At 43.7% G+C, this 72,089-nt stretch overlaps 1 protein-coding gene and 1 long non-coding RNA gene across 3 annotated transcripts; one reads left to right on the forward strand and one right to left on the reverse strand.

The window, feature by feature from the left end:
• Positions 1-2,457: 2,457 nt before the first annotated feature.
• On the reverse strand, positions 2,458-36,599 carry FBXO32 (F-box protein 32). 2 transcript variants are annotated; one of them, XM_032803495.2, is made up of 9 exons: positions 36,256-36,599; positions 30,023-30,135; positions 28,138-28,187; positions 27,323-27,415; positions 18,780-18,873; positions 15,823-16,007; positions 11,460-11,642; positions 10,129-10,272; positions 2,458-7,638 (listed from the first exon to the last, which is right to left on the reverse strand). In XM_032803495.2, the coding sequence occupies exons 1-9, from the start codon at positions 36,369-36,371 to the stop codon at positions 7,549-7,551; spliced, it is 1,068 nt and encodes a 355-aa protein (XP_032659386.1). In that variant the 5' UTR covers positions 36,372-36,599; the 3' UTR covers positions 2,458-7,548. The 2 variants fall into 2 exon arrangements, with proteins under 2 accessions (XP_032659386.1, XP_074919319.1); XM_075063218.1 differs by lacking the exon at positions 10,129-10,272 and having other exon boundaries at positions 36,256-36,554.
• A 98-nt stretch (positions 36,600-36,697) lies between these two features.
• LOC142046409 (uncharacterized) lies at positions 36,698-39,153 on the forward strand. The gene is made up of 2 exons (XR_012655396.1): positions 36,698-37,962; positions 38,170-39,153. It is a non-coding gene; the product is annotated as an uncharacterized LOC142046409 (long non-coding RNA).
• The last annotated feature ends 32,936 nt before the right edge of the window (positions 39,154-72,089 follow it).

The raw sequence follows: 72,089 nt of genomic DNA on the forward strand, positions 1-72,089 counted from the left end.
TTGCCAAGGACTTCATTCAGTGATTTACCTCTCCAGTAGGGGCACCAGTTCACTTTGTGAAGAAAAAGGATGGATCATTATGCCTCTGTGTAGACTATCGCACACTGAACTATCTTCACCACATATAACCCCCAAACAGCTGGGCAAACTGAACAGGTGAACCAAATACTGGAGCAGAACTTAAGGTGCTTTGTAAATTACCATCGAGATAACTGGTCCATGCTCCTGCCATATGCAGAGTTTTCTTACAATAACACTGACTGTGACTTCATAGGTCAGAGCCCCTTCTTCACTAATGATGGGTTCCATCCCTGTTTCCACCCAGTGTTACCAGCAGCCTCCTTGCATCCTGTGGCCACTCACTGGCTTCAACAGATCCATCTCATTCAGAAAGAGCTCAAGAAGCACCGAGAAGAGGAGGAGGCGGCCTACAAGAGGCATGCAGGTGGTCAGCAACAGGAAGTGCCAGCATTTACAGTAAGCCAAAAGATGTGGCTTGCTGCTAAACACCTTCAGACTAGGTGACCTTCCCACAAATTGGACCACCAGTTTCTGGAATATGTCCTGATATGCCAGCAAATTAACCAAGTTACCTTCAAGCTCCACCTGCCCGTCTCTCAAAATACACCTAGTTTTCCAAATCTCCCTTCTGAAGCCCTACACTGAGAACCCCTTCCCTAACTTAACTACATTGCTGCCACCACCAGTAGAAATCCAGGGTTATGAGGAATACAAAGTGCATGACATCCTCAGCTCCTGATGGCAATGCATGTCTGTCCTATCTGGTGGACTGTGGAGGCTATGGCCCTGAAGAATGCACTTGGAAGCTTGCCTATGTCCACACCCATAACCTGTTGGATGAACTCCACAAAACTCACCCAGCCAAGCCTGACACCACTTCAAAACAGGTGAAGTGGGGAGATGGTGTAAGAACCTACAGGTCTAGAACCTGGGACTATGGGCCATTGGCATCTCCACATCACCACAGGTGGGTTAGGCTGGGTTCCTGTGGGAGGACCTTGTGAAGCTTGGCTCAGCAGGAAATGCTGCCCAGCAGGACCCGGTTGGCAGCTGTTCACAGCCCAATTGGCTGGCACCAGTATTTAAGCCAGGAAGCCAGGATGGGGATCTATCTGAGCAACAACAGACTGCCTGCATCTGCTCCAGACCCTGCCCATGAGAGACCCTAGACTCTGACTTGTGACCCTGCCTGACTCTCGGTTTGCCCTTTGTCTTATCTCAGACTCTGACTCTCAGTACCTGATTTGGCTTGACTCCTGTTCTGACCACTAAATAGGATTGCCCACATCCTGGTTGTAACAAACTGCCTAGTATACTGGCTTTCCTGGATCCCATTCTCAGGCACCTCTCTCTCCCCATTCATTGCATAGGGCACCTGGGCACCTAACCGAGGTTTTGTGGATTCCATTGTTGTTCCAGTGATTATCTGGGTGCCTAGAAGTTAGGCTTTGAAACACTGAGCTTTGCAACACCTATGGCCCTTTATGGATCCAAGTCCTAGGCCCCAGTTAAGCAAAACACTTACATATGTAATTCCATTGACTTTAATGGAACTTGAGCAAGGGATTTGCTGAATCAGGGCACTAAGCCTGTTTTTTTCTGCCCCCAATTTAGAAGAAATCTGGCACCTTGAAGATTGCTACCTATGCGGTTTTAGCTACACAGCCCCTACTAACTTAGTGCAGAAGTCTCAGGGTAAGTTTTCCCAGTCTGTCCAAAGGTAATTGTAGAGTTTCTGGAGATGAGTTTCAGAAACCTCTGATACGCGTGCTCTGAAACTTAAGCCTTTTTGTGCACAAAACCCACTATTTTCTCTCATTTCCTAGTATATATTTTGAAATCCAGCTAGGCATCCTCTTCTATATAATCTTCCTGTTTCAATGACCATGATGCTGATCCCGTTTGTCAGTTATTTGTCTTCCTGATGAGTTAACATGTCAGGCTAAGGTATTCCTTGTGTATATTCCCCATCATCTGAACAGACACCTTCTTTCTGATCATGCAGTCCCAGCTTGGGCTGAAGTCCTTTTGATTTCAATTGGAGTTTTGCCTGATTAAAAGTCTTCAGGTTCCCAGGGCCTGAAGATACATTGCTTATGTAATCCCCCAACTTGGAGTACCAATGTGGTAACTACATAGCTTGGAAGCAGCTGGATACACGTGAATCATAACTTATTTAGGGTGAAATATGCGCCTTTACAAGGCCTATTCTTCACTTAAGTCCCGTTTAACCATTGACCTTTTGTTGGCCCTTACTGAAGACAATTGCATTAACCTTTTGTTTTGATTTACAACAAAACAGTGGATTTATCCATTCTGGGTATTACCACAGCACCTGTTGCCATGGTATTTAAGATAGACTCACCTGCAAGTCTTTCAATTTACATTTGTGAAAAGCCTACTCACTTAAAAGCAACAAACAACTAAATGCCAAGGTTCACATTGTTTGAACATTTATTGCAATTCAGTGTCAAAGACATTTTAGAAAAATACATCACTGTTAGTACCAAACCACTGTAAAAATCAGAGTTGAACATGCAAAGAAAAAAAAGTGTGTGCAAATAATTTATACGGAAGGATTTTAATCACACAATAATATTAAATAGGAGTGTTAATACACAAGGTATGCTTTTCACTTCATACCTTATCTAGTTACAGCTTTATTTAAAAAGGAAAAACAAGTTTCCTTTTCACATATAAGCAGGTATTCATTATTACTGCAGATTAGCCCCTAAAACATTAGTACATTTGCAATTTCTAATTAAAATGTTAACTATGGAGCTGCCCTGTTGGCACTATATGCAGCAAGTGATAGCCAAAAAGGGCCAGACTACCCTCAGTTACAGCAGCGGGGTGAAAGGGCTGTGTGTGCTCTATCGAGTGCCAGAACAGGGGTGTTACTTAGGTGTTCACGCTATTAATATATTGGAGACTGTCAAGAAGAGGAAAGATTTACTGTCTTTGGGGCCAGACCCTGCAGAGAGCTGAAGGATCCAGAGCATCTTCCACTACCAATGAAGTCAATGGGAGTAGGGAGAACTAAAGAGGTGCTGAGTACATTGCAGACTAGGTTCCACTTAGGAACTTCTCAACCTCAGAGGCAGCAGAGGGCTAGTCAGCTCAGAAGAAGGGACCTTGACAAGAGCCATTACATGTAGAAGGAAAGCTTTTATAAAAAGCTAGCTTGTCTGTACACATTACTGTGCCTAGACGACAAGCAGAACTCCAAACGCTATAGGAAAACTTTTAAACTGATTACCCATCATATCCACAGAGAGGGTGTGTTTTTGAAAACAAGCCAGCAAGCAAGACTAGTGTTTTAATTTAAAGCTATTTTTTGGCAAGGTGCTGATCTGTGAGAAGAAGCTGTGCAACAGGTTACTAAGAGCCCCCCAAAAGTACATGATGGTTTATTGTAGCGAACAGAAGGTTTAAGCATGAGACATCATCCAAGATTTATTAGGTACTCTGCAGTATTTGAAATGTTCCTGGTCTATTTCAGTTGTAGCTACTATGGGCCAAAGAATTGCCTGGGCAGAAAAAGGTAGTTTACTACATGTCTATGTTCTAGGAGTTGGTTGTGCAGCCAAACAGAAATGGGAACACAAACATTAGTCACTACAGGAGTTCAAAACAGGGGTATAGCAATCTTCCCATTTACAGAATGTGGTATGGTGCAATTAAACGTTTACATATGAAGCATGTCTGTAGAGCAGTACAAGGTTTCCTAATGATTTTACAAAACAGAAGTAATACAATTAAAAAAAAAATACAAGATGAGGTGCACACATTTCATAATCAAACATTAAAATACCAAACCATCACTAGTATAAACTGCTCAGCTTATGTACAGCTGAAATTCAGCATCTTGAAGTGACTGTCAAATTCAAATAAAACTCAAATACTCACCTCCCCCGGTAAACTGAAATGCAAAATTCTCCTCTCTTCCTTCCCATGCCCCCTCCACTGTATGGAGTGGTTTTAAAATATCTGTATTGAGCCATATTCAGCTCTGTTGCACCAGTAAATGCGGACCAACTCCATTGGTTTCAATGGAATCACTCTGTATTTATGGTGATAAAGGCAGAATAAAGACCTTGTTTCATAGTATTGAAACTAATGAAATCCTAATGGCAACCCAGATGAAAGGCTGTTTGGAAAGATCATCATCACCGATGTCATGTTCAAACACAGAAAGCCTGTTTTCAACTTACAATAACTTACCCTGAAAATAAGGAGGTCTCTTTTATGCCAAAGTAGCCTTGCACCTTCCTGCCTCAAACCCACTGTTATCGCTCAGTTTTCATTCTCCTGTCAGCCTACGTCATGCAGATGCAAATAATCTACTTAAATAAAACCGATGCCTTTGTAAATGGTCAGGCTAAGGTATCTGGGCACAAACAGTGGTTGTTAAAAAGGAATTATCTGACTCACTACAATATTTGACAGTAATAAACCATTTTGGGAATAGGAAAGACTCATGAGGAGATAGATCTCAGTAACAACTGCAGCAATAAAATAACAATATGAGGCAAGTTCTATTTCTTTCTTTAGCAGACTCATTTAATAAGTTATACTCCTTAATAGCATGCATTACGTTTGGTTTCACGCTGTAGGTCTCTTCCTCAAGTAACCACGTAAGAACAGTTTTTCTCGAAACAACACAATCTGAAAATGTCAACGTGTAGATAAATGTTTCACTTAAGGCCCACGTAGTGCTTTCAAATCAGAACCTGCACTTTAAACTTCAACTGCTTTACCAAACATTAGCTAATTGATCCTTACAGTGGGGCACTGCAATAAGTAGTTATTGTCCCCATTTTCCAAACTGGAATTGGAGGCAGAGAGTGTTTTGCCCAAAACCACAGAAGGAAATATTTGCAGAGCCAGGACTAGAGTTCGTAAGTTCCTGACTCAGAACCCTGTGCTCAGACTATTATATATGGAATTTAACTCCAGAATCGATCCTGGAGTTAAATTCACTTGATGTCAGTTTCACCGAGGAGGAACTTACTCCAATAAATACAACCTAAAATAAGTATTTTACAGGTTGAAACACCAATTGCTGGTATGTCAAATTTGACATTGCAAATCACAACTTCTATTTAGGTTGGTTCACTGGGAGTAGATGGGGCAGACAGATGAGGAAGGGGGAAAAAAAATCAGACCTCCAAGCAGAGGGCACAAAGGTTATAAGGGTATTTTGAACTGCTAGAGAAAGGATTAACATGGATCTTCACACACAACATCGCTACTTCAGTCACTTCCCTTAACACTCCTCTTTCATCAAGTCAAATTCCAGTCTCATTTATACCCACAACACCTCACTGACATCAACAAGGGTTGCATGGGTGTGAATGAGAATAGAAGCTGGTCTCTCTTACTTAATTACACTAACTCCCACAACGAGAGTTTCATTTCTCCAGGTTAACTACCTCTGAATCACTTTCCACTCACATGAACATACACCCTCTCCCCCCTGAGTTCAAATTTACTCTTTTGACCCATCTTTGAGTTGAGAGCAGATGGAGGAGGGCAAGGTCTCCGCCTTCAAACTATTTTATTCCCTTCTCTGCATAATGCAAAATGATTTCTGATGGGAGTGTCTCTTGCCCTGTCTCTGAAGGAGATTTCTGGAAGAACCAAACCTTCTCCCTTGGAATGCAACAAATGGCAGTTACTGCTAAAGCATTCTCCTGGATATCCCCTCACCAGGGCTGCAGTCTCCATCCCCACCATTCAATCTAAACACATTTTTCCCCCCACAACTACTCAAAGAGCATGCAAAGTGATTTAGTTTGTAAAAATGCAAATACTATTGCAAAAATATATATAAACAGCTGCAGAAAAGTGTTAGAGATCAATTATAAAACCTGTAAAAAAAAGGAACAGACTATTAAATAATTAAACTCAAGTAGTTCTTCCTGATTTATCCTGAGTATTCCTCTTCCTCACAACTCTTTTGTCCATACCATACAACCTATAAATGTTTGTCTTTCTTAGGCACCTTGCTTACGTGCTCTGCGTACAGTGTTGGAAAAGTGCTGTACATGAACGCTGCTATAGGACAACTGCAAGGATTTTTCCTATGTAGCCTTTCCAAACTTTTATACATGGACTGGAATCTGCCAGATCAAGTTTGTCAAATTCATGAGTTATACGTAATAAAGGAGATTAGAAGTTTGGCCATTAATTTCAGTGGGATCAAGATTTGTAAACACTAATTCTCACTGTATCTCTGTTAATCTGGCACTGGCAGGGAGATGGATTAGGTAAATTATTTTCCATTTCTATGATCCATAGAAATGATATGGGATGTCAGGTGATTAGAAATCCTATTTACCCTAAGGACTGACTGTACCCGTATTACACTAGGACTCTATGGCTGGCTTTCCTCGCTGCTCTTCCTGTTTCTAACAGCAGTTATAAACAAATGGTATTTATCTTACATGCTATGAGCCAGATCCTCAGTGAATGTAAACTCGCACAGCTCCACTGGCCCTATGGGGCTGAGTCATCTCTTAGTTACATCAGTTTTGACTTTATTTCAGTGGAGTTACACAGGGTTGGGGGAGTCAGACCCAGTGAACCAGATGCTGATCTCAGACAGGTGTAAATCCAGAGTAGATCAGGCCCCTTATTCAACCATCATGCACCCTCCTTAAATACAAATCCTCACCCTTGGTTTGTTTTTTTGCTTAATCTTTTATAAAGACAACAAAATTAAAAGGAAGATGGAGTAAAATCTTAGGCATTTCTAAGGCGCTCATCATCTGGGCATTCAAGCACTGAGTACAGCAAGAAAACGAATTAAAAACGTAAGCACTAACATAAGAAGAAGTTTGCTTACGGTCATAAACATCATTTCCCTTTAAATCATTGTACAAAGTATAATAGTTCACATTGCATAATGGATTGTTGTTTCAAAGGTACTCTATTTATTTGAGGTAGAAAATGGCATGGTGTGTTATTTTCATTTTTAACTAGGATCAAATCCTAGATGTTATGCATATTTCTGAATGCATCCAATTTTTTTTACATATAAGTATTATTAAAACTCGTTGCAGGGAATTTTTCCCCATAAATATTTTTAAAATGTCATATTTATAAATATCTATTGTAAATAAAACCAGATGGAGGAGCAGTTAAACAGTCCTAGTCTCAAACTGCTTTCTTTTCATTTATTAGAAACTGAAAAAAATATAGGAAGTTTTTAAAGGGCCATGGGGCAAATTAAGTTTTAACTTCTAAACGGAAAGAAATTTCTGCCCTGTATCTTATACTTGGATAATAAAAAGGTGACTTTTTACAACATTGCTTATACACGTCAGTCTTGTTAGAAGTCCATATTTCTTAAACATCGAACGTCAGCGAGCAATTTCACCTTTCGTCTCTAAGATCCTCTTGTTTGCTTGACTCAGGAGCTTCAAACAAACATCAACATTTACACTATTTACAAGTTCAATGTCCAAGCTGAGCGCTTTAAAGTGTCTTGTAGGAATAGGATATGCTGTGAAGAACCAGGGTTCAGAATCTGAACAAGTTGATGAAGTCCTGGGGTGAAAGAGAAGTGGAACAGCTCTCTGGGTTGTTGGCTGTGCAAGGATGATCAGTACCCTGAAAAAAATAATCCAGTTAGAGAGGGTACAAAACTAGTGTCACAGCTTTAATTGGTTTAGCAATGCTCTGTGTGCCACATGCTGCACATCCAATTTGCAAACTGGTAGATTAGAGTACATAGCTGAGAATACAATAAGGTGGGCGCACAACTGGATGCAAAACTGTACTCAAAGAGTAGTTCTCAATGGTCCACTGTCAAACTGGGAGGATGCATCTAGTGGGGTCCCACAGGGGTCTGTTCTGGGTCAGGTACTATTCAATATTTTCAGTAATGACTTGGATAATGGAATGGAGAGTATGCTTATCAAATTTGGGGATGATACCAAGCTGGGAGGTATTACAAGCACTTTGAAGGACAGGACTAGAATTGAAAATGATTGTGATAAATTTGAGAATTGGTCTGAAATCAACAAGATGAAATTCAATTAATTACAAGTGCAGAGTACCACAGTTAGGAAGAAAAAAAATCAAATGCACGAATACAAAATGGGGAATAACTGGCTAGGCAGCAGCACTGCTGAAAAGGATCTGGAGGCTCATAGATGACTTGTGCCTCCCCATACTGGTGTGGGGGGGCACAATATAAAGGGGAGGGCACATGATCGCCCCACCTATCTCCTCTGCCCAGTGACCCCGCCCCCTGCGCCCAGCCCAGGGCCTCCACGCTCTCCACTCCCCATGTTACCTGTTGGAGGAGGAGGGGCGCTCTGTCCTTATCCCGCTGCGCCACCCTCCCCCTGGCACGTTTGACTGCTCTCCTTGGCAGCCGGGCCCAGGTGGGAAGCGGGAGGGACCCACTTCTCATGTGGTTCAAGCTGGCTGCTCCGGCTCACTGCTCCTGCAGTGCAGCAGCTGCCTGAGAGAGAGTCAGACTGGGGAGGCGGCGGTGGGTCACTCCCTGGGCGGCAGTGGGTCAGTCCCGGGCCTGGCTGCTGGAGACAGGGGCCGAGCGAGCCAGAAATGTGCTGAGGGGGGGAGAAAAGAGGGGGTTCTGGCTCGCTCAGCCCCTGTCCCTGGCAGCCAGGCCCAGGTGGGGAGTGGCCTGCCTTCGCCTCCCCAGCCAGGCTCTCTCAGGCAGCTGCTGCGCTGCAAGGACCAGCAACTCAGTGTGGCTTGCATGAGAAGCAGCTAGTCCTACTTCCTCTGCTCCCCGCCCTTGCCCAGCTACCAGGGATTGGGGCTGAGAATGCTGGGGGGAGGTGCAGCAGGAAGACAGAGCCCCTCTTCCTCTCTCCCCAGCAGGCCCATCTGGGGGGCACTTGACCTTGCATGCTCCCCTATGCGTTGCCTCTGATGGGGGTCATAGTTGATGGCTCATATTCAGTTTGTGATCCATGTGATGTAGATACAAAAACGGCTAATATTCTGGGGTGTATTAACAGGAGTGCTGTATCTAAGATATGGGAGGCAGCAGTTCCACTCGGCGCTGGTGAGGCCTCAGCTGGAGTACTGTGTCCAATTCTGAGTGCCACACACTAGGAAAGACATGGACAAATTGGAGAGAGTCCAGACAAGAGCAACAAAAATGGTAATAGGTTTTTAAAAAAAACAACTGACCTATGAAGTAAAAAACAAACCAGCCAACCCTGGCTATGTTCAGTCTTGAGAAAAGACAATTTGGGGATGGTGGGGAACAGACCTGAGAACAGTCTTCAGATATGTTAAGGAGTGTGATCAGTTGTTCTCCATGTCCACTCAAGGGAGGACAAGAAGTAATCAGCTTAATATACAGCAAGGGAGATTTAGGTTAGATATGAGGGAAAAGTTTCTAACTATAAGGACAGTTAAGCACTGGAATAGGTTACCAAGGAAGGTTGTGGAATCCCCATCATTGGAGGTTTTTAAGAACAGATGAGACAAATGCCTGTCAGGGATGGTCTAGATTTACTTGGTCCTGCCTCTGCACAGGGGGATAGAGCTCTTCAGATCCCTTCGAGTTCTACTCTTATAGAATTCTATAATAAATGTTATACCCTCCTCTGGCAACAAACAGGTCACGGCACGGCTTTAGATTTTAGGGACAGTTATCAATTCAAGGGAGATGAAGGACAAGGGTTCAAATTCACTCTCTGACTCATCTCCAAAGGACAGAGACCTGATTTAGCTGTCAGTTAAATTTGTGTCAGACCAGAGTAACTCTGAAGTCAATGGAATTATTTCAGATTTACACCACTGTAGTGGACAGCAGAATTTGTCCCCAGGTTTCTGTAAATGCCTCAAATTTGCTGTGGCACTCCAGGGGCCTTCTTCTCTCATCACAGGGCAAGAAACCCCCACTAGATCCTGTGGGGAAAGGATAAGGCCCCAGGGAGTAACAGGAACTGTGAAGGAACTTCTTAAGATAGAGAGTAAGCAAGCTTTAAGTGGGGTTGGCCTGATTTTTGGAGAAGGTCAGCACTTGCAACTCCCATTAACTTGAATTAGAGTGGGCATTCAGCACTTCTGAGAAATCAGGCCCTCAATCAAATACCAGCAAAATATCCAGACCTTCCAGGAGAGGATGTGGCAATGTCTGCAGAGCTGCAGTGTGTCTCCATACTGCTCTTTCCTCGGGTAACATCTTATAAGTTTAAAGTACATCTTCTTCCAATCCAGCAACCCCTTCTCAGATAAGATTATCCGTTTACGAATCTAAAAATCAGAGTTAGAGTGATTGAGTGTACATGAAGGCTTAGTTTTGTTGGCAGTATTGCTTCAAGACCTTCCTCCTCCTGCACATAGTAGCCAGCATTTAATTCTTGCTGATCTCCACATGATCTCATCTGTAGTGGCAAGAGAATCTGTCCTGAGCCTCTCCACATTAACAGTCTCCTTATTCTAAATACACTACACAATATCAATACTAGAGACCAATCTTACCTTTTACACAGATTCCTTCCTGTTGCACATTGCTATACAATGGCTCCAAGGGCTTCATGCTACCACACATCACCATGATTCAGAAACTCTAAAAATGACTATCCGGATAACAAACTTTACTCCATGTAGTGGTTTCAGGAATTAAACATGTTTTTCTGCACAGATATATCTTTAAACCTGGAGTTGCAGTATTTGCTTGTGAGACATTCACTTTTAGGACATCTTCATTAGCGGTGAAGATCAGATTTGGATCTGTCACACCATGTGACATATAGTCAATATAGGAAAAAAATATCTTCCCAGAATCCAGGGCCAGATCTTCAGCAGATGTAAATCTGTGTAGGTTTGTTGAAGTCACTGGAACAATGCTAATTCACACCAGCTGAAGATCTGGTCCCCCAATTTGTGTGTATATTTAGTGCTTATGAATGGTGCCAGACTGGCAGCCCTAGAGACTGAAAACCTTTACCCTCAAAACAGATACAATATAGTAACAGAGTTAGCTTGCCAACAACGGTGAACAACTCAGATATTTTGTGTGTGTGTGTGTGTGTGTGTGTGTGTGTGTGTGTGTGTGTGTGTGTGTGTGTGTGTGTGTGTGTGTGTGTGTGATGTGGGCAGTTACTGTTGGGAACTACAGACACAGAACTCTGTAAACCTATGGTACAAATAGCAGTGTTACCATCCGAGGCCATGTGGATAGGTTAGCAGCCTAGATTGGAGGAGGTGCGTGTGCATGTTATTGACGCTGCAGCCTTCTATTTCAGGCACCAGTATTGTGGCATTTACAACACTATCAGAACTTTATCACCATTGTCTTGTCAGCCCATATTAGAAACTCGCAGCATGCCCCTCAGAACAAAGAAGCAGTCAAAGATCTGGAAGATCTGTCTATGTGTGTTCAATCACAAATGGGTTACAATACGAGACTGATTGAGGTTTAACTTTCATCCCATTACCTGTCGGTCTGTGAAATGGTACTGGCAGAGCTTTTTCCACAGCAGCCGGTCCTCACTGAGCACTTGCAGTTCAGGGGCCACTTGTCCAAGGCTGACAAGGTCTCTCCCATCAGTTAGCCGCTGCATGATGTTTAATTGTAAACACAACGGCAGGTCTGTAAAGGTCATTCCTTTAAAGGCAGGCTGGAAAAAGAGTGTAAGAGCTCAGTTAGTGAAAAGCAGGCAATTCTAAATGGGAGCAATGCACTACTTGTAAATATTTTATATACACAAGATGCAGTGACACTGGATAACTTTCCATCCAGGGGACAGATCAGTTCCCCTAGGAGATCCTATGATGGGCTGTGGTGTTGTTGAGCCATTACTTCCAGTGAGAAAAGTAGGCGTATCCACCATTTACTGTGGCAGAGCAACAACTGTGTTGTGCTATCAAACGTTAACTGTACAGTTTACTCCCCTCACCACTGGAGAGGAGGTTTATGATGCCCAAGCTCCACTATAGTGGACCAGGGCATTACTGTCTGTAGGTCACTTCAGATAACTGGAGGGCAATACTGTTCCCTAACAGGTTAAACCTCCAGTCTATACAGTTTAAGTCCCTTGGAAATTTCATGTCCTACTAAGACAACTGTGTTTTACTTTGCAGGGTCACATGATCCTATATTAACCAAGTAGAGATGTTCACTAGTAATGGTACCAATCAATATTTCCCTTTAATTGTTTCCTACAACATTGCTGGCAATGCTACCTGTTACCCAGGAAATACTTAAGAGTATTTTTTTTTAAATTGTTTCCTACAGGGGATACTTCTAGGACCATGTCTACATTGTGGATTTGCCTCAATTACAGTCATCGTTGTCTAGTAACCAGTTTAGCTACACCAATGCAAATTCCTGGTCTAGACAATGAAAGTCACTATCTCTACTAGTGGCCCTTAGCACTGGGCTCCATATAGTGGCTCTGTCTGTCACACTAGGGTTTGCATGTGTGCAGCTACACTGGTAACGGGATACAGACTGTTGAATTCAGGGAAAATCCCCAGTGCCATCAAGACCTAAGAACCAGGAAATGGGCTCCAACTGCTACACTAGTGCCCATTCCGTACTCATGCGGTAAAGGTTTGCAGGCTTGGGCTCAACAGTGAAACAATGTTAAGAATCTCAAATAAATGTGCCAAGTTTTTAGTTGCCCTGCACCAAGATGCCTCTATTTTAAGTTGCAGTCACATCACCCTACATGCAACTGGCAGGGCAGTTAACTGTTTAAAACAAAATACGAATAGCTGATCAGCTAAGGAAAATTTTGTGGGACTATTTTTAAAATATGACCCCGTCTCCAGTGTTTGGATGGTGTCTGACCATTCAAAGACATAATATAAATATTTATTTAGACACAAAAGTTCCCATTTCGTAACCCTTCAGTAAGCCACATAGTTATTAATCTATAACAGGGCCCAGTGTACTCTGCAACTCCATAGCAGCAGCAGCATATGCTGCACAGCCCATCCACTGCGACAAAAACTCTGGTAATCTTTCATTAATAATTAATTTTCTAGCCCTTTTGGTTACCAAGAACACCATAAACAGACACAATTGCATCTTCCAGTAGCCTGAAACAATAGCTCCAAAAAGAGTGAACAATCCCACTCATCTCAGTGGGGTGTTGACTCTAAACTCTAAGGGTGATAACTTAGGAAAACTGCTGTTAACTATTTTGCTACTGGTCAGTTAATAGGGACATCTAGCCAATATTCTTATCTCAGGATCCCAAGCAGCCTCTCATATACACCCCCCCCCCCCCAAAACCCCAAAGGTTTCTTACTCAACTTCCTTCTGACAACTTCTAGAATGCAGTTTGGCATCCTCAGTATAAAACTCTGAAGCACACTACAAATTAAAAATGTAAGTGCATTGCATAACTAAATTCCATATGGAATTAAATAACACAGAGCATACTGTAAAGATTGTTTCATTTGTGTATTTCAATTAAATTTAAAAAACAGCAAGGTTTTTATTGACCTAGAGTTGGTGCAACAGTCCAGTCTGCTCCACTGGGGTGTGACAGATCTCTATCCCAGGCTGCAGAATTTAGGTCAAGTTTGCTGTGGATAACACAGAAGTCTTGTATATAATTTACTAGTGCCCTCAAATTCCATTCACTAATGAAGTTGCACTTTTTACAGATGAAATACCCACATAAGTCAATGGGAGTTTTACATGAATAAAATGTGCAGGACTAGGCTCAAATGCGTTGAACTCAATAAGACACCTGTGCAGCTTACTAATGAAGTCCATGTGACTAAAGCACATTCTTCAGGGTTTTCCTGAATCATGGCCAAAGACTTATCTGCTACATTTCAAACATGACTTTTTTTTTCTTTTAAAAAGAACACACCCTAGATCAGAGGAGTCCTATGTTAACTTTCATTTCCTTGACAGGATTTTTTTTTAAGCTAATAAGTACTACAATGCGCAGTATATATTTCTCAAGCTTTACACTCCTTGGCTGTTAAGACATTTTTTCTCCTTCTGAAATACCAAAAGCACTTGGTCTACTTGCAGTAAGTGGCCAACTGCCTGTAATACTGCTCTTTCCCCCCCTCCTTTAAACACAGCTGCTTTTGTTCAAGCTTGACAAGAAATCATCTTCAGTGGTGTGAAAATTACATTTTTTGCAAGCTTTACAGCTTGAGACATTAAACAATTTTTGAAAAGAAAGGCCAGCCGACCATGTTTAGGCCAAAAAGTAAATAAATGTATGTAAAACACACACACACTTCAGTTCACAAGTGGTGCTATGACAGAACGTTGGCTGGGATTGATAGATTTTTTAACTGATCTTCAGGATTTTCTAACCTGATGGTATACTGGCCTGGTGCTGAGATAAAATAGTTTTAACTATTGAGTCAAGCAGCTGGATCCTGATCTTGCAGTGAGCTCTGTGCAAGGAGAACCCTGCACCTTCAAGGAGCCCCATGCACAGGCACCAGCTTTCTCTGGGCCCCAGGGGTGCTCAATCCCCTACCCTGGACCCCTTATCTCAAGCGCCCTGCTCCGCCTCTTCCCACTCCTGTCCCACCTGCCCCACCTCTTCCTGCCCAGTTCCACCCCTCCCCTGAGCATACCCCGTATCTGCTCCTCCCCCTCAGTGCCTCCTGCATGCTGCGGAACAGCTGATCACAGCAGGCTTTAGGTGCTGGGAGGGATAGGGAGGAGTTGATTGGCGGGGCCCCCAGTGGGCAGGAGGTGCTGGGGAGAAAGAGGCTGGCTGCCAGTGGGTGCTAGGCACCCACTAATTTTTTTCTGTGTGTGCCCAAGCCCTGGAGCACCCATGGAGTCAGCACCTAGGGGCCCATGGAAGTCAGTGTGTGTCTGGCATCACAGAGATAATTGCAGGACTGGGGCTGTGGATTTTACTTAAGACTTTCTCTGAGTCCAGAGAAGCCTCCTTTCCTCATTGTCTCTTAACTTCCCTCTCCTCACCCCAAGATCCTTGCACTGCAGCTACGTTCCTTCAGGGTTCTCTAGATAGTGCTTACCCTGCACACATTTTGAAATTACTTAGGCAAGCACAAGCACCTCTCTTGCCTATTAGCAGCAGCCAAGCATGATGCCTCTTTAGCAGCTTACTGGGAAAAAATTTGCATTTCAATTAATTTAGGCCCATGTCCCAGTGTCACTACGGTCAATGGGAATTTTGCAATTAACTTCAAGGTGAGAGTAGGACTCTTAGGAAAGGGGACAGATATATTGGCAACATTAGAAACTAAAGTCCAGTACTGAGTCACAGACAAGACAATCCTAGTACAAGTGCTATTCGAGTCTCAGCATTCTGCCTTAGCCCTGACTCTGACCCTTTGTTGAGACTGCCAGTGAAATGTGAGCATCTATCCGACAGGAACTGAAGTGAGACCAAACTCCACTCACACAGTATTTGATGACCATTTAGAGGCCTAACTGGTTTTGGTTACTACTAACAGCAGGCCTGATTGTGGAGTCAGTGGGTGATTTGAGGAGCACTTGAAGATGCCTGGCTTCATCATGCAGTCAGCTTTTCTAAATGAAGCTGTTTTTAGAGAAACATGCAATGTTACCATGTAACTCTGAAAAACATTTTGCATCTTGGTTTAATTTTCCACTTGAAAGTCAGAATAAAAGTAATAATTAAAAAAAGCCTCCCCCTGTCTAATCCAATTGAATTCAAATCTTAATCCAAATTCTCTCCAGCAGCAGGCTCTGTGTGAAGTCTAGGAATGCTCATTATGATCCAATTACACAGGCAGGAGCTGCAGCTGCATGATAAGGTTGCATGAAAGAGCCAATGTATCATTTGCCTCTAAGTGAGGGCCTGGATTCTTGCTTACTCTTGTGATTTGGATGCTGTTCAGTTGCTGTTGCCAGTGAAGAATAGTCTCCATTCTGTGTACCCACATGTTGATGTTTCCAACCAGAACAGACTTGCCAACCCTTTGCACCAGGGTGCACAGTGACGTGTAGAGAGTCTGCAGCAATTCCCTTATTAGCCTGATGTTCTGCTGATCTTCAAGGACTTTGGAGGCAGAGAGAAGAAGAAAAATATATTTTAAAAAGAGACTATAATGTTTAAATACATCTCAGTATCTACTTTCTTCCGGAGGCTTTGTAAGAATTACTGTCTATGATCTTAGGCCAAAAAGTATCAAATCTGGAACTGTGGGGGGAAGGAGGGAGTAGAGGAGGACTGCTCTGTCTAGATATGACAGTTTATCAGATAGGAAACATTTGTCAGAGATGTCCCCTAATAACTGTACAAGAGATTGACCTGAGGAACAATGTTCCCTCTAATTTTTTACATATGGAGATCACGTGTAGCAGGGGTGGAGCCGAGGGGTTCAGCATATGGGAGGGGGCTCAGGGCTCAGGCAGAGTGTTGGAGTGCGGGGGTGGATAAGGGCTCTGGCTGGGGGTTGCAGCCTCTGGGGTGGGGCTGGGAATCAGGGGTTGGGGTGTGGGAAGGGCTCAGGGCTAGGGCAGAGGGTTGGAGGGCGAGGGCTATAGCTGGAGATTTGGGGTTTGGGGTGCAGGCTTCCCTGGGACTGTGACAGATGAGAGAGGACTCCCTCCAGCCCTTTCCCCCAGCCATGGCAGCTCCGAGGCTGGGACTGGGGGAGAGGCATGTCCTTCACCGGCTGCGGCTGCTCCAGCTCTCCCCACCTGCGTGGTCCTTGATAGCCTGCTCCTTGGCCATGTAGCCTGGAGGGAACTTTGCTGAGGAAAGATGTCTGGCCTTTCTACAGTGCTTCTAACAGTCACTCTAGGAACACTGGCCAACTTGTCCCCCTTAGATCGGTGCTTGGAGGAGACCTTCCACACACAGCTCTTGCCCTGCTTCTAACCAGTTCATGTGGAAACAGAGGCTTAGCCACCTCTATAGCTCTTCTTGCCCTGCCCCTCTACTCTTACAAGGGTCCTCCGAAGGTTGAGGGCCCACACAAAGAGAGGGGGTGGAGATTGGGTTGACCAGGGAAGCGGGAATTCCCAAAACACACAAACACACACACACTAAATACACTGTGACCCGACAGAGATTTCCAGAAAAAAGTAATGTCAGCCCTGACAGACTCCTTTCCCTTGGTGGGCAGCCATGGCCAGTGGGAGCCCCTGGTAGTGCAGCTGCTAGGAAGCCTTGGAAGTGACTAGGGCCTAGCGTTAGGAAGGAAGCACAGAGCCTTTATACAGCCAGCCTTGGCCTCCTGCAGTTCCTCTCTAGTCTGCCAGCTTTTGGGGCAGGACCAAACAGCCTATTCTGCAGACAGGGGTGTGTGGGACCCTGACCTTCCTCCCAACAGGATGATGGAGAAGATACTCCTGACAGAAATCTGCGCCCATGCAGGGGCAGAGAATTCATATGACCTGCATATTTCTGTGCCCCCTATGCAGAAAAATGCAAAAGAAATCTAGGCGGCGGAGGGAGAGGGGGACACACACACGTCTGTTCCCCTGCAATCCAGGCAGCACATCTGTTCCAGCATGCCTGGAGCACCTTCAGACGCAAATCACTGCAGGGGGAGGGGAGCTAGGTGTGAGTGCCTGTGGGGAAGACGTTGATCACCATTAGGTGGCGGGGCTGGCTAACAAGCGCGAGAGACTCTGTCCCTCTCTCTTGATACTGTGGCTCAAAGGGCATGGAGGAGGGTGGGCCTTTTTGTTAGGCAGGAGGAAGACTGTCCCCGAGGCAGAAGTGTAGCCGCCTGCCTGTCTAGTAAAATGTAACTTCTTGAGAATTGAAAAAACACTTAAATATTATCATCATGTTACTGACAAATGTCTGTTTTTAAATTAAAGAAAATAGCTGTTCTCAAAAAAAAAAAAAAAAAAAAAAGCACATTTTGTTGATGGGTAATTGATTTCATTCTCTGACGCAGAAATGTAGCAACCTGTCTGCATAGTAACATTGTTAATTATTCTATTGTTAGTTAACTGTTCCCATTCTTAGTCAATTCCCCAGGAGCATAAAAACCTGTTTGAAGTTTTAAAGCCCATACATTGCCAGAGTGAGGTAAAGCCTTATAAAATGACAGTAAGGGAATCAGCTAGGAAGATCTATGCACTTTCTCCCTTTTTTCCTGGGACAAAGTGGCACGATGGGGTTAGATTTTTACTTACCCACTTAAAAAAAACAAAAACAAAACAAAAATGACTTTTGAGGGCAAGTAAAACATTTACGAAGCCAGTCAATAAAATGTCAGGACAATCAGAACCAAGCACTTCCCAAAGTACCCAGCTAGGTCCGGGACAATGATTAGCAAAACTGTATGACTTTCATGTGTGAAAGTCTGAGTAATTTTAAAATGACATTCTACTTCCCCTCCGTTTGTTGTTCTGTAATGTAACTGAAATGAAAATCCAGGGTTATAACTGGAATGCAAAGTATTAGTTACCAAGTATTTATAACTTAATTTTCATGTATTCAGGAAATGAATAGTTATTGTGACTTTTTTCTGTATTGTAGTTTAAATAACTTATCAAAACAATTGAAACTGGTATGATTTTATTGCATTATTTTGACAGATAAAATTTGCAGAATTTTTAATTTTTTGGCGCAGAATCGCCCCAGGAGTTAGAGGAGGAAGAATCTCCACAAGGGGGATCCACTAAGATCTCCATTCAAATCCCCTCCTGCCCTGAGAGTCCCTTTCCAGAAGGGACAGAGGAAGATTAACTAGCCCAGTGTTTTGTCTTCACGTCCCTCCCTGCAAAAATATCTTGCACACTGATCAACATGGACATGGTGATCATTGGACACACTGGATACAAACCATGACTGTTACATTTCTTTTACCTTTCTGCACCACTTTTTCCAAAATGTTCATGAAGTTTTTCTGGGCGATTCCACTCAGCGATGTTAGCTGAGACTTTGCTATCAGCTCCAACAGCTGTGGATAAAAATAGAAGTTGCCAGCTAGAGTACAGAGATATTTTTCTAATCTTGACTTCTAGTCACATGACACAGCAAAACAGTTCAGATACTTGTTTACTGCTGGAATAAAAGAGGGCAGGCAGAACCACAAAGAAGACAGATCCAAGGGGAGAAAAGAGCCAAACAATTAAGCACACAGTGGAGGAAAACAGGTTGTTATTTAAACTACTTTCTTTAACCCGAAATGTTGCTTCATGGTTTAAAGGTGTAGGGAAGCCACAAATGACCGTTCAGACTAACAGATAATGACGATTCATACTGAAAGAACAATGGTATGTCAGAGTCTTTCACTAATACATAAACAAATAGTGTGATAAGAGAACAAGAAGCAGAGACTCATTTCTGAGAGAATCTTATTTATAAGCATAATCCTACAATTTACATATAATAATCCAATTCACTCTTGTTATGTGTGTTTTATACTGGAGTTTTCATTAAGAGGAAAGATTGAGTGATGGTTTTTTTTTTTAAAGACAAACCAAAGTTCCTTCATTTTTATTAAGTTATTATTAGATCTGAAAAAATGTAAATAATTTATTTCACTTTTCCCTATTTATGCTGTTTGGTTTACTTTCTAACTTGTCAATGGATACTGTCTCAGTTTCCCTTTTCATTAAGATGCACTCCTAGTCAATGTGACTTCTTGGTTCCCATGTACTCGTTCAGTGCTGCAGTGTTTGGGTTGCAATTACTGAAGAAGATGTTCCTCTCCTTTTTTTAATTCGGTAGAAAAATAATTTTATAGGAAGCTTTTCTATTAGCTTTAGGATTTGTAAAATTATGGGCCAAAATGTTACTTGGCAGTAACCCTTTAAGCCTTTTAATGTATTTTATAAAATACACACTTTCTACATACCATTTCACTTGTTTAGATTCCTTTCTAAATTAGAACAGAATAAGAAAACCTTTTATCTTACAATCAATCTACACATATTATCACAGGGCTAGCCTATTCATCCGTTATCATCAGCGATTATGCTATCCCATTGCTGGGAAAAAGGATGAGTGCACAGAAGTTGCAATTTCTTATGTCAAATAGCTAAGATGGTTACTGACAAGAGTTGGTAAGTCTTGAGCTGAGTTGTTTGCCTAGCTATAAGAACAACAGGAATGTAGCCATAAAATTACTGGTACTCTGCCTTAAACCATGAGCTCATAGGGGTATTATTGCAATCATTTGCCCATTTTACTCAGCTCTGTTACCAGCATGTGACTGTCACCTAGGAGCTGCAAAGTGCCCCGAGTGACTAGTCTCCTCTTCCATTTATCTTCCAGGCCAACTTTAAACGTCAACAGATGGCTTTCTGAGTTTACTTTCTATTAATATCTTAAACCTCACATGACTGGTATAAAGCAAGAGGAAAGAAAAAAAAAAACCCTATAGAGTCTCACATTTTTCATGGATGGCAGTCTGCCTTCTATCATGACACATCATTTGGGGGGCGGGGTGGGGAGAAAATATGCAAGAATAGTCTTGTGAGGTAATATTTAGTACATATATTGTAACAAAATGCCATGGTGGCTCTCACCTAAACAGGAGGGTCTGGTGTATTACATGCTCTGAAGCATAAATTAATTAGCAAGATGTTGGAAATATTTTTAAATTTTCCCAAGATTTCTTAGAACAATGGATGTACAAACAAGAACATGTCCTTGCCCCAAAATAGCCTTAGTAATAATCTCCTAGTACTGAATTGTTTAACTTTGTGACCTTCAATTATCATGATCAACTTGCCAGACTCCATTTGTCCACACAGTAATGTGAGCACCCAGGTCAGCGTCTTTGGATTTCTTTACATATATACAAATTATGTCCCCAGTTTGTAATGTTCTAGAACTCCCATATAGGACAGTTTCCTCATTATATATAAGCAAAACTGTGCTGATATTCAAAAATATGTTCAAAAATCAGCCGTCTTTGCACAGGTGAAAAACACCAAGTGGTGCAATACCATAAAAAAAAATTAAGAAATTGTGGCTGATTTTTCAAATTAAAATAAAAGTTAGATTCTTTGTGTTACCAACATTTTGTGCTTTAGTATATAGGAAATTAAATAACATAATTAGGCAAACAAGATGAATTAGAGTTCATGCCTTTCACTATGTTTATCAAGGGTCAATTACATTTAGAAAGTAAATTAGCACTGCTATAGTGTACCACCTTTTCAGCAGCAATAAGTAAGTAAAGGATGAAATTCTATATGAATGCTATGTTGTGACTACTTCCTGGGTATTGCATTCCATAGCAAACTGCTCTGCCAAGAATAAACAGCAAACACACAAAAAGACCCAAAGAAAACCAAACCCCAAATGTGTGAACAAAACTAATTTTCTTGTCCAGTATAATGGCAGTAATAAAGGTGTACGTAGGGTTGCTCACGGTTACTCCAGATATACACTGGTGTAATTCCTTCAGAGCCAATGGTGTCATTCCAGATTGGATAAACAAACAAAAAAACTCCACCTAAAATGTCTTTGAGTAATGCATTGTGCAAACTGAAAACCAAACAAAAAGACTAGAGCACTCTGAATAATGCCTGGTGGAATAAGGAGGTATTAGACCTGCTAACATTTTGTAACTGTGTATGTGGCTGTGTTAATTCCAGACCATGCTCCAGTAACACTGTTTGAAGAAAGATGGTAGGAGGGAGTGCAGGGGAAAACAGGTTAGTAAGGGCCTGATTCTTTGCGATGCTGAGTACCTGCAGCTCCCATTGATTTTAACTGGAGTTATGAGTGTTCAGCACCTCTGAAAAACAGGCGCTAAGGACCAAATCCTAAAAGACAACACTAAACACCTACAATTCCTATTGACTTCAGACTCCTAGTCAGAGGGCAGGGGGAAGAGAGGCTTGGTGACTCCCCCCATCCAACGTCTCCAGGAAGAGCCCTCTGGCCTCTTTGCCCCATTCTGATGCTTTTTACTTGAGGGGATTGTGGAGGGTAAAAGGAGTAAATGAGAAGTTGCAGGTAGCTCCACATCTCCTAATCTTCCTGGTCTAGGATTTTTTGAGTAGGTGGTAGGAGGGCAACTATCCTGTAGCAACACAAGAAGACACTTAGGAATTTCTAAGCTATTAGGGGTGGAGAAGAAGTTACTCCAGCCCAATAACCCCTGAGCCCCAACCAGAAAGTACCAGACTGGAGTGTTTAAAAGGGAGCAGGCCAGCTTGCTGCTGCCTCCTGAAGACCTTAAGAGTGGGAAGACTACTGGGTCTCCTTCCACAAACAGCAGTAAGGGCTGAATGTGTGAGGGGCTGCAAGTGAAGAGACTTGTGGGTTGGGACTGGGAACAAAATGTGCTCCAAAAGGTGAAGCCGGGCAACCTTTGTTTTCAGTGAAAAACAAACAAACAAACAGGGCTGCCCAGCACTAGTCAAACCTTACTTTGGGACTCCTATTAAAGCCATTATAGCATATGCCAGAGTACAGACCACAGCATCAGCAACTGACATGTGAGAACAGAATAGCTTCTTTTGGAGCAGTTTTAGTTTCCTGTAGTGATGTACATGCCCTAGTGCCGTACTCTAAAACACTGCCTAGCTAGAGCTTAGCTAAACCTTTGCTGCTGAACTGCACAGGTAAGTGGACTGAACTCATTAAAAGCTCAGTTTTCACAAAGTACATATGCATTAAGTGGTTCTTAAAGGGCAGCTTTCTGGAGTTATAGAGGTGTGAAAACGTGTCAAACTAGAAAAGTCAGAGGGCCAGATCCTCAGCTGGTGTAAATCAATGGAACTACACTGATTTCCCTCAGCTGAGGATATGGCTTTTAACATCCAAATGACAACAAATCTCCCACACTCCCAGTACTTCTATTTGCTCTGTGGCTGAAGCCCCATATGCCAAGTTTCAGCTTGAAGTGAATGTGATAGTGGATATGTCAGTGTCTGTACCATGAGTTATAATAATTTAAGTAACAGATGCTGCTATGTGGCATAAATCCAGGACTACCAATACTAAGTCTAACAGAAATTTAAAAATACATCAATTGAAGAGTGCACATTAGGCTAACGATGAGCTGTCCAGATCATACAATTCTACTGATCTATACCCACGTACCTGAGGTCAGGATCAAGCCCTGAGCTTTTATATGCTGAAACACAGTGTTACAGTGACAGCTTGTCATCTCTTGCAAAATGCTGCTATGAAACTATCACATGGTAAATTCTTCTGAAGCAAGGAAAGTCTGCAAAATCTCACTGTCATCTGATAAGTGAACATTTCAGAAAATGGTCAACAGCTTTGGAGGATGCTGTGTTGTTTAAAGGTCTCATCTCATTTTACTTGTTTATATGGCATGTACTTTTGTGCATTTTCCATTTTTAATAGCACTGTAACCATGACCAAATCAAGATTAAAACCCTGGGCCCAAATTGTTCTCATTACTATGTAGACCCAACTAGCTGAAAATATGCAGGGTTTATTCTGAGCCTAAATAATGTATAGCAAGACACGGGTCATTTTAACGTGACACTTGCAAGAATTTGTTTCAGGCATTAATAGTAACACCTGTCGAATATTTCCAAACCACCTCCACCTCAATCTAACAAGTCGCTAATAATCTTGTAAAACCTTCAAACGAAGCAAATCAATGCACTGCTAGGTTTTTTATCTGAGAGTCTCCTAAATAACATGATTCTTCTTTTGTAACCTACTTATCTAATAAGATCCAGCAGCCGAAAGTAAGAAGACTTTAGCCTGTATATGTTTTTTATGTTGACTCTTTTGCATAAAAATCATGCAATGTAAGTATGTTAGAGGCAGTCCATGAGCACGTTGAACTGTTAGCATGAGAGCCCACTGAGCTATACAAAAATTGATACATTTTAGATAATTACAAAAATTGTGGACTAAAAGTTAGAGATACATTAGTAAAAATGTTTTAGGCCTATCACTGTTTGCCTCTCCATTCCTTCTCCAAGCTCATCTGTGGCTTTTCTCCCTTCTGCTTCCCAGCTCCAATCTGGAAATGCCACTACTTGGGAAGCACTTCCACATGCTACCATGGAATTAACCAGACCCCTGTAGTTCCATGGACATTTGGGGAAAAAGGTAGGAGGGGACGTTAGCCTGCTGTTAGTCAAGGCACGTTCCAGGTAGTGAATAGCTCATTTGTGTGCTCCAGAAGTCCTCATCCTGGCTTGCAACAGACCGTATGGTGGATCTAAAGAAGAAATCCATCTCCAGGAAGGGCCCTTCATGAACAACTCCAGTGCACGTGGTATTTTATGAGCTATTATCCACCAGAGACGTGGCTTATGAAGGCTTTCATTGAAGAAACCAGTTTTACATTTGAACCATGGTCGCCACATTTAAGATTGGCAGATTAAAAAAACAAAACAAACCATCAGTCATCTTAAATCAGGAAGTTTCATACTTTGTTAAGACTACTGGCAAAAACTTCATAAAGCTCAGGTAGGAGGTAATTCAGATAAATGAGAGCATTCACTGATTTTAGTCTTTAATGTTGTCACTTCCACCATGGAAATGCCACAGTTCATTTTACTTATCTCCTGGTCAAAGCTTTAAGCAGTCACAGAGCAGAGCCTTGCAAAATTAAATCAACAAGATCTAAAACTTCTTGGGCCAAGCTGATTTCTGGTGCAACTCCATTAATGAATTTAGCCTAATGTCGGAAAGATGCTTTCCCACTGTTTTGGGCCTGACTCTCATTCACACTAAGGCCCCCTTTATGCCACTCTTGTAATGTGAAGAGCCATGTAAATGAGAGTCAGGCCCTTTTTTCTTTACCAAATGGTATCTCAGAGCATATAGCGCGTTCTTTGAAGTGCTGGAGACATTTCTAAACAGGAGGAACACCCAGCCTTTAGGATTCTATGTCTCGTGTATGGGACGTGATTTTCAGAACGGCTGAGCACCCACAATGGCAACTCAAGTCAGCAGGAGCGGCAGGGGCTCAGCCCCTCTGAAAAATCAAGCCGAGGATGCTTAGTGAATGGCTCATCTGTAGCTCTTCCTACTACGATTGCATCTGGGGCTTACCTTAATCAAAGGGTACGAAGCTGCACGGAATGTTAGATATACAGCATTAGACACCACCTGGAATACTCACTGCACCAGAGTTTTTCCACTTGGACGGAAGCTTTAGAAGACAATATCTGAACTTCCAGTGATGAATCATAAGTGTGTAACTGGGGAAGTGATGGGCAGCAGGAGCTGAGAAGTGATTCTCTTACTCCCCTGCCCATCATCAATTATCAACCCAAGTGAAAGAGGGGGGCAGGGGAAAGACATCAGGTCAATCTCCCATCCTTATTCCAATCTAAATTGAAGAAGTTATTTGACTGTCCTTTCTTAAAATGTCAAGAGAGTATCATGCCCAACATCCAGACAAAGAAGGATTATGATTATGTTCGAGGAGTGCCCATAAAAGTCTGCCACGAGTCTAGAAACTGCATTTGACCCAATTTGTGGTAGCTTGCACAATAGCTTAACTAGTTCCATAAATGGTATTTAAAAAGAACATACGTGGGTGATGGGTATTATAAAATAATTAAAGAGGACAAAAAAATAAAAAGGGGCCTAAATTAAGTTTCATGCAATTAACAGTGACCCCACTGGGCAGCAAGAGGTTAACCACATGGTGATTTGAGTAACAGAGACACCTCTACCCTACACTGAGAGGTTTTGATTGGACATTTGGAATGCCTGACCTACATCTGACTAGACAACAGGTGAGGGATCCAAGGCTAGCCTAACGAGTATCATCTTTTTGGCTGACTCTTTTATAACATTTGGCTCACTGGGGAACAGCAACATGCCAGCAAAAACTCTGCACCAGAATCTAAACCCTAAACAGCTGGTGCTCCCCCAATGATTAATGACTGATGAAATGTGAAAAGGAGCCGTTTATAGACAACCTTGAATTTTTAACAGATTTTCTAGCTTGGTGGGTCTCAAACTTTTGTACTGGTGACCCCTTTCACATAGCAAGCCTCTAAGTGCAATCCCTCTAATAAGTTAAACACTCTTTTTAATATATTTAACACCATTATAAATGCTGGAGGCAAGTGAGGTTTGGGGTGGAGGTTGACAGCTCGCGACCCCCGTTGTAATGACATTGCGACTCCCTGAGGGGTCAGTTTGAGAACCCCTGTTCTAGCCGCTTTTTTGCCATTAAAAACTAGCTGATAGAATTCTCAGTCTCAATGAGCATATTCTGAAATTATGGATCCATTTGTGGATAACGTGCACGTAAACACATTACTGCACACAGAATCATGGAATAAAAATGACACCCTTTGAATGCTGCGAATGTGAGATAAACGCTTGGTCTTCTGTGAAAACCCAGAGTAAGAGGGCTTGGCGTGGGGAAACTACACAGAAGCTTGGGGATAATTTATCCTTCGATCAAATAAGAGGCTATGCCAGGGCAACAGAACAGCTGGTCTGTTGAAGCTGCCATAACATATGGATCTGTAATAGCAGCTCTGCTTTCTCACAGAGTTTGTAGACAGAGGCTCCTTGAAGTTAGCCAGGATCCTATACACCTCACTCTCAAACTTCTCCCATCCCATAGCGTGTCACCGCAGGTTTAGTGTACATGGCATTCAGAGAGCTGTAACCTTCACCTGCATCTCAAACGCGCCATGCAAGGGAACCATGGGCCCTCTGCGGTGCCCAGGATTTCATCTCATACTTTGTAGCATACACCAAAGGTGGAGTTACACCAACCAGAACTTGAATTTAGCTTTCAGTAAGGGGCTGGACTGGCAACCCTGAAGCTCTCCAAGAGCAGATATAGCACAAGCATCAACATTACAAAGTTCTCCCACAGTTCCCTGCCAGAGTGCTTCAACCATGAACTGAATGGACCACCTCCAGAAGCAAGTACATGGTCAGTTCCAGTGACTATTGCACACTCTGCTGAGACTGTCAAGAAAACTGCTACTTCATCTATCAGCTTGTGACATGGAGACCTGCTCATTAGGAACACAGCTGAGATGGCCATCTCACTTCAGAGGCCATTGAACAGATGGCAATAACTTTACTTTAAACAACAAACACTGCCTCCACCCCAGTCACATACAGACTTAACACCTAAGAAGTGTCAAAATACAAAGTTTGATCAGGAAATCTGGAGGAAATGTAGACTTTGTTCCATGCCCCCACACCAGCCCCCATTTTCACTGGATCTGAAGGAAGGCTATGTGTGATCTACCCTGCCCATGCAGCAATTTCTAACAGATGGACCCTCTTTTCCATGCATCAGAAAATGCTTCATTAACTAGTTCTTGAAGCTTCCCTCCTGCACTCAAGGAGACCACAGCACAGTCTTGCAGATCTTTTCCAGTGCAGAATTTGTTCTCAGCTCAGTTAAGTTAAGCAACTGGTGTCTGCGCTAGAAGTTACAGAGAAGTAAGTTATGGCCTTATACTCACCCTTACAACATAGTTGAACCGTCTGGAGTCTAGGATAGCATTTGAGAAGTCAAGTCTGTTAAAAGCTTCTCCCAAGGTGCAGTAGCCATGACGCTGAGAGTGGAAAAGAACAAAGCTCGGTCACGTTTTGTTGCACAGTAATCTGAAGAGAGAGTCATGGGTGTATGTGGTCCAGGCCAGCATAGCATCTTAACATACTTATGGGGGCATGCTAGGAGACAAACTCATTGCTGGGGTAAGTGGGCACATCTCCAATGACTTCAATGGAACTGTGTCTATTTATGTCCCCAGAGAATGCAGCCCAATGGGAGTTATGACTGTTTCTAAGAAGAGAACTCAGCCCTATCCATGACCTCAAAATAGCTCAATTTGATCTCTTTCAATAATTTCACAAAGACAGGGAAAGTAACACATTCCTAGGGCTCAATATGAAGAGCCTATGTACAATGTGGTTTCTTACAGCTGCTCCTCTCTATACACACACAGCTGAACTGTGCTGCTGAACTGCAGTGCTTTTCTTGCTAGGACTTACCTGTGGGAACGCCTGCAGTTGTGCCGCTGCTTAGTTTACCACTAGATTTTGGTAGAAGCAAGCAAACAATGTCATCTTTTTGTTTTAAATATGTACAGAGCTTAGCCCAATGTAGCCCTAATTGGGGCCTGTAGTCATAGGACAGATCCTCAGGTGGTATAAATTAGCACAGCTCCATTTATTTCAACAGAGCTGTGCTGACTTGCACCACCTGAGGATTTGGCCCCATAAAAAACACTGTTTGGACAAATGCTATGGGGAAAATAAAACAGTGGGTACTTACTTCTTTTGTGCTTCCCTTGTGGACATAAATCCATTTTTCTTGATGGAAATCTGTTGAGACAAAGACAGATTTTCTTCACTTGTTTTATATATAACAAAAACCTAACTTTGCAGAAAGATGAAGCCCAGTTCTACTCTCACAACAGTTCTATCATGGCACTATTCCACCGACCCCTGTGGTGTTGCTTCCGATTTACATCGGCGTAAGACAGATCAGAATCAGACCATCAATGAATTGCTTTGTTTCCATATTCGTTTATCTAAGGCAACAGCCAGGATCCTAGAAAAGGTTTGTGTTTCAGTGACACAGTCCAAGACTGTAGATATTTAATCTATATGCTGTGAACATACTACAGCCCCTTGTTTTCTTCGCTCTCTGACAATAAGCGTGGCTGACAGCCAGAGTTTGTTATTATTGATTTCATTAATTACTCATTACCTCAGCTACAGAGTTTGGATTAACGTGTCATAAGACACTAAACTAATAGTCACTATAGTGTTTATAACAGCGAGTGCTAGAGTTAGAATTATATAGGCAGTCCCATTAGAAATGGCTTTCATCACTTGCGTGATCCTTTCTAAAACAGAAAACAAAAATCTCATTGGGGCCTGAAACATTCCATGTTTTGTGGGAGGTCCCTTCCCAAAAGCTTCCTCTTCAGCCCTCTGAATAAGAGGAGTTATAAACACCTTTCCTCTCCTCCCTAGTGTGACACCACCGCCTTCCCCCCAAAACACACATCATGCTGTTGTATTGTTAACCGAACCTTGCAGAAAGATATCTCCAGGTATACAATAGCCGATCCAAGAGATAGGAACCCATGCAGCCCTCTCCCATCCCATTCACCACACTGAGCTAGGACATTCAGTATATTACACAGTGGCCATTTATCAACTAACATTATTAGAGATGAAAAATTCCCCCACATCCCCCCACTCCCAGAAACACACACTTGATTTCCACAGAGAGGAAACTGAATGCCAAGATATATGGAAACAAAAGTTACACATGTACACGAGTGCAGAGCCTGAATCACTCCATTTAAGTCAGTACCTACAGGCATACCTGGACAAAGGCTGTCACAGTAACAACTTGTTCACACTGCACATTTAACTACAATCATATAAAGGACTAAAGTCTCACATCAGCTGTTGACAAGATCCTGGAGGTTGCATACTGAGCCAATAATACAGTGAGAATCATAACCTATTTCACTTCCTCTCTGTATATGTTGATGTCTGTAACCTTCACATGCATTAAATTTAGGTATCAATCCTGCAATCAGATCCACACACCCTTGTGTCTGTGCAGAATACCATGGATCCAGCCACATGAAGCCAATTATGCATATAACAGAGTTCAAACCGTCCTCTATTGAGAGCAAGTCTGAATCCTCGATTTTATTTTGCATGCATTTTGTGTAGCAGAGGTAGGATCAGAATTCACACTCAGGCTTGGAACCTCCATTAACATAAATGGGTTTTACGTGCATATCTGGAAAAGAGAATGAATTCAATCTGTTGTGCACAAGGAAGTCCATAGGAGGAAAAAAAATGGAACTGGTTCACTTGATTGTACTATAGGAAAAAATTACTCTCCCTCTGCCAAATACAAATGACAAAAATTTGAACACAACACGTACAAACACTTTGAGAAGGGATTCATAACACAGACATATATGCTCATATTAAAATGTATCCAAGTTCTCTACTTAGCTCAAACATGGGTGCAGAGACTCTCAAGAGACTTCCGGGGGTGCTGCAGCACACACAAGTGTCTCATACACTTTCTGAGAGATTATATATATATATAAAAATGTGTGTGTGTTTTTTATAACCATCCTCAAGCAACTTTGGTTTTAAAAGTCCCCCATTTGCTGTCTTACACTGGATCTTTGTCTTGTTATTCAGCAGGTCCTTCTTTCTCTTCTTGGCAGCAACATCATAGTTCATGCTGTTGAAGAGATTCTCCTTGTTGTAATCCTCCTTTTTGCAGTAACTGTGAATGACACAAGGCAGAGAGTCTGTTTATTCTGTGGCCCGGGGAATTTTTTAACTGTAAGAACTATATTTTACTTTTTCCACGTACCTGGTTCAAGGAACACATGTTTGTTCGCTGTTAAACAGCTCATTCTAGTGCTGTTCTATAGAAAACTATAAGCAGTTTTAGAGTCCAATAATGAAGACCTTGTCTCATAAAACATTCAAATACCTCACACACCCAATTATTGTGCTAGATTATATACATAATTATAGTGAATAGGAGCACACCCAAAGCATGTTACACAATCAACTTCATAACCTTGTAGTAGAGCACCCTTGTCCTTCCTTTCACCTCTGCCTGCTTGTCTGACGTCATCAATTCCTATCATATGCTCTACCTAACTTAGATTGCAAGTCCTTCTGGCAGGGGTGTGCTAGGTTTTATAAGGCACAATGCACATCCATGTAGGCGTATAACCAGAGTGCTTGAAGAATTCACTATCTAGTTGTGAGTAAGAAGCTTTTCCTGCCAATTAGTGGAAGGGCTGGGGAGAAAACTAAGCTTTAATTAAAAAACAAACAAACCATAACTTTTAACTTTTATGAATACAAAGATAACACAACCCTGATTCATGTTTCAGTGGCTGTCTTCCAGAGTCTGTAGACAAGTGGGTGATATGTATGAAGGGTTGGGATCTGTGGCCAGAGTATATTTTCCCCCTTCCTGCATTTGGAAAGGCTGTGCATTTCTTTTTGTTTGAATGTATAATATCTGGTAAAGGGACCTAAAGCTCTTTCTTTTTCCTTTTAAGAGTATAATCCCAAACTCACTGAAGTCAGAGGAAAAAGACTCACTGACTTTAAGAGCTTGATCCACAGCCCAGTGATGTTTGCCTAACTCTGAATTAAGTACTGCCAAGCTGCAGAGTGAAACTGAGAAGACTCTGGTCAGTTTCATTGCTGTTGTTCAGAAACCTGTGGAGAGCAGGGAAAGGCAGCAGATCCTCCTGCTGCTAGGGAGAGCTGTGAGCAGCAGCAGCGATGGTGACACTGCACTGGACCCGTTTATATAATGGGAGGATTGCGGGTGATGGGGAGAGTAGTACAGACACACACATCCTGGTAGGAATCATGTGGCTACAGGACAGCTAGAGAAGCATCACACCAGGGGGCTCTGGAGTTGGAAATAGAAGTGAAAAAAAAGAGCGTCCTCCTTTCTAGGAGCCTGGAGGAAGAAAAGAGAAGGAGATCTGTACCGGAGGGGCCTGGTTTGAAAGTCTGGTCCTGTGTTTTCAGTTTTTATCATCACTGGCTTCAGTTACACTTATACGGGTCTGTAAAATACCTGTTTCTTGCTTTCCTCTTTCAAGAGACGGGCCAATCTCATTACACTCCTGGGGCTCAAAAAAATGCTCCAGTCTACCGCTTTGTACACTGCACTGAGAGCTTCCTGTGTGTGTGCATATGTGTGCACATAAGCAGTCCCTTTTGGTATGATGTTAAATAGTTAAGCTGTTTCCCTTCCTGCTGAGCTCACCTTTAACCTTAGCTGGGCACTTGTGTGCTGTTTATTGTTCCAGTTGTTAAATAACATTTTTAAAATATCTGATGCTAGATAAATAAAAAGGAAAAGCCCCACTAAAGAGAGAATTTTTCTCCCACCTCTCTCTGCTGCAAAACAAAGTAACTTAAAGAGATCAGCTTGCTCAAAAACAAGTGTAGACAAAGGATATATAACTAACAAAAGACAGTGTATCACAGTAATGTATGGAAGGTTAGTTATCAGCTTTTCTGCAGTGGCACTGAGAGTGTGGGGCTGTGCAGACAAATTACATGACAGATCCTTGCTCTGACATTCTGAAGTCTGGTTCTTAGTCATCTGACTAAGACTGTACAGAGTTAATGACTCCGCTCCTGAGATAGTGTCTTCCTGTAGTAAGCATGAGGAGTGTTCTGGTCTGATGCATATAAGTGGGTCCATGAGACTGAGACTAGAGCTTGAGAGAATGAAGACCTCCCACAGAGCCTGGGGACATGGAGGTATTAATGGGGTATAAGGAGGGATAACTGGTGGCTCCCCACACATCTTCACTCTCTTCTGTACCCTTCTGTTCACTCTACTTGCTCCCCACAACTCTTATCCATATGGCCCTATAGCAGCACCTCTCTGGGAGCCTACCTCTGTGTCCTCTGCTGTCTAGCTTGGCTCCCTGGCTTCCTACCTCTGTAAGGAGTGGAGCTAGTGAGTCAGGGTGGCAGCATCGGAAAATGGAAACAGCTGACGGAACTTGCAGTTCCGCTGGGTATTACCGGTGCTGCTCAATTAGGATGTTCTGAATTAGGGATATACTTCTCTAGGCACTTGGTTTTAGAAGGTTAAAAGTGGTCTATGTCAAAGACGGAGACAGGTGTGTGTGAAGTTTGGATTCTGTGGTAACTGTGGTTTAACTAGAGGAACTAAAAGAAAAGTGAGAGAATGCCAGAATAAAATGTCAAGAAGGGAGCACTTAAAGAAAATTCCTGCACAAAAGTCAAAACTTTACTAAAAACAAATTCCACAGAACATGTAATTGTCCTATGATGAATTACTGTGCCAGATTCAGAGATTAAATTCAAATAATTAAACTGTGAAAGAGAAGCATCTCAGTTCCGATTTAAAACTTAAATCTCAACAACCCTGACTGTGAATTTACTGATGATTCTATAATCTGAAACCTGTATTATATCATTACTGGCTGAGACCTTGTGCATGGGGCAGATTTACACTCATGCCAATCTACTTACTAAGGGGTTCTTGCACCTTCCTGCTAAGCATCTGGTCTGGCCTGGTGTCAGAGACAGGACACTGGACTAGATGAACCTTAAAGGGGAACTGTTGCAAACTGGATCAGACCCTTTCTTTCCAAGTGAATTTAAGAACAGCGCCAATCTAATTATTTTGCAGTTAACAACAGTTATGTCTACCAATCCAGACATTCTTCCTATTTACATATCAAGCTGATAGTTTATAATCCAACCTCTCTTTTAAAAAGCTTGTTAAAAAAAAGTACAATGAAAACCACCACTGCAAAGAGACAATGTTCCCTTTGCAATTTATAGCAAGATCATGTTTCCTTCAAGTTATCTTTAGTCATTTCCATCACAACAGTGTGTGCGAATGCATTTTATTGTTTCATCTCCAGACCAGGTCATCAGCCTACACAATCCTCGCTCTGTGCTCCTTAAAAACAAGAATTGGTCTTGCAAGAAAAGTCTGCCCAATCCCTTGTTTCAAAACCAGATGGTCATCACCCCACAGCAGCAACAAAGTCTTCCTGCCCACAACCTGTGCAACACTGTAAGCAGCTTAACTGCCTGCCTTCCAATGTTTTCTTTGAATGCAGCGTAATCAAGCTACTCAGCCATGAAGAATATTATTTATGATCTGTGAAGGATTAATGGCTTCAGGGGTATCATATTTCTTAAGCTCAGGAACTGGGAAGCCTTAGGAAGTATTTACTTCTGGAAAAATGGGGGAGGGGGGAAGCAGTTCCCTGGAACTTCTCCAGGGGCAGTTTGGCAGTGGTTCAGAAGACTTTCAGTGACACTTGTTAAGGGCACAATCCTGCACTACTGAAGTAAATGGTAGTTTTGACATAGTCCTCAATGAACCAAGATCAGGGCTTACTTGTTGATGCTGCCATGTATATTTCTAAATCACAGCACATCAAAAAAATGTGATCAACCCCACTCTCAGACATAAGTTACTGTTCACTCTCTCATAGGAAGGCAGAACTGCACACACTTAGATGGGGCCAGCGAGAAGTGGAGTAGCTCTCTAGTGCCCATATACTTACTGGGCCAAGTCCTGCAGCTGGTGAACACAAGCACCTCCCAATGGAAAGTGCACACATTTAAGTAGCTGGAGAATCAGGCCCACTGTGTTTAGCCAGAGTCAGAGTCTTACTAATCCCTCTCTTTAACAGAAGCTGCATCTTTGTTTACATGCTTATTTTACTGGAACACAGATACGTCAGCAGACCAGATGACTCACTGGTGCTCCACAGAATGGCACCACATAATCCAAAATTGGCTACAATAGAGGTCTTAAAATTCCAGGCCCAGGTCTATGCTGTCAAGGCGGTCAGGCTTTAAAGCCCTGGGATAAAATTTTCAGCTAGTAAATATTCTTTATCCAATTTCAGCACTGACATGAGCAGGTACAATTCCAGTCAATGTGAATTACGTAAGCAGTGAATTTGGCTGTAGAGTATCAATCTTTCATTTAAATCCATGGATGCCTGATTTGGTAGCTAAAGGAAAGGACCAAGACCCAAGCAGATCTTGGGTTCTAGAGTGGCATGAGCCACTGACTGACCACATGACCCTCAAATGACATTAGACCTTGATTATTCAACCAGGAGAGGACATCACGGACAGTGAGATGCTGTATATGAGCCAACCCTTCCAGGATAAATAAGCTCCAGATGTTTCAGTGCTTCACTATCTTTACATGCTTTTGCTTGATGTTATCGATGGTAACGAGTTTAACTTCCCCACTCAGACAGACCACAAAAATCACTAGTGCCAAAGGTTGCAAACATCAGAAGCTAGGAAGATCATGAAGTATTAAAGTGGGGAGCCCAACGTCCCCCCCGCAATTTAGAAGAAAAATGGCCATTAAACAGATTAAGAAGTGGGTAGAGATCCTAACCCTTCAATAGCTTTACATTTCTGGCTGTAAAATAAACACATGTATCTTACTTTTAGAGTTAAGAGTGACTAGACATCTTCATGCATCCGAGCATCTAATGAACAAAAAGCAGATCTGTTTAATGGCCCATGTTGAAGTATATGCAGAAGCAATAAACCAGGGGAGAGGATCATAACAAGCCTATTACAAAAAAACAAAGAACCTGCACATTGTTTAATTTCAGTTTTTAAATAGGGCCATGCTCTGAAATGACAGAAGCCACTCAAATTAGTACAGTTGCTTGTAACTCAATTACTGTGGGACAAGTGCTCCAAATTGGTCTCTGTATTCATAGTTGCCACAGTGCCTACTACAGAATAAAGGATCCTATAACTAATCCTCAGATTAAATAACTAGCTTTTTTTTTTTGTGGAGAGCAGAGATAAAGGGGTGATGCCTTACAAACAATAAGCAGAGGAGGGCTCCAGCAGTTCAAAGCTTCAAAAACAACCACATCTTCTGCTAGTTTTCCTTGTAGGCTAATACAGTGCACTCATCCAAAAATATTTCAAAGGCTCTACTAAATTGGGAGACTGGCTCTCACAGTGAAGCCATCTTAGACCATCTGACAGCTCATTGCCAACTTTAACCAGACATAATGGAAGGCAGGCTTTTGCCAGACCCAGTTCCTGCGCCTCAGCCAAATGTGGAGTAATTTAGATCCCCCTCTCCAGAGAGCTCTCCCTGCTGGCCAAAGGAGATGTTTAGCCTAAACTCACAACAAAAAACAACCAACCAACCACCCATCTGCAGTCTGGCTTTTCCAAAACTCTCCAGCTCTGACTGGGAACGTTGCAGTGAACTCAGAGGTCTGACAAGATACGACTGACTTCAGCAGCTTTCTAAAAACAGCGCTGCTTATTAAACACACACATTTAAGTTTTACCGAAACTACAGTTAACACGCAGAAAATAAAATACAAAGCAGCAGGATGAGTTTTCGTCTGGGAATTTGCTGACGTTTCGTCTCCCAAACCTTAGCCCGTTTGGAAAAAAAGCAGAACTCACACACACACACACCACACATCTGGAGCGAGGAAGCTTTCGGACACATCGGGCCGTTCCCTACCCATGCAGCCCAGCTGCTCCTTTCCCCCCTGCTTCTCTCCTTTTCAGTACGGCAGGGCTTTAGCTCTGATAATGAGCTTCCTTCTCCTAATGACGCACACAAACAGAAACAAAGGCACTGCGCGCACGCACACAACGGGCAACTTGGCACCTAGGGCAAAATAGGCTTAAAAACTCCACAAACAATCGTTGTAGAGTGGGACATCGCAATAATTGCAAAGACCGCACCCCCCCCAAATAATCCTCCCATCCACCATAATGCAATAACCCCCCCCCCACTCAACAGCAGAGTTTCCAACCCCTCCTCCGCCGAGTGCAACATCGTTGTGCCACGCACCTGTTTATATCACTGACATAGCCGCTGTGTCTCTCCTCCAGGAACCTGGTCCAGCCATCCGCAGTCTTCACCCAGTTCTGCCCCGGGGACCTCCAGTCCTGCCCTAGAAAAGGCATCGCGGCGCGGGGAGCTCTACCAAGGCGCTTTCCCGGTCCCTACGGAGCCTGGAAGGGGCGTGCCGGGGAGGGGGGTCCCCAGCTGCGTGGCTAGGAAGGGGGGGGTGGGATTTTGTACGACCGTCGCTCCGAGCCGTGTCCGTGTCCTCGCAGCGGTCGCGGCTGTATTTATCCGAGGGCTCTTTGTTGCCGGAAGAGCGGCGTTAGCCCGGCCCCTAGATCAGGGGGGAGACACGTGGCTTTGTTTATTGCTCGTGACTCTCTTCTTCGGCTCCTCCCGCTGGTTGCACAATCCATCCCCAGTGGAAACTTCAGACCCGGCCTCTGTGCTCGCTGGGCTGCCAAGTGTCCCTGCCTTTGCCGAGAGCGAGTGCGAATAACAAGAAGAAAAATCAATGTCTGTCAATAAACATCCCGTCTAATTCCAGCCGTTCTCCCTTCTTCTTCTGCAAGGCTTTGCGGTCTGTATTCCCCACGGCGGGCAGACAGATCCATAGATAAACTGATGGGACGGATGGATTCGCTGCGGAGATGCAGAGCAACAGGGAGCTAAATAGATTGATTGGATAGACAGCTATGGGATTAGATACCTGTGGAAGAAAGCTACAGAGACCGGCAGAGTGGATGGATTTGGGGGATAGATAATATATTAGACCAGGGGTAGGCAACCTATGGCACGTGTGCCGAAGTCGGCACACAAGCTGATTTTCAGTGGCACTCACCCTGTCTAGGTCCTGGCCATCGGTCGGGGGGGAGGGGCTCTGCGTTTTAATTTAATTTTAAATGAAGCTTCTTAAACCTTTTAAAAACCTTATTTACTTTACATACAACAATAGTTTAGTAATATATTATAGACTTAGAGAACGAGACCTTCTAAAAACGTTAAACTGTATTACTGGCACATGAAACCTTAAATTACAGTGAATAAATGAAGATTGGGCACACCACTTCTGAAAGGTTGCCGACCCCTGTATTGGATGGTGGGAGGATGGCATAATAATTTAGAATAAATTTTCCAGTCCTCCAAGGTGGATTTTCAGAGGGTGCCAGTAATTTGGGTATGTCATCTATATTAATGAACTTTTGATTTGGTAGCTGACCTGGTTGTTTCTCTAGAACTTAACCTCTATGATCACAAACAGAACTTGAACACATTAAAAAAAAAAAGTCCTGTCAGGGGAGTTTATTTTATAGAGATAATGATTTGTTTGAATGTTGGTTAAAAAACAAGCACCCCAAACAGAGGATGAATCCTTGAAATCAGTGAAAATAAATACATTAGCGAATGAATTTAATTAAACAACAGTGGATTTGAAATAATTTTCTAGCTGCTATTTGTTGATCTTCAAAAAGATGTACTCCTGGCATTTCCTGGTTGTGTGTGTGTTTGTTTTGAAACTCTGCCAGTAAAAGAATCTGAAGTGTCAATAGAAAAAAAAATTGTGAATAACTGTCCTTGCATTGTTGTTTGTCAGGTGTTCCATGTTTCTGGGTAGGCTGGGAACAGCTGCTGTTGTATATTAAACTGTACCAAGCAGGCAAGTGCTCTGATTCGCTGATGAATGGTTTCACTCCACTTCAGTGCTCTGTGGTAAATAAATAAATAAAGGAGCAAGGCTGCTTGTATAAGTGTGTGAGAGAGATAAACACCCCCACAGTGGCTTAGCTGTCATAATCCAAGTCACACTGTCAACCTTTCCTGAGGGGGGCTAAACTATCTGCTGACTTGTGGGATTGCAACAACTGACACTTGCTAGAGAAGTTGTTCTGTGTTCTCTCTCTCTCTCAACACACACAGGTTACACAAGAAATGTTTGCAAGTGAGGAAGCTGGACTGCTGAAGTTAAGAAAAAAATCAAACCTTGAATACCAGCTAGTTTGAGCAACTCATTTAAAACTCCAGGCACCAACTGTAAGTCTGCACTGAACCCAGGCCCATTGAGAGAGATTTGGGGCCCCTCCCGTTTCACTGTATTTACACAGATGTTGCAGACCCTGCGCTCAGGGCCCTCTCTTTCCCCACTCTTGTCAGCCATGCTTGTAGCTTTGCTTCTGCAGCCCAAGAATAAATCCTGGGGCCTTGCAAGAGACTCAGTTGTATGTGGCGGAATGATGGTCTTGCTGCTAAGGCAGTAGCCTAGCTCTTGGAGAATAGGAGGGGGGTGTCAATTGCTGGCTCTGCTACAGACTTCCTGCATGACCTTGGATGATTTCCTTAATCTCTCTGCCTCTGTCCCCATCTGGAAAATCCTTTGTCAGCCTGTTCTATTTGGATTGGAAGTGTACCAAGGCTGAGATTGCTTTGCTATGTGTTTGTGCAAGGGGAGTACTGTAATAGTAGTTATAACAACATGATGCCCCAGAAATGGGGCGGGGGGAAGGGGTCTTGGGGCTTCAGCCCTGTGCGGCACACCAGCCACGGCTCGGAGCTTCAGCAGGAGTGGGCTGACGCCCTACCCTCCAGCTCCCTGCAGCTGTGCCCTGGCTCTTGAACTTCTGAAGATTGTCATATGTGGCTCGGAGGGCCAGTAAGTTTGGCCATCCCTGGTCTAGATAATACTTAGTCCTGCCATGAATGCAGGGGACTTAACTAGATGACCTCTCAAGGTCCCTTCCAGTCCTATGATTCTATGTTGTGTGGATTGTGTGCGTGCAGGATAACAAGTGAGATGTGATGCTTAGAGCCCCCTCATAATAATTTGTTGGCAAAGTACATTTTTAATCATGAAAATGTTTATCAGCCATTCTATGTTACAAATAAATCTAGTGCAACAGAAATCAACCTTGAGACCTGCCAGTTTGTGTGTTTTCAATTACTTGCCTTTGGAGAATGAGGAACTACATATATTACAATGAATACAACACTTGTAAGGGCCAAGGGGGTGATTAACACTGCAATGATTTGCAGATGACCTTAAATCTACTCCAGGGTAAGGCCATCTTCTAACGGTGTTAAATTTAATTTAGGTGTAGTTGAACAAAGACTGCCAGCTGTATGTTATTTTGGTGTCACTGGCTGCAGTGCCCATCCAAGTAAGTTAAATCGGTCAGCCATATGTCGCTGAAAATATGTTCATCCTCTTAATGAGAATCATTTGGCAACTGTTACATGCAAGTCTGATCTGTGCTCTAGAATGCGATAGAGACAGAAACTAATATATACTACAAGATCCATTCCATTCTCATGTCAATTATTTTGCATTTAGATATGAATTTTGAGGCTCAGGCTCATATGTAATGCATTTTTAAATGACTCTGAAAAGATTTAACATTTAGGGATAGGAGTTAAATACAAAGATATTTTAATTAATTAAAAGGAAACAACAAATGTGTGATAGTTAATCGTTTTCCACCAGTGGTGCATGAGCTGTGATCAGATAATATGCTGGCTGATTTAAGATATAGTATCAGCATAAGAAATCTATTATAACTACATTGATTAAAATGAGAAACGTCGTGTGCCAAGTGCTTCTGAGTTCTAGATATGGCATGCCAGGAGAACTGCTGTATTATCAGAACTGTTCCTGTCCCTGAGAATAGCTGGTCCACCAGAACTTAAAACATAAGCTTATTATAATATTGTTTTGATTAGAAAAAAATGTAAAATCCAGCCCTCAATCTATCTGCATAAGTGAACTCATGGCTTGCACTGTGCTACACACCATAGCCATTCAGAACTTAGTGGTAACAGTGTGGCTAGAAGTCAGAGCCACTGGCTCCAAAAGCATGATCCCTTCCATTGAAGCCAAAACAGAACTATTCACAGCTAAGAAGCTCTGATTCCATCCAAGTGAGGGCAATGGTACACACCCATGCTGGCCAGTTTGCATGCTGGTCTAGCTGAAATTTGGTGGAAAAAAGTGTGTGCGTGTCTGCAGGATTGGTGCCTAAATGTATATTTTCTTTTATTAAACATTGTCACTTTTTGGCCTTCAAATACAATAGCTATTGAAAGTGCAGGGCTCTGCTTCTCTGTCTGGATGTTGATGTGCAAAGGTAAAAAAAACAAAACAAAACAAATCTGAGCAAAGGAGAGACAGGTACAGTTTACCAAATGAGCTATGCAAAAGTATTGTTTTTAGTGACAAAATTTACATAGGTGTAATGCATACAGATCCCATTGCTGTTAATGGGGACTGAACCTAGGACCTTCAACATCAAAAGAAGGTATGATTGCTTGAACTGAATAGTAACTGCCTAAGCTAGCATTACATAATAACCTTTTATTTTTGTTGGGGTTGTCTGCCAGAAGGAGATGTGATCACAGAGACTATGCCAGTGTACCACACCTGTATCCAATGCGCTGGTGGGTGCATTTTAAACAAATCAAAATACATACAATAAATGGTATCTTGTACCTTGCTGAAAAGAGCATAAGCAAGGACTTGACTGTCTCATATTCTAATGCACACCTGTCACACATACGTCTGTATTGTGCGTATTTGAGAGCTGTATCTATTATGGAGTGAATCATGCTTAATGGGGCTATGATGTAGAGCTGTAGCAACAAGTTTTTCTGCAGAGGGATCATAGCCTGCAAATGGAGATGTGCAATGAGTGAGATTTCCTCATTTTGTCACATGGGTAAATTGACATACCTGTTAGCTCTCTGCAAATGCTGATGACATAGCTACCAAGTCATCTCAGGTGCTATGGCTGGGTTTGAGCTTTCAAGTGGAGTGTAAATTTTGGGACCTTATTATTAGAATCGAGGAGATCAGAGGGGCCTGTATTCACATATCATATTATTGAGAAGCCTAGGAATTCCATCTCCCTGTATTGTAATGAACAGGGTAGTGTGTAGTGCCCTCTTCTGGATGGACTCAGAACTTCTTAACTTTATGTCATAGGCCCTATAGTGCTAACATCCAAAGCTGATCCCCTCTTAGCTCATCTTGTAGGAGTCTGCACTTCTGGAGGAAGAGGAATTTAGCCCCGTTATTGCCATAAAATCCATATATCCATGGTAACAATCTGGAAGCTGGTATTCCATGAATCCCCGGCAATCAAGGATGAGCGATATCTAACTAGTGAGTGTGTGAACTAGTCAGTGTGGGGTATCCCACAGCCCACAACCAGACAGAATGAGAGCTGGACAACTGTGGGCAGATCTACTCTAGCTTCTGTGGTCAGGGCCCATGTTTTTGGAACTGGTGGCTCTGAATTCTAGCTCTGCTGTTGCCCTTAATTACTGAGTGGCCGTGGAATGCAATGTAGTGACAGCCATGAAGTGCTAGGTGGCCACAGGTTGTTTTCCTTCTGGTAGCAGTACAGTATTTCTACCACCGCGACTGTTTAGAACTATGCGTTCTAGTGATATGTTAGTTTTTACCTGTGTATGTGAGAAGCCATGAAGTCTCTACACAGTTTTATGCTACAATATCCATATCTTCTGACTGGCAATGAACATCTGAAATCTCTAACAGTGAAAGTCACCCGTGAAGAATGCGTGTAACATCAATGCATTAGTTAACAAATAATAATAGGTCGCACTACTTTATAGCAATGCTATATACGGCTGCCAGTCATGACACATCAGCATCCCCAATGCCCAGTATAATAATGGAGAGATATTTAAGTGATAAATACCTTGATATGTTGTACATGTCTCAGTCAAAGATGCATTTCTAGTGTGTGGATAATGCCAAGTGCATCTTGACTCTTTCATATCAAAATGTGAGAGAGCTCTTTGCAAGAAGCCCTCCTGCAACTATAAACCTGAATGGTGACCCAATAGGGGGAAAAAAGTAGGGCCCTTCACCATCTAGCTATCGTGTTGGATCCACTGGTGCCTCTCAAGTGAAGGTAGTTGTCAATTTTACAAAGCTCTTATCTATGTCACAAGTTTAGGCTGTCCCAGCTGTGCTCCATCATTGGGTTATGAGGGATCTGGAATGCCTACAGCACTTTTGTGGAACTGTGCGATCTGCTGTGCCACTACCTTGACCCTTAGACGTGGACACGCCCAGCCTTTCCTGAAAATGAATCATTTATCGCTTGGGAGAGATCTTCCCAGAAGGACAAGACCGAGGTAACCTCATGCCCCAGTCATCCATACTGGAGCAACTGAGTCAGTTAATGATGATAGTGCAGAGGCACATGGGGAAATCCATCCTTTCCCCATTCACACGGGATCATGTGCGGTGTGCAAAGAAGGGTTTCTATCTGGTGGAGCAGCATGGGACTGGGAGCCAGGGGCTCTTGTCCTGAATTCTGGCATGGGCGTTCTCACTGATTCACTGTGTTGCCTGGGCCCAATTACTGCACTTCATTGTATTCTTGTCTTCTTATCTGTAAATATGAGGATAACCCCATTTATTCACCTCCCGGGATGTTGTGCTGATTCATGAGTTAATGTTTGCAGAGCACTTTGAGAAGGCCTACTGCTTGGTAAATGCAAATTATGATTACTGGTGGCTAGTTTTCCCCAGTGTTCTGGAGACTATCATCCCTCCTCCTGCAGCTGCTGGCTCCTCCTGTGGGAAATGGGGCCACCAACAGCTACCTCCTTCTGACATCCTCTCCCTGAGGGAGGAGAAAGCTCCTGACACCTCTCTTGGCCTGTCCCTCCCACAGCAGAAGTTGCTGTCTCTGCTAGTGATCCTAGCAGCTGTTGTGGCCAACACTTGAACAACAGAACAAGCCCCTCCTCTCTCATCTACATATCAACTACCTCCTTGAACCATCCCCCCTGAGAACCACTCAGCATCCAAATCCCCACTCCAAGGTGTGAATTTAAACTGGAAAACCCCTTATTCTAGACCTGGTCTAGAAAATTTTATTATCGTAGCTATGTTAGTTAGGACTAGGAGTGTTTTAAAAAAAATCACTCCCCTAACTGAGATAGCTGTGCCAGCAAGAGCCACAATGTAAATGCATGTGTCTGATGAAGTGGGTATTTACCTATGAAAGCTTATGCTCCAATACATTTGTTAGTCAGAAGGGGCCATAGGACTCTGTTGCTTTTTACAGATCCGGACTAACATGGCTACTCCTCTGATACTTGAATGTAAATGCAGGTACACTGGCAAAAAAGTCCCTTTGCTGGTACATCTGATTCCACATGGGGAACTGATTTCAGCTATCTGAGCAAAAACATTTGTTTGCCAGTGTACACTCTGTCTCTGCCTGGAAGGTTTTGCAGTATAGCTACACAGGCAAACCCCTTCTAATGTAGAAAGGGCCCAAGACACGTTTTTTTTAAACAGTTTAGCTTATGTTGCTTGGGAAGAGATTTAATCTAAAGCAATTCCCCCCCCCCAAAAAAACAAAAAAACAAAAAAAACCCACCAAAAAACAAACCAGAAACATACCTATTCTTATACCTGAATAAGAATGTCCACACAAACGGTTATACTGGTATAAATACATCTGAAGAACTACGTTAGAATAACTGGTAAAACTTTCCCATATAAACAAGGCCCAAGTGTCATCCACACACCTTCTGGGTGTGGTGTTCTAGCCCATCTAGTGGCACTGAGACCACTTACAGAGAGAGAGATTAATGAGTCTGCTCTACAGCCTTAGCTAAGAAGCAGTTGGCTTTTAGCTTATGCAATAGAGGCTCATGCACTAAGCTCCCGAGGCCCCAGGTTTGATTCCAAGGACCGGAGTCTTGTGTTACATAAGCACCTAGGCAATTACATTCACTCAACCTGAAACATGTCCCTATAAGGTGTTCTTTAGTCCCCCACCCTCAAATCACCTCCATCTCCACTGACCCATTCCTCACTAGCGCAGTGTTGCTCACATTGGCATATAATGGCTGCTGCTTTCTAGCTCAGCAGTGACTGCATTTTACTGGTGGATGTAGTGATCCCTATATACCCAGCCAGTAAGTCTCTTAGGGATCCTATGGCATGAGAGGAGCTACATAAATATCACTAGATACTATCTCTGATCATAGACTTCCGAGAGATTTTACTGGAATTGCCTGTCAATAAAGTGTTCATAATCTGGATATTTTTATACCAGATAACAATAATACACTTAGCACTTCATATCATACTTTTCATCTTCAAAGTATTCACAAACATTAATTAGTCCCCACTCCAGGCGGGTGTGTAAGTATCATTATCCTCACTCTGTGGACAGAAAGATTAAATGATTATTCCAAGGCCTCTCAAAGGGTGAGTCAGTGTTAGAACTGGGATTAAAGCACAGGAGCGTCTGGCTGCCTGTCCTGTGCCCACATGTACTCAGCAAATAAGTAGTCGGAATCCTCATGTGACCCAGGGTCACAGTCAGCTTAGTGGTTGAAATCTTTCAAAGAAGATTTTGTGCTAGCAGGCCGGCAGAGTGGAACTGCTGGAATATTAGTCACTTTTAAAAATACGTGCTAGTGGTATTGCTGGCGTGGGGTGCCAGGGCCTCCTCTGTCAGCTTGCTCTCAGTCTCTCTCCAGTTCAAGGCTTCCAATTAGAAAATTAGTTAAGGACAGTATTTTCAAAGGGAGTTAGGCTCTGAGGCACAGATCCACAAAGGCATTTAGGTACCTAACTTTCATTGGTTAGAGGATCTGGGCCCTAGCTCCCAGTTAATTTCAATAGGATTTGGGTACTTACCTCTTTGCCCCCTTTGAAACTCCTAGCCTAAGCTCTTAAATGGCTCATTTAGATCCTGCAAGGCATAAAGATACTATGGAGGTTGTTCATAACTCTGAAATGTTTGTAACTGAACAAAACGTTCTGGTTGTTCTTGCAAAGGTTTACAACTGAACACTGATGTAATACAGCTTTGAAACTACTACGGTGAAGAAAAATGCTACTTTTAACCCTCTTAACTTACATGAAACAAGCACAGAACAGCTTCTGTGTCAAATCTTTTTTAAAAAAACTTTTTTTTTAGTAGTATACATTTTACACAGCGCTGTGCTGTATTTATTTTATCCCCTCTTCCCTATCTCTGCTGCTGCCAGATTGTGTACTTCCGGTTCCAAATGAGGTGTGTGATTGACTGGTTAGTTTGTAACTCTGGTGCTCATAACTCTGAGGGTTCTATTGTAGTAAATCACTAATGATTCAGGCTACAGCAGGAAACTGGGCTCTAAGTCTATCTCAGGCATACACTCACCTTTTGACCTTGGGCAAGTTACTTGATCTCCTTCTGCTACAGGCAACGCAGAAGTGAAATGAGAGAAGGTAAAAGTAGAAACTCTGTGGAAATTGGATCGCGTAGAACAATGTTTCTCAATGACCAGTCCGTGAACCGGCGCTGAGATCTCTCTGACACAGTTTAGGAAGGCAGCAAGCCGGCCCCTGGTATAAAAAATATTGAGAAACACTGGTGTAGAAGATGAAATATTCCTGGGTAAATATTTTCAAATCAGTTTGGGTGTAAAGGTTAAAATAAGGTTTACTTTTTGTTTAAAATGAACCAATGACATATCCCCTTCATAAATACCTCAGAGAACCCCAGACCACATCTCCCAACACGAACAACCAGGTTGAAACAAAAATACTGACGACCTTAGTTGTAGAGAAAAATAGTTACACTCCTAATATATTGCCAGCTCACTGCGTATAAAGGATGTTGGAGAAGCTCCTTGTCTTTAGGCCCATTTCAGCATATGCTGTTTGCAGCTGACAGGTTCATGTACCCCTCCTGTGTGTGCTGTAGGCAGCTTTAAAGGAGAAAGTAGGCTAGGAACAAATGTCATGTAAATAGGTGGAGAGGTGCAGACTGCGTGTCTGGTGCATATTGTAGAAGGAATTAGAAGAGAACCCAGGAACGGTTTGCTCTTTATGCTAAATTCTCATACATCATTGCAGATGGCTCACTCAAGGATTTAGTTTCATAGAAAATGTACATTTTCCACATTAACTGTTAAAGGATATCTCCCCCTCCTTTTCGTTGGGTTCAGCGGAGGATTTTGGAAAACATGGTAACAGCCAGACAGCAATTCCACATTCAGTTTAACCACTTGTAAAATCAAAAGTTTAGTGCTACTGTAAGTAACTCAGCAGTCAGATTATTGCCCCTGATATCAAGGGCAAAACTCCCACAGACTTCAATGAGAGCAGGATTGGGCTCTACTGGATACATTGGCTTTAGGGTATAGCTATACTACTCACTGGATTGGCGGGCAGCGATCGAACGCTCTCCCATTGACTCCTGTACTCCACCGGCACGAGAGACGCAGGCAGAGTCGACGGGGGAGCAGCAGTAATCAACTTACTGCAGCAAGGACACTGTGGTAAGTTGATCTAAATACATCAACTTCAGCTATGTTATTCATGTAGCTGAAGTTGCCTAACTTAGGCCTGGTCTACATTACGCATTTAAACTGATTTAATGCTGCACCCGTCCACACAACGAAGCCCTTTATATCGATATAAAGGGCTCTTTAAATCGGTTTCTGTACTCCTCCCTGACGAGAGGAGTAGCGCTGAAATTGGTATTACCATATCAGATTAGGGTTAGTGTGGCTGCAAATCGAGATATGCCTCCGGGGCATCCCACAGTGCACCTTGTGACCACTTGGACAGCAATCTGAACTCGGATGTACTGGCTAGTAGACAGGAAAGCCCGCGAACTTTTGAATTTCATTCCTGTTGGCCCCAGCGTGGAGCTCTGTCAGCGATGCAGTCCCCAATCAAAAGAGCTCCAGCATGGACCATGCGGGAGATACTGATCTGTCCGCTGTATGGGGAGACAAATCTTGTTCTATCAGAGCTCCATTACAGAGACGAAATACCAAAGCATTTGAAAAAATCTCCAGGCTAGTACAGAGTCCGCAGCACATGCGTGACAAGCATAACGGAAAGCCAAAGAATCAAATGGATGCTCATGAGGGAGGGAGGGGGTACTGAGGACTCCAGCTATCCCACAAGCCCCAGCAGTTCTCCGAAAAGTATTTACATTCTTGGCTGAGCTCCCAATGCCGTAGGGTCTAACACATTGTCGGGTGGTTCAGGTATAGCCGTTAATTTACCCCCCTCCCCCCATGAAAGAAAGGGAAAATCGTTTCTTGACTTTTTTCAAGTCACCCTATCCTCTACTGCATTACTGCTGGTAGACGCGAGCAGCGGCAGTTGATAAGCAGTATCCTCTCCATCCCCTCCCCGATGGAGACAGCTACATATGATGCTATCCTCATCATCATCAGCCATGAGTGCTCCTGGTGCTCGGTGAGGTAGCCAGGGGTGCTGGGTTAAATTAGGATGAACTCACCGTTCTTCCCGTAGATGTACAGACAGCTAGGGTAAACTGTCTTCATCATAGCACTGGAGGCTGAGCTCATCTTATGTCTAAAGAAAAGTATTCTCTACTCCACTGTAAATAGCACGGGCATGCTGGTCTCTCCCCCACACGTTTTAATGTCTGCCTGGATATCATAAGCAGCTGGAGTGCCCTCCCATCTTATATCTCCACTACAAGCGTGTTTATCTTATCCTCATCCTTTATTCGTCATCACACAAATGGGGGACACTGCACGCTTACCCAGTAGGTTGGGGAGGAGGGAGCACGGGTGGTGTGAGGGCACCCCTAGAATGGCATGTAGTCATCATTGTCTGGGATTGACCTGGGCAGCTGTGCTTTTGTTCTTTAGTACCTTGCCCTTCTAGAGGAGTGACTCTATTTTTTAGGAAACCATAAAGAAGAGATAACAGGGGAGGTCATTCCCCCTTTTTGTCTTTGCACTCCAAACTGACCTCAGCCAGGGGCCCCATGCAACAGCAGATGGTACGGATGACTGATAACTGTATCTATGTCATTTACATGGCATGGCAGACGGTACGACACTGATACCATTCTGCTCAGGCTTGCAAAGGCCAAACAAATGCTGCTGTGTAGGCTGCAGTTACGCTCTGTTTAAACATCAGTGACATACGTGCAGTTAAACAATGTGGATGATCATGGTTGCCGTCTTATAGTACTTGCCAGGGCAATCAGTGAAAGGCACGAAATGTTGTCTGCCGCTGCTTTACGGAAGGAAGGGAAATGAGTGACACTTTTACCCAGAATATCACGCGACACGTTTTGCAGTCATTGCATTGGGTCTCACCCAGATTCAGTGGGTGGGAGCTGCGGATATGCATAGTCGGTTAAGCTACCACAGTTAACACCCAGATTGAACGCTAGCCTCAGACCATGGACGCACACCACCAAATTAATGTGCTTAGTGTGGCCGTGTGCACTTGACTTTATACAATCTGTTTTACAAAACCGATTTATGTAAAATCGGAATAATCCTGTAGTGTAGACGTACCCTTAGATCGATGACCTCCCCTCTCCCACAGTGCAGACTAGGCCTTATTAAAGCGTGGGTCTGGAAACTAATCTGTTCCTGATTCTGCTGATTACTTGATACATGGCACTGAACAAGCTATTTAGGCCAAAATGGTCTAAGTAGGGTGCCTAACCCCCATCCCCATGCATCCAAATGTATGGAATTCAGTGGGTGCTATGGGTCCTCAGCACCTTTGAAAATCCAGATACTCATTGGGTTTCCTAAGTAAGTATGAAGGTGCCAAACTTTAGGTTCCCACATTTGAAAATGCTGGCCTGGCCCTCAACTTCTCTGTGCCTTAATCTTCCTGTTTCTAAAATGGGTATAACACATGCTTTCCTCTCACGGTGAGGGTTGGAGGCATCATTCATTAATATTTGTGTTGCACTTTGAGGTCCATGGAAGAAAGGTACCATAGACTAAGGAGGTACTTATTATAGAATAAGTAGAGTATATTATGGATTCAATGCAATACATTTTCTCTGTGGGAAATGAAGAATACAGACTCAGGTAGCAGAGTGTGAAATTTCTACCTTCAGGTCTCTCCACTCCCCACCTACTGGAAGAAATCAGCTGTGTGAATCAGCCTATGTGGTGAAAAACTGTTACATTGTAGAGAAGTCTCCCAAATTGTGGGTTGTGATCCCCAGAGGGGTCATGGAAGGTGCCCTCTGGCTTATGGAATGTGCATACTTAAAATTCCCAAAGACATTCTCCTCCTCATCTTCTAAGCAACATGTCTTCCTCTGAGCACCTGTGCTCATCAGTAACCAAGTACAACACCAACCCACTGTTTCATAGTCTCTACAGGGAAAAATAACTTCTCACGCATCAGTCAAAGGTAGATCCACAGTAATGCTATAAGCGTATCAGATCACAAGGAAGCAGGTTTAGAATTTACTTATTGATTTGATTTGTTCATAACACATTTCCTTAGACATTCCTCTTTGTATATTAGATCTTTATAGAGTGATAGTCAACTCATTGCCACTTTCTTACAATAGATCTTATTTTCTCATTGCCTAAGGAAGCAGCAGCAGATCATGCATAAAAGCCAAGGTTATGATCTCTTGTGGTCAGTAAAGCTCTCGTGGTACTTTTCCACAAGAGCAGTGATGTTAACTTTGGCATCTGAGGCAATTTCCAACATGGGTCATTATATTTGGCTTACCTAAAAATTATCCCTGTGCTCTGTTGGATCCAGTAATCATCACTTCCTGTCTGGAAGGGTTGTTCAGGGTTGCTGTGTGTTATTCAATCATTGAATTCCCTGAGTGGCTGCATTTTGCTGGTGGACAGCAATTCATATAGTTAGTAAATCAGATTGTAAATGATTTTGGGATTATGCTGGATGTAAAATATACCATTAATGTAGGATCATTATTATTAAAGCATTCTGATTCCCACTGTTGGTAGGACACTCAACTTTTCCTAAACGCTTTTCAGCCAAATTGCATTCCTAAAGCATACATGCTTTGCTTGCATAGCTCACCGAAGCTTGGCCAGAAACAGTATTGTGGCTTCAGATGGAATATAACCCTGAATACATCTTTAATTGAGCAGAGGCTGCCATTTGGACTGAGAGGCTAGGCTCATTTCAGCAAAGAAGCAAAGCCTGGGCTGTTAGCATTGTTATAGGCCAGGTCTCGGGGTTGTTTTGCAACTATTATTTATTTGTTCTCTCTCACATCTATTACTTCAAATATTATTAGTCTTTCATTTTATTTTCTGCATGATTTAATGTACTAGCAATTACTGCATATATGATGGACTATGCATGCTTTCTGTGGAATGCAACATCAGATCTGCTAAATTGTTTGTCTATTTCACGCTCCAGTGGTTTCCCACTGAAGGCATGAGCTCTACTAATGCTAACAGGACATTCTTCTTGGTTAACATGGCAGAGGCCTGTTTTGGTGTAGCCAGGGCAATGGGTTCTCTCTCTGATGCTGCAAGTTTAAGGTTCAGCTGGTTGACTGTAGCTACAAAGAATGTTCTGTGGGAGTGAGTGTTGCCAGCCTGCACGTCCACCAATGTAATATACGCCATCATATGCCAGCAATGCCCCTCTGCTATGTACATCGGCCAAACTGGACAGTCTCTATTGAAAAGGATAAATGGACACAAATCAGATATTAGGAATGGCAATATACAAAAACCTGTAGGAGAACACTTCAACCTCCCTGGCCACACAATAGCAGACCTTAAGGTGGCCATCCTGCAGCAAAACAACTTCAGGACCAGACCTCAAAGAGAAACTGCTGAGCTTCAGTTCATCTGCAAATTTGACACCATCAGCTCAGGACTGAACAAAGATTGTGAATGGCTTGCCAACTACAGAACCAGTTTCTTCTTTCGGTTTTCACACCTCAACTGCTAGAACAGGGCCTCATCCTCCCTGATTGAACTAACCTCGTTATCTCTAGCTTGCTTGCTAGCATATATATACCTGCCCCTGGAAATTTCTACTACGTGCATCTGATGAAGTGGGTATTCACCCACGAAAGCTCATGCTCCAAAACATCTGTTAGTCTATAAGGTGCCACAGGATTCTCTGCTGCTTTTGCCAACTCTAGTGATTTTAGCACAAATCTACCAATATTTGGTGTTATTGTTAAAAATCCAGCTCCTGGAGTATGGGGTTTGGGTAGCTCAGCTTTCTGATACAAAAAAGTGCAGGTTTAAAGCCCTCATAGTTGCGAAGAAAAGCTAGAAAACATGACCTCAGCACACCCTAGAGGCTCAAAATCCAGAAGGCAAATAAACCAGAACCCCAAATGTATTATTTTTTTAAAATCTCAGGATTTTTAAGCCAATCCTATAATTTTTTAAGACCTGACTCATGATTTTTGAATTGGAGTTAGCAACACTGAGAGTCCGGCAGTATGTGGAAGATTTAGGACTTAACTTTCCTTAACTTCAAGTTTCAGGATTCCAGGGATACAGCTCTCCAGAAAACTTATTACATCCTCCCTTTCTATTTCAGGTTTTAGCAGTGATCTGACAGGTCCTGTTCTTCTAGAATTGTCATTCCAGTGCTTGAAACTCAGTCCAATTCCTTCTCATGGCTTTGAAAGTGGCTTTCCATATGTAGCCTTGACCTCAAAACCACCAAGGCATTTTTCTGGATTGAAGTCTTGGTCACCAGAGAATCCACCTTTTCATCCCAAATGAAATGGTACTTTCCTGATGAAGATTGTGGTAACTTTGAGTCTCTTTCTTCCAGTAGGTCACATACAGACCTGTGTGGGTGGTTTCTGCTTTGTCTCAGCCCTGCTAGGTCTTGCCTCAGTAATGAGGGCCATGTGGTTCAGTGAAGATAGATTTCCTCCAGCCTTGTGTGTCTTTACTTTGCTGTGTGTGGACCAGGGGTGCTGCCAGGCCCCAGCACGCCAAGCGCATGCTTGGGGCAGCAAGCCACAGGGGGCACTCTGCCAGTGCCGCAAGGGCAGCAGGCAGGCTGCCCTCGGCGGCTTGCCTGCGGAGGGTCCACTGGTCCCCGGCTTTGGAGGACCTCCCCCAGGCGTGCCTGCGGGAGGTCCGCCTAAGCTGCGGGACCAGCGGACCCTCCACAGGCAAGCCGCTGAAGGCTGCCTGCCTGCCGTGCTTGGGGCGGCAAAATGCCTAGAGCCGCCCCTAGTGTGGACAAAATCACAGTGGGCAGTCTTGTCTTTCTGACTCTCCTGTAATGATTTCCATGTATGCAATGTTCCAAATGCTATAGCAAAACATCAGTGAAAATCAGGCCTCTATCAGAGCCCATCTTGTTTGCAGTAGGAACTGCCAGAGTCAGTGATTACTGACCTCTGCCATGTCACAGGTGTGTTATCCTTTACAGCTCTGACCCAGGAGAGGCATCTGGTGCCAGCAATAAAGATCAATATCTTCCCAGAACTTCTGTGTATTGCATTGTTGTTACATGGTCTCGGTAATAAATTAATTACTGTAGAAGCGTAGAGCAAATGAAGCCTCCTGAATCCCTCATTCTGGGTCGGAACAAGGTGGTGGTTTAAGTGCTTCTGAGTTTCCCTGGAAGCAAGTGGATTTGCAAAGAAACTGGAAAGAGCTTACTGTGGTGTCACATTTATTGCAGGGGTCCAGGCTGGTGACATGTATATGGAGTCCTCACGCCAGCCCTGTAGAGGTTACCATGGAAAGACCTGAAGCCCTATTCTCTTTTCTTCTGGTCTCTTCTACGCTGACAGGCCTCAGCTGTAAAGGGAATTCTAAGGGCAGCTTCAGCCAGGACAGTCTCTGGAGTGAGGCTGCTTGGAGCAGGGGATGCCCCAAGGGCCCAGAGCTGGGAACTGCAGGATTTGGGGGCAGCAAGTTTCAGGAATGGAATAAGGTGGGGAATCTCTGTGAGGGGAGCATAGCAGAGTTCTCCCTGGCTACAGTTTCCTCTTGCTGGGATTTTACCATGCAAGGGTGTGATCTGCCCCATGTATATTAAAAGGGTAGGGTACTACCAGAGCTAGCTCTATATTTACTAACAAAGATTTACGTATATTTAAAAATAAATGTTTAAAGCAGTTAAAAAAAACTTGATGCTTTTGTTTTTGGTGAACCCGGCTGCTGTCTCTCTGTGTGGGCTGCTATTAAAATTACACAGCACTGCATTAGTAGTGTTCCTCCCACAGTTTGGCTGGGCCACAGAAACATTTTTTGGGCAGTGTCGAAAGTTCCTTTTCTAGAGATTGAGGCATAATAGCCTAAATTTGCAGTTACATGAAGGCCACTTTACACCTCTCTGGCAGTGTAAAAGGGCCTTTGGGTGGGTGAAGATGTAACTTATCCTAGTATAACTGAGATTTCAGGTTGGAGAGTTGAGTAATTCAGCAAGTCCCATAGAATTCAGAAGAAACAAAAAGCAGGCCACCTGCATGGCTGGAACAGATTGTTTTTTGGAGATAGCTGTTCTGTATTAACAGCCTCTGAACAGTTGCCAGGTGCTCAATTGCCAGCTGCCATGAATCATTCCTTTGAAGAAAAAAAAGAAAAATCTACCTGTCCTGCTGTCTGAGGTGTGAAGGGAGATGTCTGATCTCCTCTACTTGACCTGCAAGCCCATTCAGGAGAAAAATATTGCCATTCACTCATTCTATAATTTACCCAAACAACCACACCTGCTTGAAGCCTCTGGACCTCTGTCAGGGGGGTCCACGCACTGCAGGTGGTACCTCCTCCTGGCCGCTCTGGGGATTAGCTCTTTCCAGGCCCAAACTCCCCTTCTGCTCCTGGCTGCATATCCTGCTGCTGCTCTCCCTCTGCAACTCAGGATGCTCCCTTTCAGTGACTTGGCTCTCAGGAAAGGTCACTATGTGTATTCCCCTCTTCCAGCATTTCAAAGTCTTTCCTCACCAGCAGTCTCAGGCAGTCTGCTCATTCACTGCCCCTAGGGTACTACTTTCCCAATGGCTGGCAAGGAACACTAAGCCTACCCTCTACTCAGTCTTCCAGCTCAGGGACCCACTTCTTAATACCACCCTGAACCCCACTGCCTTTTCCTTGAGCCTTTCCTACTCCTTCTGGCTCCCCACACACTGGGTTTGCCAGCCCAAACTTCCTTCTCCTTCCAGAAAATAACTGCAGTCTAATGCCTATAGTCCCCAACATACCTCCCTTCCTCCATAGAGCAAAGCAGACTTCTTCCTTGCAACACCTTTCTGCTATTATCATCCTGGCTTTATAGGAGCCCCTCTTGTTCCTTCACAGGTAAGCTTCCCCTAATTAGGACTTTCCTCTTAGCCTTAATTCCTCCACCTTGTAGCCTAATAGAATAATTGGCCCCTATGGCCTAATTTACCCCTTCAGGGTTAGTGTAGGGTACACACCCTACCATAACCTAGGGCAGGGATCGGCAACCTTTGGCACATGGCTCGTCAGGGTAAGCACCCCAGCGGGCCAGGCTGCTTAGTTTACCTGCCACGTCCTCAGGTTCTGCCGATCGTGGCTCTCACTGGCCGCGGTTCGCCGCTCCAGACCAATGAGGGTGGCGGGAAGTGGTGGCCAGCACATCACTTGGCCCGCACCACTTCCTGCAGCCCTCATTGGCCTGGAGTGGCAAACCACGGCCAGTGGGAGCTGCGATCGGCAGAATCTGTGAACGCAGCAGGTAAACAAACCAGCACCCTGGCGAGCCGCGTGCCAAAGGTTAGCAAATCCTGGCTTAGGATGACCAGACAGCAAGTGTGAAAAATAGGGACAGGGGGTGGGGGTAATAGGCATCTATATAAGAAAAAAACCCAAATATTGGGACTACCCCTATAAAATCAGAACATCTGGTCACTCTACCATAGCCTCTGTGTTTTGACTTGTCTTTCTCTTTAGATTCTATGTTCCTTGGGCAGGTGCTGTGTCTTCTGCATCTTTTTCAGAGCAAAGTATTCTGTCACCATGGACCCAGTATGGATCAAGGGCTCCATATCTTCAGCACAAAGAGAAATAGAATCTTCAAATGTGCTTGTGTAATTTTAAGGTTCTTCCAGTTTGATCTATCAGAGGTTTGCCAAGCAGGGTCACACTTTAATGGAGCTATAAGTGGACTTGGTGAGAATATTCAGTGGAGCCCTACACATGCTCTGAAAAGGCTCAGTGCTGTCTCCACTGCTGTCAGTGGCGAAATTCCCATTGACTTCAGTGGGAGCAGGTTTGGTTCCCTAGTTTGCAGTGCATGGTCAGAGAGGACAGCGTGGCTTGAATCACCACAGCAGTGGGGGTTACTGCTGATGTCCAGAATGTGATGGGACTAGCTCATACAGGAATAGACTAATGGTCCATCTGTTCCCAGAAGTGGCCAGTGCTGCAGTACCTGTGGGCAGATGTGGTGACCATTCTAGAGGCAGCATTTATCAATAGATACCACAAGTATTTCCTATTCTAATTTTTGGAGGGGAAATGGTGGTGTTTCAGTTAGACCTGTGTAGAACATGCTGACTCTTAAATGGTGACCACTGTAAATATTCAATATGTAAGACAGGGAAGGAAAACCTTTCCAACCCCAAGTTGGTGATCTGCTGTTGCCCTGAAGCCTAGCTAGTATAAATGCATAAGCTAGTCAGTCAGTGCAGTCTGTAGACCAAGTGACTGGTAGCCAAGGAAGATTAATGCCAGAAAAACAGACCTCAGAATTAGTGTAACTGGAAAGTAAAAAAGTCCATTTTGACAAGGTCATCATGGAGCTTTTGTGTGGGTGGCAGTGTCAGACAGATGAGGCCTAACTGAAGTCCTATCACATGTGTCTGTGGAAAATAGCTCTTGCCTAAGTTTCTGTTTGTAACATAGGAGAATTATGAAACCATGAATAGATTGCAGCTGATTGAACAGCTGAATTATTAAGCCCCCAAACCCTTAGTAACAGCAAAGAGGCATCATAAACACCAGCATGAACTGAACTGTCCTACCCTGCACTTCTACTCAAACATTTTCTCCTGTTTCTGTGCACTGTAACTTAGCTTGTGTAACCACTCTAGTTGTATCGGCTATGCTGAAGCAACTTTTACAATCGTATTTTATTCCTGGTGTCTGAATGTTCAAGCTTCTATTCCTAGTACATTAGATCACTGTAATGATGTTAATAATATGCATCCTTCAGACCCCCTCAGTTATGTTAGCAGAAGCCAGATTGTAAATGTGTCACTTTCTCCCCAAAACTAATTTTGTAACATTTCTGGAATGAGTATTCTTACTTTCTTTTGAATGCACAAATAGTATCTTTGGTCTCAGTTAGACAAATGGGCCAAAACTTAAAACCTCTTTGAATGTAGGTTGTGGGGCTGACGGTCAGAGAGGAGGTAGGCTTTGAATTGAAATCCCCAGACCCAAACACAACCCTATGCTTTTGGTACCATCCAAAACCAGGAGAAGACTAGTTTTTGGCTCTGGTTTCCAGGACCAGCTCTAAGCACGAGCAAACCAAGCACGTGTTTGGGGCAGCGCAATTCCAGGGGCGGCATTCTGGAAGGTTTTTTTTTTTTTTTTTGCTTCTGCAGTTGCGCTCTCAGAAGTTGTTTTTTTTTTAGCTTGGGACAGCAAAAAACCTAGAGCCGGCCCTGTTGGTTTCAGCCCAGCTGAAATCTTGCAAGAATGGTAGACCCTGTAAGAACAGCTGAGCCCATTAGACACACTAGGATGCTGGAAATTGTGCAAGATCAGATTTCTGACATTTTTGACCAAAGTTTCATAAGGCCAGCCAGCACGATTTCAGTACCATTGAATCTCTTTCCCTGAGGTGGCCGCAAAGTCGACACCGAGCCCAAACCTTATCTGGATGTAAACACTGAATTCTCAGTCTGTTTTGTCTCTAGGCGCTGTTCATCACACAATCAAATGGTGTGAAAATCAGCACATTCACCAGCAGGAGTTAGGGTGAAAATGTTGCAAGATTTGTAAAGTGTGGGGAACTGGTGGCAGAGGGAATGTAAAACAGAGGCTAGATTACACTTCCAACAGCATTGCCATGAGCTTGTGGGGGGATGATGCACGTTCCCCTCTCCTGCTCCAACCACTGTCCACTATCTTCACCCTTATCCCCCTCACTTTCCAGAACATTGCCCTTTCCCCACTTTTCTCCCTTTCCACATGTCCACAGCACAGGGAGACCTCTCTGGAGCCTGAGGGAAGTGATTAGTGCTACTGAAAAGCAGTCTGAGCCCTTTCTCTGCGTGGGAGAGGGAGATTTACGAACATAGGGTCCTCCAATGTATGGCTCTTGGGATTAACGTGACTGGACCTTGTATCTTCAGGATTTGGCCTACACTTAAAATATAGGTTGACCTAGCTATGGTGCTCAGGTGTATGACAAATCCAACACCCTTAGCACTGTAGCCATGCTGACCTAACCTCTTATGTGGGTGTAGGTAGGATGACAGAAGAATGTTTCTGCCAATATAGCTACTGTTGGTGTTCCTACAGCAATGGATAAACCCCTTCTGTTGCTGGAGGCTGCGCATCTACGTTACAGGGTTATGCTGGCATAGCCATGGTGCTGTAGTTCTGCTGCAATTATCCCTATAGTGTAGACATGACTTAAATCACCTATTCCTGGAGAATCTGGGCATCACTACATACATTTAGAAGGCTAACAATTCCCTTAAAGAAGGGGAACAAATCTCCTCCCTCCACCACTCAGTTTTAAAAAAAGTAGCCGAGTACAGTATATTGGTGTAATATGCTGCTCCAGCAGCAGGTAGGCTGGTGTGCAGGCCAACCGTAGCGTCCGAATGGTCTTCAGAGGGAGGTCAAGGCACAGTGCATGGCAATAGTACAATCTTGATGGTGAAGCACAAATTGGTTTGACTCAGTCTGAATCTGAGAAGTAAAGGCATTGTCTGCTTGGCACGGCCTCCCGTTTTGAAATGCGGGCTACTGTGTGAAAAGGAGCAGTTTTTGCCAGCTCGGCTCACACTGCATGTCAGAATCACCAGATGAAATGAAACTGTATAGCCTGAGCTATTTAAAATAATCTTCCAGAAATATCCTCCTGTTTCCCAGGCAGGAAGAGAGCAGGGGAGGACAGCGAGGCACAGCTAGTTATAGCACAGCCTCTTACAGTTTTAATCCAGAATTGTTTTGAGTGTCCTTAAGATCGGCAAAGGTTTAAAAAAATATTTTCTTTTTATTGGTCTACAATTGGGCTGGTTGAAAATTTTCCATTGAAACTGGTTCTTCCAATAGAAAATTGGATTTTTGGCTAAATAATTTTTTTCCACAAAAAGTGTTTATTTTCTGCGGATTTTTTTTATTTTCATTGTAAAATGGAACAGTTTTTAGTTTTTGCCCAAAAGTTCAAATATTTTGACTTTGTGCCACAGTGCCTCACAGGGTTATAGTTTGAATGTCTTATGTCCTATTTTCCTCTCTGGGCCCAGCTCCCCACCAGACTACATCTCCCATGATGCACCACAGCCAGGGACTCCCAGGATTCACCCTTTCCCCTCACCAAGAGAGAAGACTGGTGTGCTTCACAGGACATGTAGTCTAACTGGGGGGGCTGGTCTTTGGCGGGGAATGTGAGCATGAGGCACCTGAGCTACAGCTCCCATAAGGAATGGTGGCAGCATTTCCAAATCAAAATATTCCAGTTTTTGATTTTTTGCTGAAAAGTCAAAAATTTCAGTGGACACCCCCCGCCATATCTATTAACCATGTGTTTGCTCTGGGCACAAAAATTCAGTGTATTAGTCAGAGCACAGATGGGATCAGGGGATAAGATCAGCTAAAATCAATATAAGCCAGGTTTAAACCTATGGAAAAGTGTCCACACACAATGTTGCACCAGTTTAAGTACATAAGTACAATATCACACCTTTAGATAAACCAAGGCAATTTTGGTTGGACCAGGCCATTGTTAGCTGCTGGAGTATATGAAAAGAATACTACCTGGTAGGTGGAAGATCCTTTAGTAAACTCTTGGCTCACAGAATTTCAAGGCTCATGCTTTTCATCATGCAACCCCAGACACACAGGTAACAATAAAAAGAAATCTGTGTGTGTCTGTCTATAACTGCTAGACATTAACTGCAGTTCTTTTAGTCCAGTTTCCCATTGTGTTCCTGATACAAGTGCAGGAACTGTGAGTTACAGTTTCCTTAAAGGCATTGTACATATAGCTGTGTTGGGATATACCAACCCCACACTGGGCAACTAGGGGTTAAGGAGCTGCTCTGGGCTCAGCCACCCCTTCCTGCCACACCTGCAAGAGATGCACAGGCTGGGGGAGGAGATAAAAGGGAGCAGAACAGCTCACATGAGGCTGGCCAGGGAAGAGAGAGGACCTTGCCGCTTCTGAGGAAAGGGCTGAGGAGAGGCAGGATCTTATCCATTAACTAGTGTCTGAAGGCCCCTTCCTGAGGGAAATGGGGATGCTGCTTCTGATAGACCCTGCTGGGAGGCATTCCCCACCTCACATGCTAACCCAGTGTATGTGTGTTGATTTCCTGTGTTTTGTTTATGGACTGCCCCTGAATGAGTGAGATGGAAACTGACTTGGAGGGAGGGAGAGAATTACCATGCCATGCCTGGCTGCGAAATGGTGCCATGTGCTGAGCTGACCCTCTTCACACCCTCCTGTTACAGATGGCAAACTTTGGACGATAGCAGGGTGGTAGGAAATGGCCTAGGGAGGGCAGCTTTAAGGTGCTCCTGGCTGTCAGATCCTTTTGTTGCCCACACAGGACCCTGGACCAGAGCCTGGTGGAGTGGGAGGGCCTAGGCTCCCCTACTAATCCCTCTTCTGCAGGTTGAAGATCCTAAGCCCCTGATCACTGGGCAGCACTTCCCACAAGCAAAGACCATCACAGTCTCTCAGAGCGGAGGATTGGGAGTAGCTCATTGCAATAGGAGCTGGGCCCAGGCATCAAAGTTCAAATTTGGAACTGAATTTCCCCAAAGTTCATGAGTGTTTGGATTTAGGGTATGCCTTCTGGCCCATCTCTAACTACAGTTTCATTCTTCTAAAAGGCTGAATACTAGCAGTTCCACTGGGTGAGATATTGCTTCATTGTGAAATTATAGAAGGAGATTACTTTTACTGGGCAGATGACAGGGAAGCTCTTCGGGGGGAGGAGGGGAATAAGAGGTATCTAATTTAGACTGTAAGCTCCTTGAGGCCTTTGCCATGTCTTCTGTTTTGTACAGTGCTGGACGCCCTACTAGTATTTAACAAATGATGACTTTCACTGATAAAACTATGACTGACTCTGTAACTTTAGTTCATTCTTGAGCTATCGTATGGACTGAGCTAAATTCTACAATCACGGAGTCTGCCTTAGTAGTGCACTGTGCTAAAACTGCCCCCTTTTGGCCAAACCACAATAAGTATCCCAAACACACAAATGGCAGTGATCCAGTGGAAAACAATGTTTGGAGCATGCAAGAATCCCATGGATCCTCAGTTACATGTTTCAGCCAAAAAATACTTCAGCTAAAGTGCATATCTGAGATCAGCCCCGCAGAACTAATGGTAGAGTTTGGCTTTCTGTGCTGTAAATATCTGTAATTGTGGCAAAGGTGATTGCCCAAAATAGAAAGAAGAATGAGAAATCACAAACTTGTTTTGTTTCTCTTGAAAGTTTAAACAGGGAGCTAACGTTAGAAAACCACCAACAGTGGCTCCCATCGAGATGCCTCCCCTGGTCTTGTAATCCTGAGCCTGACCTAAATGTTTGATGAAGATCAGACACACTGAGGGCCCTCGAATGTGCACATACAGCTCCCATTGTCAACAGGAACGACACTCATACATCTGAGGTCAGGATATAGTCCTTCTGCATGAATAAATTCTTAAGCGAACCTTGCAGCTCCAAATTCCCTCATTTATGTCATGAGAAGCATGTTATGAGAAACAGCCTGAAAATCTATATTTAACAATTGATTTCACTAGGAACATGCACTTTTACATTGTAAACAAAAACATCCATGAAGAATACTTTGCAGTTGATGTATTCTTTGACTATATATTCTTTGAGGAGATATATTCTTTGAATGCTGAAAAATTAACCGGAAGAGTCAAAGGGAACAGTTATTTAAAAGACTCAGAATGGATCCTGACCTCATTTTAGAGAAAGATATATGGAACTGTGCTCATCAAAGTGAACAGTGAATGCAAAAACTGGTACCAGGGGCCTGTGGGCCTTACTCTTATTGATTTACACCACTCTAGCTGTGTAATGAGGTCATAACATGGGTGTAAGCATAGTTTATGCTACTAGAGAATGTAAAGTGGCCTGAGTGCACATGAGAATTGGGCCCTTAAAGTGCCAAGTCTACTCCTAAAAGTGACAAATGGCATCTTCTTACTCAAGAGACCGGCTCCCTGTGTGTATTTAGAATGAGACTTGCTCTCAAAAAAGTCTCTACTGATTTTTACTCCTGTTAGGTATGTTGGCTCTGAAGGGCTAAGTGACCCGGATTCTGTTCCTTCTTTGTAAGTTGGCTACATTTGTGCAGACCCTTTGGATAGGGTGACCATATTTCCCTATGCTGAATAGGGACACCTGGTAATTTACTCGTTTTCAAGCGAGTTCAGTGGCAATCAATCAGAACTATGAAGTGCAAATGTTCAAATTAACATCAGGTTAACTGAGCCCCTGTTAAAAAGAAATACTGCATGGTTGGATGCTTTTTATTTTCCTTCTTATCTTTAAGGCTTTAGGGAAGGGACAGCAGCTGCTTCCGGGGCGGAGGATGACCTCATCTCTTCCTCCCCCATCCTGTGGCTGAAAGAAGCTTGTCCCTTCTTACCCACAATGTGGAAAGGCAGCTAACGCTTGCAGGCTGCTGCTGGCCACCAACATAACCCAGTTGCCTCCTGTCCCCCGGTTACAATGCAGGCAGGATGGGGTTAAACCCTAAGGGTGCATTGTGCACCAGAGCCCAGGGAACCTGACTGCAGGGGCTTCAGCAAACCTGACCAGAGAGGTGGCTCAGCAGGGGAGGGTGCCTGGGAGATGGAGCAGTCCCACAATCCCTTGGGGCAGGATCCCCAGGGCAGGGGGAGGAGGGAGAGAAGAGAGTGCTAAGCCCCTGCCCGGGGGCTGCTGTGGAGCCTGCAGGATTACAGCATGAACAGGCTGGAAATCGCTTCCTGCCTGCCACTCTAGAGCTTAGCTGAGGGGTGGAGAGGTTTCCCCATGCCAGCACTGTGTGGGGCTTTGGCACATGCAATGCTCAGCTCCTCCTGGACAGTGCTCTGGGTCAGAGGGTCTTGGGCTTTCCCAAGCCCAGCTAGAGGCAGTGGGGGAAGGAAGGAGCCTGAGCAAGATACGCCAGGGGGAAAATGGAGGAGAAGTGGGGTTGGCGGGGCAAAGAGGCAAAACAGGGAGACGACAGCGAGAGGAGGAGCATGTTAAGGGGTTGATGAGTGGGCAGCAGAGGCAATACTTAACTGGCTGCAGCCTGGCGCCTGCCCGCACTCACCAGCCACCACAACACACAGCCAGTGCCAGCTAGAAATGGGATGGGGGCCAGGGCCCCGCTGGCTGAGAGCCAGCACGCAGCAGGAGCTGCACTGACAGACCAGCAGGGGGAGGAGCCAGCCCCGTGTAACCCACACACCTCTTGGGTGTGGTATTCTGTCCCATCTAGTGGCACCAAGACCACTTCGAGATTAATGAGTCTGCTCTACAGCCTTAGCTAAGGGCCAAGGGCTTTTAGCTCATGCAATAGAGACTCATGCATTTAGCTCCAGATGTTCCAGGTTCAATCCCACCCACCGATGACCAAGATCTGTCAGTGTTACACAAGCACTGCAGCTTTGCCCCGCCACCAGCCTTGCACACCCACCCTCATCCTTGACCACTGGACCCCCCAACACTTACTGTGGGAAGGCAGCTGGTGAGCAGGGATCCAGCCAGCACCAGGATGTTCCAATACTGATGGGAGGGGGAAAGACAGAAAATATGGGACAATTTGCTCATTTTAAAGAAAAAGTCAAGGCACATGCAAGATAGCTTAAGTACAGGACTGTCCCTTTAAAAACAGGATGTCTGGTCACCCTACCTCTGGAGATAATGGAATCACACAAGTGTCCCTGAGGGCATGATTTTAAGACAGTGGAGTTACACAAGTAACACTGGGAATGCAGAACCTTTGATACTGATGATGATAGGTGACAAGGCAAGAATGTAGCTCGACTCTCAGATCTCAGGCAGAGTTTGCAGGGCTCGCAGTTAGAAAAAAATCTTTGTACTTGTGAGCATACTGGACACAGATCATTAGGAGGCAATACAAGTGGAGCCCTTTACAATGTCCCTTTTACACAGTCACTTTTCAGAGTGGCATCACACTTTAAGAGATGCTGACTATGAAAGTTCAGAGAAGCCACAAACAGCAGAGAAAGGAACAACTCTGCAGAGTTTTGAAGAACTGCTGTCTTTGGAAAGAGTGACAGAACAATTAATTGGCACCCACCAGCAGTAGCTTCCTTTTATGGCACACAGTGAAAAACAAGATAGACCCGTTGAGGTAAGATGAGCATCCCACAGGGCAATGAAATGGCAGAGGGTATCATCCCCTGGCAACCCCCAATGATAGAATATCCATTATATGCCACACACATCTCTTTGCACAAGCATTTCCCTGATTTCACGGATTCATAGATTATAATTCCAGAAGGGAATCACTGTGATCATCAGTGATCCTAGTTTTCCGTGATAAAAAAAATTTCAGATAAAAAAACAACATTAAAGTGAAATGCTGAACTTTAGTTTCCTATGCCACAATACAGCAGCGGAACCCCATTTACCAATCTAATTTGGGAATGGGGCCAGATCGGATAATCAAAAATTTGGATAATCTGGAGAACTTCAGCCCCAGGCGGCAGGGCTTGGCCTGTCAGCCCCAGTTCAGTTAATACAGAGAGCTGGATAGTGAAGGCTTGGGTAAACGGGGGTTCCATTGTATATGTTTTTATTTTTTTCACAAAATGTAAGACAAAGATTCTCTTTTAAAAATGCAAATTCCATGTTTTTCTGTGGCAAACGGATTTCTAGGATCCCTGGTGATCATCCACTCTGACTTCCTGTATAGTGCAGGTTATAGAAACTCTCTGAATTAATTTTTGTTTGAACTAGATCATATCTTATAGGAAAACATCCAAACTTGATTTAATAGTTGCCAGTGATGGAGAATCCATCACAAGCTTTCATACGTCTTGACTTTATGCCTTGCAACTGCATTGACTGATAGTCTGAATGATCATTCTCACCTCTTCTTCTTTGCTGTTTTAGGCTCAGTGGCCAATACTGACCCACCCACGGGGAATCTGGAGCCTGCACAGCACTAACCCAGAAACCACAGAGGATGAGCAGGCCTTTTGTAACAGCAATACCAAGTTCCTTTGTTCTGCAGCTGCATTCAAAACAAAAAGGACAGGAAGAGAAACTGGCTGTCAACAAACAGTACAAAACATACAGAACTTATAACTTTGCAGCCATCTGGACTGGTGCAAATGAGATTAATCCATGCTGAGACTAACTAAAAGGGACTAATAATTGGTGAAAATGTATCCTTACTTAGGAAGTAGAATGAAGCGTTTTCTTGCAACATTCACAAAGATGGTTGCAAACCATAAACTAAGAATCTGGATTGCAAACAACAAAATTTGGACATGGGATCCAGGTTTTTGGTTCAGTCCATTATAAAGACAAGAAGATATCTGCAAAACCTGACTCTGGATCTCAGTTTGGATTTCTAATGCCCCTCTCCTCATCTTGCCTAGTCTCTTCTGGCAGTGAATTTGACCTCCATATGAATGGCCATCTGGGGAACATTTTGCAAAGAAGGACCTTCCTTTGTAGCCAGAACTGTGCAAGTAACTCTCATAAAAGGTTCCTCATCAAAAAGTGATGATTTAAAAAATGTGCCTGACCCTTGGAGAAAATTGTGTAGTGACCGCCACAGGCTCAGGAATAGACTGTACTGACCAATGGACACAGAGGATCAAACCTCAAACACAGTGTACCTGGTGTTCGCTGAAAGACTAATGATTCAATATTTCTTTTTACAGTCATTATTCAATGTATGTCCCCCAACACATATTTACCATATGCCATCCAAACCCTGCACTGGATACAGAGTTATAAATTTCCTAATGGATCTTTCTATAGTATTTGAGTGAGTCACAAACATAAATGAATTTATCTTCACAACACCCTTATGAGATTAGGTGGTATTATCCCCATTTTACAGCTGAGGTGCTGAGGCGGAATGAGAATAAGGCCAAAATTATCAAAATTATCCACTAATTTTAGATGTTCAGCTTCAGACACATGGGCCTCATTTTCCAGTACTTATCATTTTATACCTTTATCTTTATATGTTCAAGCACAGCTCCCATTGATTTTAGTGGCAATTGTGAGTGGTCAGCCATGACGGATGTCAGCCCATACCAGTCCTGAAGGGGTTAAGGTAGCACAGAAGAGCCAAATTAACCTTCACAGTTGCACCTGAAGGGAGGCCCACAGATTTATAAGTACTCATTGCCGATGAAGTCCATCTAGAGAAGCTGGCTAAGGAATAGACAGAGAGGAAGTTTGTAGCAGTAGGGGAGAGTCTTCAGTCACTTTCTGGGAGCAGAGAGATGGGGAGGAAGTAACCTGGAGGAATATAAACCCTGGGAAACTAGCCCTGGAGGAAGGGTCAACTCCCAAGGAGTTGTGGAAAAAGTCTGAAACGGTAGGGTAGGAAGAAGCCCAGGAAAACAGCAGCAAGGAAGGGAACTGGGAACACCAGGGGTGGCCAAACTTACTGGCCCTCTGAGCCACATACGACAATCTTCATAAGTTTGAGAGTCGGGGCACACCGATTGGGAGCTGGGGCTCCGGGCTGCAGCCCCATTACTGCTGAAGTCCCAAGCCCCAACAGACATGCCCCAGAGTGCAGAAGTCCTGAGACCCCCCTCTCTGCTAGACAGAAGCCCCTATCCCACCTCCCCACTACAAGGCAGTGGTTGTGAGCACCCCCACATCAGTCTGGTAGGTGAAGAATGGTGGATGGGTGGGAACAGGTTGGGCTTGTGAGCCGCACTTTAATGGTAAAAGTGCCACAGTTGGCTACCTCTGGTGTAAACCTTGGCTGCTGGTTATAAGATCACTGGAGTAGAAGTCAATGTGGAGGGAGAGCCTGGATTCCTACACCAGCCCCTGGGACAGACTATTGGAGATACAATCCGGACAGCTGGTCTGGAGAGACTTTGATACCCCAGAAAGGGGGACTGTATAGTGACCTAGCTGGAGGGCTGAGTCACAAAGAGGGAGCAGTGTGAATTACAGGAACAGAGACCACCTGTGGTAGTACACCTCTACCCCAATATAACACTGTCCTGGGGAGCCAAAAAATCTTACTGCATTATATATGAAACTGCGTTATATTGAACTTACTTTGATCTGCTGGAGAGTGCAGCCCCACCCCCCCGGAGTGCTGCTTTACTGCGTTATATCTGAATTCATGTTATATCAGGTCATGTTATATCAAGGTAGAGGTGTATGTGATCATGTAATTAATGATTGTATCGTAATGCTTACACCTAAGGGAGGTGAATTAAGGTTACATTGGAGACTGAAGTCCCTGGGTTCAATTCCAGGTTCTCCTCCTGCTAACTCAACTCCTGTGCCTGTCCCCAACCTGAGCTCCTCATCCCTCCATGTCCTAATCAAAGCTGTTTCCTCTTCTCCTCCTCACAACCTGGACACTGGAGATGGGCATTGAGAAACATAGGAGAGGTATCCCTGCTCTCAGTTCCAGTGCCTGATACTATAGCAGCCCCAGCTAGCCTAGAGGAGGAATTCAGGGAAAGTCCTATTCAGTCCCTGCAGCCCTGGGCTGGAGCAAGCTCAGTGTGTCTGTGGGAATCTCACATACATACACTCACACAGAATACAGTCATATGTAGAAGCTGTGCAGGGATAGACCGTGCTCAACACAGATGGAATCTTCAGATAATTTAGTTGCAAGACTCTAACAAACCTCTACTGAGCATGTGCGAACTGACATTTCTCCCAAGGTTGACAGGTTGGCAAAAAGTGGGTGGATTTACATGGGGACAGCAAAAGGCACATCCCTGGCACTGTGGAGACTCCCTTATCAGATTTCAAGTCCCTGCTCCAAAGCATGGAGGTGTGAGAGCTTCTCAATTCAAAGGTGGAAAGAATTTTTGTAACTTGGGGAAAACCATGTTTTTCCCTCTAACCTCATTCTTGGAAATGGCTGGACTGCCGAAACTTAAAAAACAACAAACAAACAAACAAACAAACAAAAAAACCAAGCTGGCATAAGTCAGATACTCAGCAGACAGATGCTTGGCATTGAAAATTTCAGCCTGAACAATTAAAGTTTATCATAGTTATAAGTAACTGAAAACAGAGGGTCTTATAATGGAAAGTGTTAGTGAACCTTAATCATAGGTGTAACTACTCAACTTCACCTATAATTAAATTCAGTGTAGCTGGAACTCTAAGGACTTTACAATCCTTTTAAAATACAAACTTTGCAAAGGATCAATAGCCAAAAAAGAATCTCCAAATGGACCTTCCCTCTTGTAACCCACCACAAACCTTAATCAACCCTCTGCTTCCAGGGAAGGCTGGGAAAACAGCTGCCTTGCAACATACTGTGTAAGCATGTGAATCCAGGTTTCATTGAAACAAAGGTGGGAAGGACAGAGTTGAAGACCACTCACTGAATATCCTCTCCCATTTAAATCAAGGGCCTATAAACATGCCTTAACTGTGAGAGATTGGCTTAAAGTGTTTCAATAGGCTTCTTTGGTTTGCCCTTTCTGGAAGGACGTTGCATCTGAACTGGCAAAGAGTAAAAGATTGACATCAGACATAAGATCTCATGTTGTCAAGGCGCTGGCGTGCCACTTGTTGGAAAATCTATTCTGATAGGGGCCATCTACAGCTATTAAATGGGGTATTGAAAGATGGACTAGGTCTCTGCCAAAGAACTGCCACTGTGCACTCGTTTGCACTGTACCCTTATGTAGCCTTATATTAGTCACTAATGAGGGAAACGCAGTTGGGTGGGGGTCTAACTAGATGTAATTTTTAAATGATAAAATACCCAGACATAAATATAGCCTGGTACCGTTCTTTAACTTGACTATGTAAACTTGAATATTGGCCCAATTCTCCATTGTCTTATGTAGTCATTTATACTTGAGAGTGCCGAGCGGATGTAAAATGTTACTCAGAGTGGCAGTGTTTAATACCACTTTGCATGTTAATGACTCCACAAGGAGTATGGCAGTGGAAAATCAAGCTCAATCTATGTAGCATACATGGTGTGCATGTGACTCGTCCCTTTTGGCTGTGATTCCCATTCTGTGCAATGACTCTACATTCTTGTCATATACCTTGCAATTACTCTTTGAGAGAAACTAAAGCTGCAACCAGAAACTCGAACCTTTTGGACCCCTGTTACTGTGCACGGGGAGAAGGAAATACTATAAAAGTAGGCTATTCCCTCAAGGTGCTACAGTTGAAAGTTGAGGGTCAATCAGCTGCAAAATGCTCTGTTCTTGAAAACATTGCCTCCCAATAAAGATCATCATCATCTGCCTTCAGGAAACCAGGGCTAATTCCCTCATTGCCAGTCAGTTCATCATCTCTGGTTTTGACCTCGTAACTATCACCTGCATGAAAAATGTAAAAGCATTTATGTAAGATCAAATTTAGCTGGGGTGGAGAGCTGACTGTTGTCTTCTGACTATATCATAAGGATCAGTCAGTTTAAACCGACTAATGCCTATAAGCCTCCTAATCAGTTATGGCCTGCTCCTGCTCTGCCATCACTCCAGTATCCCTCCGATTATGCCAGAGACTTTAACAGCCACCACAGATGTGAGGCTATAGAGAATCTGATCTAAGCGGGATAGACTCTGCAAACTGGGCCTTTCTTAATGAACTTCACTTTTTTCATGACACTGAGCAACCATCAACTTATCACTCAGTCTGCTGGAACCAGGGCTACTCCTCTGAGCTCAGCTGGGTCACTTCTGCTGGAGGCTTCCCTCTACCAGCCAACTGCAGGGTGCTTGGAAATTTCCCCCGCAGCTAGCATTGCCCCATTCTAATCCAAATAGGGGTTACTATACTGATCGTGACCACCAGCCGAGGCTACATTGGAATGAAAGGAAGGCAGACTGAGACAATTACACAGGGCCACCCAGAGGATTCAGGGGGCCTGGAGGCAAAGCAATTTTGGGGGCTTCTTCCATAAAAAAAAGTTGCAATACTACAGAATACTATATTCTCACGGAGGCCTGGGGAAAATTGCCCCACTTGCCGGCCCCCCGCCCTGGGCGGCCCTACAATTACACTAAGCTAATTGAGCAATACTCAGGGTTTACCAAAGCAATCTTTAAAGCCATCTTCAAGTCCATCCCATGCGGCTACCAAAAAACCTGTATACTATGTCTGGATAAAGAATGTTCAGACAGTACAAAATTTTGGTGATCCAGAAATAGCTAACCATGCCAGAGAGAGCCTGAATACAGCTCGAAGAGCATGTTGGGAAGAAAGCAGTTTTAGAAATGGGCATGTCAGGATCTAGCAGGAAAGCATGGACTCTCATCAGGAAGTTTGGTGCAGTAGAAAATCCACCAGATACATAGCAACAGAAGGTCTCTCAAGCAGTGTCGCTGCACACCTGACCAACATCACTAAAGTGGATAAAGATAGAATTTTCGAGCTGTCAATCAGTCAAAGTGGCAACAATACAAACAATCTCCACAGCTCAACCAAGACAAAAACTTTCAATCATCCTCTAGGGAAGTAATAAAAAAAGCACTGAAGTCAGTGAAAACAGGAAAAGCCCACTGCTTTGATAACTTACCACCAGACCTACTATAACATCTTGGGAAGAAAAGCTAACACCGGTTGTTCATCTTCATGTCCTGTGTTACAGAGGAAAACATAATACCCAAGATATGGCGAAAAGCAAAGGTGATAGCTTTACCAAAGCCAGATAAAGATGACGCTTCAGCAGCTACCTATCACCCAATATCACTCTTGAGTTGTAGCTACAAGCTCCTGGAGCAGATGATTTTACAGAGAATCAGGCCCATGACAAACAACTTCAGAGTGATGATCAGGAAGGTTTTCAACTAAACTGAAGCACTTGTGACCAACTGCTAGCATTCATTACATATATTGAGAATGAAGCTGTCTCTTCTGACTTACAGCAACTGATGGTACCATCTGGCACCAACTTTATCTAATTTTTTCACCAATGACCTACTCAACACCATCTCTAGGCAGTTAATATATATCGATTATATTTTTGTTTGGCTTTAAGACTGTGACTTCCAAAAGATTGATGAGAACCTGAACAGTAATATGGTTGCCATGAATAACTAATGCAAGAGATAGAGACCAACACAAGCATATCAAAGACTGTGTCACCATGCTTCAACTTGTGCCATGCTGAAAGCCAATGTGAGTTTAACAGCTTCTTGAATGGTTAACAGTTGGCACACGATCTAAAGCCAGTGTAGCTAGAGGTCACCTGGCCTAGATGATACACTCACATATAAATGCCATCTCAGTAAAGTAGCTCAAAAGATCAAGAGCAAAAACTGCCTCCTGAACAAACTGGTAGGGTCCACATGCGTAGTTCACAGGACTCTCTGCCACTTAGTTGGTGATACTGTGTCCCTGTTTGGTTAAACCCCACCCACACGAGACTAGTAGCTGCACAGCTTAATCATACCATGAGATTTATCACAGGCAGATTCAAGCCAACAAAACTTGTATGGTTATCAGTCCTAACCAATATTCTTTCACCTTATTTCTGACATCTGAATGCAGCCAATAAACTGATCATCAAGGTACAATAAATGCCACACTTGCCACTGTTCAGGATGCACCCTCACCACTGACTGCATAATAGAAATCCTATGCTGCACACTCTCCATCCAGCTGTGGCAGTCAGATGGGACAGAGGTGCTACCACTAACAGGAACTCTCACATCATCACCAGGCTGGATGAATGGCTATATGGCTTTTGGCACGCTATGGCTCTGGAGCCAGCTTAACAGGTTCAGGTGTGGCGTGGTTCACTGTGCCCAGACCTGGGTCATCTGGGACAGCTCACTGTGCATCTGTGGAGGTTGCTGCACACACAGGGCATGGTAGCTCTTTTCATAGAGGGCTCCCTGAAGATCTTCTCAAGCTGAAGACTGCTAACTCAGGGCCATTGGTTGGCTCAAGACTCTTTGTTTTTGATTTTGCTTTTGCTTTGTTTTTCCTAAAATCTAGCCTTGCTTATCTTGTCTGCACACAGTCACTTATATTTATACCAGGCAGATAAGGGATGTGTATGTAAGGTCCTTGGAATTTGTGCTTTAAGCCTCACCCTGTGTTATCTGCCTCGTTACCTATTGCAGAAAAGATCTGGCAGCTTCATACCTTTTCTGATGATATCCAGTGACATGGGAAAATAGACAATGGCTTATCCATTGTTGGTTTGATGGGCCTCTGTCTGCAAAGTGCTGAGCGCTTGCTTAGAGGAGATAAGCACTGTCACTTCCATTAATATCAGTGGAGCTGAGGGTACTCAACTCATCATCTACTACACTTATATGGCCCTATCACTGTAGCAACTGAGCCCATCATAATCTTTAAAGTATTTAAACTGTAAGGGACAGGGGCACAGGTGGTCTGGCCTAGCGGCCACAGCCTGCCTGAGATCTGCCCACTGGGAACAGGAGTTGCTGGGCAGGAGTTGGAGGAGTCGCAAGGCCAGGTCCTGTAAACAAGAGTCAGGCCAGGGTCAGAGACCGGAAATCAGAGGTTAGAACTGAGTGGCAGGAATCAGGGTCAGAGTCAGGGACCAGAGATCAGGAGGCAAAGCAAAGTCTGGCACTGCAGCAGGCCAAAGTCTCTGTGGATGCCCAGATAACTTGCTGGGGTAATCCCTGAGGTTAAGTAGGGGCATTTGGCCAGTCAGAGGGCTGCTGTTACTCTGGATCTCTTGGGTGGTAC

The sequence above is a fragment of the Chelonoidis abingdonii genome, chromosome 2, assembly GCF_003597395.2.
Source record: "Chelonoidis abingdonii isolate Lonesome George chromosome 2, CheloAbing_2.0, whole genome shotgun sequence".
In the NCBI taxonomy this organism is placed as follows: domain Eukaryota; kingdom Metazoa; phylum Chordata; order Testudines; family Testudinidae; genus Chelonoidis; species Chelonoidis abingdonii.

Coding starts and splice junctions, on each gene's coding strand:
- FBXO32 (XM_032803495.2), bottom strand. CDS start 36,371: ATGCCTTTTCTAGGGCAGGACTGGAGGTCCCCGGGGCAGAACTGGGTG. Junction 11,643..15,822: donor ACAGCATCCAAATCACAAGA/GTAAGCAAGAAT, acceptor CTCTTTTTCCAG/CCTGCCTTTAAAGGAATGAC. Junction 7,639..10,128: donor GCCACATCCTCTCCTGGAAG/GTCTGGATATTT, acceptor TATTTTTTTCAG/GGTACTGATCATCCTTGCAC.